The sequence below is a fragment of the Malus sylvestris genome, chromosome 10, assembly GCF_916048215.2.
Source record: "Malus sylvestris chromosome 10, drMalSylv7.2, whole genome shotgun sequence".
NCBI classification, from domain to species: Eukaryota; Viridiplantae; Streptophyta; class Magnoliopsida; order Rosales; family Rosaceae; genus Malus; species Malus sylvestris.
Window position 1 is genome coordinate 4,243,156 of NC_062269.1, and position 60,948 is coordinate 4,304,103.

Genomic DNA, 60,948 nt, shown 5'->3' on the forward strand with positions numbered 1-60,948 from the left:
CTCCCCCTCCAAGCTTTCAGACCTTTGACAAAAACTACAAAGATAGGGACCTGCAAGACGACCTTAACTGATAAGGTTTAACCTTGCCCGACCTTCTTTGCTTTGTCTTTGTTTTTTTTTCATTCTTTAAGCCTAGTAATATGTTGTATACGTCCAGTTATATGCAAGTCACTTCTAGCAAAATAATTATGAAAAGGGTTTCTCAGTATTTGAACCCGATTTGAATATATCTTCAGTATTCAAACCAGATCCAAGTCCTAAGCCCTCGGGCATGTAAATCTGATCAGTTAAAAAGTCCTTGGCTTCAAGGCATAAAAAAGAACTTTATGTGGACTTAACCCATCCACGACAGTCCTTGATAAACGAGAAGTCCGAAGTTATTTGGGGCGCAAGTAATCGACCTACCTCTTGGTTTTGTTTCTATTATATTATGATTATCATAGAACGCTTGAGTATGGAATTGATTCTGATAGGAAGCCTCAAGGCCTACACCTAAGGCCCCACAAAGGCACCTATTTGGATTCATTCCGTTCTGCGGTCTAGACCGTTCGAGTATAAGAACAAGCTCTAATGGGAAGCCTCAAGGCCTACATCTAAGGCCCCACAAAGGCACCTATTTGGGTTCGTTCTACCTCTCGGACTCGGGTAATCAGAAGTATAATAGTTAGAAGACTCCGGCAATCACGAGATCAAAATATGATGTGCTCGAGCACTGGTTTAGTTTGACAGGAAGCCTCAAGGCCTACACCTAAGGCCCCACAAAGGCACTTGTCATATCTAACACGGTTTCTCGGGTGTATACATATTGACAACTAAAACTCAACATCCATTCTACATCTGCCATACTGAAGATGGCAGTGGCACACCTGAGCATCTCAAAGTTAATCTTGATTGTGAGCCTCAAGGCCTATACCTAAGGCCCCATAAAGGCACCTTTCAAATTAACTCTGTCCTTCTCTTTCAGCCTTGCCCGACGAGCCTTGCCCGAAGAGTCTTGCCCGACAAGAGTTGCCCGATAAAGCCCAATAGGAAAGCAGAAGCCCGACAGCAGCCCTCAACCGGCGCCAACCTCCCGGGGAGATGTGTGCTCGATTGGCCAGGAAAACATCCCCGACGGAAATTCCTGCCACGAACATAGTTTTGGCACGCCCGGTGGGATCTTCGTTCTGATCAGAAGATAGATGACAAAAATGCCAGAAGATCTGCAAACCACGTTGTTTCAAATGCTGCAAAGATTGGAGAAAGCCTCCACAGGCTCTAGAAGTGATATAGACTTGGTTCCTCCCAAAGGAAAAAGATGTAGAGCCAGCTAGCCAGAAGAGATGGTACTGGCCAACCCTGCACTTCCCTTCTCAGAAGCCCCTATAAATATGATCAATATGACATGGGCGGAAAAAGGAAAGGGAAAGATTACTAGAGAAGAAGAAGAAGAAAGACTGGCCAAAAGACCTATAGAGGGGATGATTAAATCACCCGAATATCCGAAAGCGGCCATAATCAAAGGGATGGTTATGTGTAGTAAGTGCCAGTGTGAATGTGAGCTCGAGATTCCCCCGGTTGGAATCCTCATTGATCACGAACTGATCAGGAGGAAAGAAGAAGATAAAAGAAGAGAAGCCCACGAAAAGATTAAGCAGGCAACAAGGAAAGACACTTCCTGAAGCGTTTTTCAACGATTAGGAGGTGATTCCCAACCCAAGGCTTTATCAGAAGTGTTTCGAAACCATGAAGCTTCTGACGAGGCAGAAGATATCGAGGCAAAATCCGGAGGGGTACAAATCGTCCTCATAATGGCCAGATAGGGAGGAAAATCAAGAAAACTGATGGGATAACTAATCCTGTTAGAAAAGGGAATCCTGCACACCTCGGGCAAAAATGGTATGTAGTCGGAAAGGACGGACAACCCACCAAACCGATGGGAGCCTCCATGGTCAAGAGGGTTCAAAGGCAGCACAAAGCCTACATGAATTCCCTGAAGACCCCTGCCACATCCGAAGCCTCAAAAAATCAAAAGTTGGAGAAAACAACATCTAGAGGTAGTAGCCAGCTCTGTTGGCGAAGTAAGAAAGATGTGGAAAAAGGCCAACAACAAAACAGAGGGTGAGGGAGATCATGTGCCGCAGAGCTAACACCCTGGGAAGTATAGGATCTTGAGGAGAGCTCAAGAAGATCTGATTATGGTGCCAACCCCTGGGTGGAAGCCGGAGCATATTCACATGGGAACTGTGGTATCTAAAAGGAGACAACCTCCTCTGCCGTTGGTGGATCATTTTGGTGAAGTTCCACAACAAACACTGTACGCGGGCATGAATCAACTGCAAAAGGAAGGGATACCAGAACCACTACTCCCAGCCGATGCGATGGCCTGGTTAGATGAATTAATGGACCAAATTGGGAACAAGAAGGAAGATTTGCCCGAGCCTAGTGATTTTCATATTAACATGGCATATGTATTATCCGCCACGTTTGGTGCCAGACCTGATCAGCCCGCTACTATGGAGGGTGATTACTTGACAATTGAGCCAATGATGGCACACGTCAATGTGGAGGTAGTCAGAGAGGAAGACTCGGGCAAGGCTGAACCCTCAGAAGCATCCCAATGTGGCCCTCTAAGGATTTATACAGATGAGATGGTATTTAGCCGCCCGAGTATTTCGTTGGCCAACCATCTGAAGCCTATATATGTTTCAGCTCACTTGGAAGGTGTGCCCTTCAAAAGAATTCTAATTGATGGAGGAGCAGCTGTTAATGTGTTACCAGCCAAGCAGATGAGGAAAATGGGGAGAGGCGCAGAGGATCTTATTCCAACAGACCTCACGGTCTCTAGCTTCTCAGGCGCTATCACCAAGACTCATGGGATATTGCCATTAGAAGTGGATTTGGGATCCAAAAAGATAATGCTGGCATTCTTTGTGGTGGACTGCACCTCCACTTACGGGGCCTTACTCGGAATGGATCCACCAAAGTTTAGCCATACCCTCAACTCTTCATCAACAAGTAGCTGTATATCATGAGGCGGGTACAGAATGACCAGGCTTTTGAGAGATAGTAGAGGCCGAATCACGGCCGTTCCTCCCCTCAGCTAATATTGCGAAAGCAAGTTTTTACAACCCCAACGTAGGAATCTTGAAATGTTCAGGAGCTGATAAGAACGGCCGCCCTACCAAGGTGACGGCCCAAAAGCTTTTGGAACAAGGAATGCTCCTTACTAAAGCGGAGTGGGATAGACCCTGTCTCATCCCAAATCCCCTACACCATCAATGATTGAACAAAAGAAGAAAGATCAGGTCATGGCAGTCAGATCCCTGACTGTTGGTATATGGGAAGGGAAGAAGACAAGAAAGGGAGCTCTTAGATAAGGAATGGCAGGAAGAAGCTTCGACCAGCCAGCATGGAAGTGAAGAGGAATCTTGCAAAGAGGAATTGGATAGGGCCATTCAAATGGCTGAATGCATATATGATCTAGACGAGCCAGACGACTTGCCCGGGAGCCCGGAGTTGGTCGAATTTTTGTGTGCAGAACCGGATAAGCCACCACCAGAAGTCCAGGATCCTCTGGAAGTGATTGACCTAGGCACGGAGGAGGATCCAAGACCAATACAGATCAATGGTTTATTAGGGGTTGATGATCGGGCAATGATCATTTGTCTTTTGCAAGAATTCATAGATTGTTTTGCTTGGCATTATACCGAGATGCCAGGGTTAGATCCAGCCTTGGTGGAACATAGAATGCCCATCAAGGAGGGATACAAACCTGTTAAGCAAGCACCACGGAGGATGTCGAATGAGATAGAAGAAAAGGTCAAAGAAGAGATCGAAAGGCTGGTAAAAGCCGGCTTTATCAGACCGGCCAAATATGTGGAGTGGTTAGCCAACATTGTACCCGTTTTAAAAGCTGTAACAAAAGCAGTACGATGTTGTGTTGACTACAGAAATATTAATAGTGCTACGCCAAAAGATGAGTATCCCATGCCCATGGCTGATTTATCCATAGATGCAGTAGCAAAGCATAGAGTTTTATCTTTTATGGATGGAAATGCCGGGTAAAATCAGATAAAGATGGCTCCAGAGGATATTCATAAAACAGCTTTTAGGTGTCCCGATCACGTGGGGGCATATGAGTATCTGGTCATGCCATTCGGGCTCAAGAATGCTGGCACAACATATCAAAAGGCAATGAATGCCATTTTTCACGATCTAATTGGCCAAAGCATAGAAGTATATATCGATGACATCGTGGTCAAATCTAAAACAGAAGAGCAACATCTAGCAGACCTCAAGCAGGCATTGACAAGGATGAGCATCCACAAATTGAAGATGAATCCAAAGAAGTATGCATTTGGAGTGAGGGCGGGCAACTTCTTAGGATTCCTGGTGCATCAGAGAGGTGTGGAAGTGGACAAGAACAAATCTCGAGCAATAATGGAGTCACCTCCACCCGCCAATAAAGTACAACTTCAAAGGCTATTGGGCAAAATCCACTTCTTGAGGAGATTCATTGCCAATCTAGCGGGCAAGATCCAGCCGCTGACTCCTCTACTAAGATTGAAAGATAAAGAGAATTTCGAGTGGGGGCCGCCCCACCAACAGGCATTTGACAGCATCAAGGCCTACCTAACTTCGCCACCAGTGTTGGTGCCACCTCAAAGGGGAAAGCCCTTGAAGCTGTATATTTCTGCTTCAGAAAGATCAATCGGGAGTTTGCTAGCCCAAAATAATGAAGGCGGGAAGGAGCAGGCCGTATATTACCTCAGCAGAATTCTGACCGAGGTAGAGACAAGATATTCTCCAGTGGAGAGATTATGTTTGGCTCTATATTTTACTGCCAGCAAGCTAAGGCATTATATGCTACCCTGTCACGTGTATATCATCGCCAAAACATATATGATAAAGTACATGTTGTCAAAGCCTATGCTAGCAGGAAGAATTGGGAAGTGGATTCTAGCACTATCAGAATTCAGTTTTCAATATGTACCCCAAAGGGCAGTCAAAGGCCAGGCAATTGCTGACTTCCTGACCGAGCATCAAGAATCTCAAAGTGAGGTAATCAATATCCCGGGAAGTTTGGAGGTTACTAGCGTTTGGATCCCACCAAGAATTGATGTTTCGGGCAAAGAAGATTGGATCCAGCAAGAGATAAGAAGAGTAACGAGTCTCTGGATTACTCCTTGGAAGCTGTATTTCGATGGATCCCACACTCAGAAGGCTGCAGGGGCTGGGATTGTGATTATAAATCCTCAAGGGGTTTATCATTATTATTCATTTCTGCTTGATTACCAAGAAAATACTAATAATCGGGCAGAGTATGAGGCCTTGATTATTGGTTTGGAAATCCTGATGGATTTGGGGGCAGCAGAAGTAGAGATCTTTAGTGATTCAGAGTTAGTAATAAACCAGCTAAATGGTGAGTTCAAGTGCAGACATATCACTATGGCGGGGTACTACATGGCAGCAACGCAATTGTTGAGTTTCTGGGAGTTCGAGATATCAGTCAATCATATTCCTAGGGGATCTAATTTAGCGGCCAATGAGATGGCACAACTAGCCTCAGGAGTACCAATGCAGGAAAGAAAATATGGAGTAGACATCGAGATCCAAACAAGAAACCTTCATTCTATCTTAGATAGGGGATTCAGTATGGATGTGATGGTTCTAGAAACCAAGATGGAAGATTGGAGGTCACCTATCATTCATCATTTGAAAGATCCTTCTTCACCTACAAGTAAGAAGAATAGACAGCAAGCAACCAAATATGTCTTATGGGTGAAGAACCTACTAAGAAAAACCCCAGATGGATTACTTTTAAAATGCTTAGGCCAAGAGGAATCCATGAGAGTGATGGCCGAAGTACATGAGAGAATATGTGGAGCACATCAGGCAGGGACAAAGATGAGATGGTTACTTAGGAGGTACGGTTATTTCTGGCCTGACATGGAAAAAGATTGCAAGTCTTATGCCCGCGGTTGTGAAGAATGTCAAAGGCACGGACCTCTCCAGCACGTACCTTCAGTACCTTTGAATCCAGTGGTCAAACCTTGGCCATTCAGAGGATGGGCGATGGACTTCATCGGGCAAATCTATCCAGCCTCTAGTAAAGGGCATACTTTTATAATTGTGGCAACGGATTACTTCACCAAGTGGGTGGAAGCATCGGCAGTAAAATCCATAACTTCAGCCATAGTCAAGAGTTTTAGGAAACCCCACTCAAATCCTGAAGAACCCATTTCTCAGTTTCTAAAAGGAGGCGAGAACGCTCAAGGAAGATGGAAATGAAAGCCGGAGGGGATTTGATGACTTGACAGGAGAAGTCCCGAGCTAGAATTTATAGGGCCCAGAGGACAGTTCAAAGGTCGTGAGAAGAGCAAAGGTCACAGAAAGCACAAGTTCCAAAAAGTTCATATACATGCATGCGGATATTCAATCAATGATGGCGCCTGGGATTCCAGCCTTAACATTAATTGAAGGGGGCACTGTTTAGATTAAAACTTGACTTTGGGCTCAAGAAAGAAGCTGGCCCAAAATGAGGCCTGAAGGAATAGAAGATCAAGGCCCGGCCGAAATCTAGGAAAGCAGAAAAATGGACTTTTCTGACTTGATACAATTCACAAGGACCACTTGCTTGCCTACCCAAGGAACAAATGGTATAGACTGACCAGCTACACAGCCCATAAAGTACTTTATGGTGGCATTACATGTAAAATAGCTGATGAGTCATCACCCTCAAACCGCATTCGGGCAAAGCTGCTGCTACCAGAGGCCAAACTGAGCTGTCTATAAAAGGGGGAAGAGAGGCCAGAAATAAAGACACTCAATCAAACAAACAAATGCAAGCACAAACTCTGCTCAAAGCCAGATTTGCCTTCAAAACGAAGCTATAGTCAGCCCAATCCTTCATCTCATTCAGGACAAGCCTTTATCCCCCGCGGGATAACCTTTTCTTCAAACCTTTATAATAGCTCTACTACCCTGTTTAAACTTGTTGTAGTATCGATTCACTTTTTGTATCTCTCTCTACCTTCTTCTCCCCCTCCAAGCTTTCAGACCTTTGACAAAAACTACAAAGATAGGGACTTGCAAGACGACCTTAACTGATAAGGTTTAACCTTGCCCGACCTTCTTTGCTTTGTCTTTGTTTTTTTTTCATTCTTTAAGCCTAGTAATATGTTGTATACGTCCAGTTATATGCAAGTCACTTCTAGCAAAATAATTATGAAAAGGGTTTCTCAGTATTTGAACCCGATTTGAATATATCTTCAGTATTCAAACCAGATCCAAGTCCTAAGCCCTCGGGCATGTAAATCTGATCAGTTAAAAAGTCCTTGGCTTCAAGGCATAAAAAAGAACTTTATGTGGACTTAACCCATCCACGACAGTCCTTGATAAACGAGAAGTCTGAAGTTACTTGGGGCGCAAGTAATCGACCTACCTCTTGGTTTTGTTTCTATTATATTATGATTATCATAGAACGCTTGAGTATGGAATGGATTCTGATAGGAAGCCTCAAGGCCTACACCTAAGGCCCCACAAAGGCACATATTTGGATTCATTCCGTTCTGCGGTCTAGACCGTTCGAGTATAAGAACAAGCTCTAATGGGAAGCCTCAAGGCCTACACCTAAGGCCCCACAAAGGCACCTATTTGAGTTCGTTCTACCTCTCGGACTCGGGTAATCAGAAGTATAATAGTTAGAAGACTCCGGCAATCACGAGATCAAAATATGATGTGCTCGAGCACTGGTTTAGTTTGACAGGAAGCCTCAAGGCCTACACCTAAGGCCCCATAAAGGCACCTTTCAAATTAACTCTGTCCTTCTCTTTCAGCCTTGCCCGACGAGCCTTGCCCGAAGAGTCTTGCCCGACAAGACTTGCCCGACAAAGCCCAATAGGAAAGCAGAAGCCCGACAACAGCCCTCAACCGGCGCCAACCTCCCGGGGAGCTATGTGCTCGATTGGCCAGGAAAACATCCCCGACGGAAATTCCTGCCACGAACACTTTCTAAATCTAGTAAAGTAAAATTATAAACAAATTCAGACACTTATTTCAAACATTGTAATCTCGGTCGAAGAAGCTCAAGTAATCAACAATGGATGTTATTTTCTGAGAATGAGAAATATTGAAGTTCTGATCCTTCCGAACTCGGTTGATTACGAGTGAAGGGAGGAGAAAAGATTGTGCTTTAATGGCAGCAGGTTGAAGAGGTGCTTTATAAGAAGCGAAGAGGAAGATTGAAGCAAAGACGATGAAGTGAGGCGGTGGGCTTAGCAGTCCGATGCTTTACGAGGGGACTCATTAAGAAGGTCTAGTGAAGGACTTAGTTGAGGTCAGTCCTTCGCAATCCCTTTGAAGCTAATCCCAATAAATAACAAACACAGATTACACTACATTTTAATCCAGTCCAATCCAATGTAGTTTTGTGAAGCCAAACAAACACATCCTTAAATTATAATTAGACGGGTTTCATAATTTTAAATTTGATCATTCTTTTAAAATACACTACTAATGTCATATTTACGGTGAAATTTGACTATATTACAAATAAAGGAAAAGCAATTAATGCCATATTTTTGCTTCAAGTGATTATAAGTTTTCTGTGTTTTTCATTCGTATGGCAAAGTTTTGCATTGTGTATTAGCGTAAGTACCATAATGTATGTGTAGGTACGACAGTCTAGGTATAATATTTGCTTATTATGTACATTAATTTAGGTATATTACATGTTTAGTTGCAAAGCAATTAATTTAGGTGCGATAATGTAGGTACATTCATTAGTGTAGGGGCCATAATGTAGATTGTTTGTACCATACTTAGGGCCTCCATATTTAGACCTCGTACAAATACTCGTGGGACTCAAATGTAATTATGTAATAAATGAAAGGGTAAATATGTAATAAGTGAGGAGCCCCTATTCTATAAAAGGACTCCTCACTCTCCTCATTAGAGATGTCAAGATTTAGGCCATGGGAAGAGAGAAAATAGGCTAGAGAGAACACTGCCTCTAGCCTTCTTGTATATTCACCATTCAGAGTGAAACAATATCAACATCAGTGTGGACGTAGCCCAAACATTGGGGTGAACCACGATACATCTTGTGCTCTTTACTTTCTTGCAGATTCATGGTCGGATTTACGTTGTTCTAAGACCCTTTCGGTTTTGTGCATCAACATTTGGATCATTGAAACTAATTTCGGTTTTGTGAACCACGATAAATGTTTGTTATCTGCAATTTTTGGTGTATGCGATCTCAAAGTAAATACAAATATGTTTGACGGTTGGATCATTGAAACTAATTTCGTAGAATGAGTATCCCATCAAAACAATAGATTCACTAATACTAAAGAGTTTATTCATACTTTCATTAAGTATAACATAAGATTTTGTGGTATCCACTAGTGTAAATATTTTAAATTGAAGATCGAATTCATTCATTGTATTCATATAGGGTCAAGGAGTGTAGCTGTAAAAAATCATCAAAATCGAAGTTAAAATAACCGTTAAATCGTGATTTTTCGTTTATAACTGTCGAAAAGTTTTATCCTGTTACCTTATCTCTGAATGTTTGTTTTTTGCAATTTTTGGCGTATGCGATCTTGAAGTATATACAAACATGTTTGACGGTTGGATCATTGAAACTAGTTTCGTAGAATGAGCATCTCATCAAAACAATAGATTCACTAATACTTAAGAGTTTATTCATACTTTCATTAAGTATAACATAAGATTTTGTGGTGTCCACTAGTGTAAATATTTTAAATTGAAGATCGAATTCATTCATTGTATTCATATAGGGTCAAGGAGTGTAGCTGTAAAAAAAGCATCAAAATCGGAGTTAAAATAACCCTTAAATCGTGATTTTTCGTTTATAAACGTCGAAAAGTTTTGTCCTGTTACTTTATCTCTAAATGTTTGTTATCTGCAATTTTTGGTGTATGCGATCTCGAAGTATATACAAATATGTTTGACGGTTGGATCATTGAAACTAATTTCGTAGAATGAGAGTATCCCATCAAAACAATAGATTCACTAATACTAAAGAGTTTATTCATACTTTCATTAAGTATAACATAAGATTTTGTGGTATCCACTAGTGTAAATATTTTAAATTGAAGATCGAATTCTTTCATTGTATTCATATAGGGTCAAGGAGTGTAGTTGTAAAAAAATCATCAAAATCGGAGTTAAAATAACCGTTAAATCATGATTTTTCGTTTATAACCGTCGAAAAGTTTTGTCTCGTTCCTTGTTCTCTGAATGTTTGTTTTTTGTAATTTTTGGCGTATGTGATCTCGAAGTATATACAAACATGTTTGACGGTTGGATCATTGAAACTAATTTCGTAGAATGAGTATCCGATCAAAATAATAGATTCACTAATACTTAAGAGTTTATTCATACTTTCATTAAGTATAACATATGATTTTGTGGTATCCACTAGTGTAAATATTTTAAATTGAAGATTGAATTCATTCATTGTATTCATATAGGGTCAAGGAGTGTAGCTGTAAAAAATCATCAAAATCGGAGTTAAAATAACCGTTAAATCGTGATTTTTCGTTTATAATCGTCGAAAAGTTTTTTCCCGTTACTTTATCTATGAATGTTTGTTTTTTGCAATTTTTGGCTCATGCGATCTTGAAGTAAATACAAACATGTTTGACGGTTGGATTGTTGAAACTAGTTTCGTAGAATGAGTATCCCATCCCATCAAAACAATAGATTCACTAATACTTAAGAGTTTATTCATACTTCCATTAAGTATAACATAAGATTTTGTGGTATCCACTAGTGTAAATATTTTAAATTGAAGATTGAATTCATTCATTGTATTCATATAGGGTCAAGGAGTGTAACTGTAAAAAATCATCAAAATCAGAGTTAAAATAACCGTTAAATCGTGATTTTTCGTTTATAATCGTCGAAAAGTTTTTTCCCGTTACTTTATCTATGAATGTTTGTTTTTTGCAATTTTTGGCGTATGCGATCTTGAAGTATATACAAACATGTTTGACGGTTGGATTGTTGAAACTAGTTTCGTAGAATGAGTATCCCATCAAAACAATAGATTCACTAATGCTTAAGAGTTTATTCATACTTTCATTATGTATAACATAAGATTTTGTGGTATCCACTAGTGTAAATATTTTAAATTGAAGATCGAATTCATTCATTGTATTCATATAGGGTCAAGGAGTGTAGCTGTAAAAAATCATCAAAATCGGAGTTAAAATAACCGTTAAATCGTGATTTTTTGTTTATAACCGTCAAAATAATCAAAATCAGAGTTAAAATAACCGTTAAATCGTGATTTTTCGTTTTATAACCATCGAAAATTTTTGGTCGGTTACTTGATCTATGAATGTTTGTTTTTTACGATTTTTTCCTGATACGATCTTGAAGAATATACAAACAAGTTTGACGGTTAGATCGTTGAAATTAGTTTTGCATAATTCGTATCCCATCAAGTTCAATGGTGTATATATATACACATTTATATGTGTGATAAAAAGTTAATGACTTAAAAAAAATCTATTTATTTATATTGATTAAGTAGATTTAAATCTATTTATTTTGTACGTATAATTGACCGGTACATGAAGTACATCACGTGTCATTATAAAAATAGTGGGATATGTCATATGTGTGATAAAAAGTTAATAACTTAAAAATAAATAAAATTTCTCACCACTTTTATTAATTTTCTTTTTTCCCTCTCTTTTTTGTTTCCTTTTCAGCTTTTCTTATAATTTTCATTTTTCCCTCCCTTTTTTTTCTTCAAAAGGCATTAGCCTACCCATATTTCCCTCTCTTTTTTTGTTTCTTTTTCAGCTTTTCTTATAATTTTCATTTTCCCTCCCTTTTTCTTCAAAGGGTGCGGCAATAATGGAATGGAATTATGGAATCAATGGATGCATATTAATTAACAATTATTATAGTTTTTATAAAATTTAATTTAAAATTTAATATATATATATATATAATTATTATAGTTAATATTTTGACGGTATAATTATTATAGTATATATAATTATTATAATTATTATAGTTAATATATATATATATATATATTTATTATAGTTTTTAGGGTATAAAATTGTTAAATTAATATATATATATATATAATTATTATAGTATTTTTTTAGGGTTATAAAATTATAAAATTAATATTCTACTTATCGTGTTAATTTCGTGTTAATTTCGTGTCGTGTCGTGTCGGGTTATCGGGTCGTGTCAGGAATTGCCAGGCCTAACCAGCACCATACAATTTGGAGGTACCCACTTATTCCTTCTTGGAGGAGAACAAGTTACTGATTAGTTGAAAACTGTCGTTTCTGGATGAGGAGATGCAGCACCATACAAGAACAGCTTAATTTCCTAGTCTCCTTTATGACTCGGATGAGGAGATGCAGCCTCTGCCGCCTCCCGTCCAACTCGGCAAGATCACCGAAGAAGAATTAAAGCAGTAAGAAGCCTCTGCTCATGGCTATCAAGGGTGAGATCTATGACGTGTCCTAGAGTAGTGGAGTTGGTATACCAGCATACAGAAGTGGCAAGCACAGAACAAGATAAGATTCCACTTCTAAAAAAGGATGTCTGGATATGAGAAAAGCCGAGGAGGAAGTGGATTTACAGTAGAGAAGAGAATAAAATCTGAGAGATTGGGATTTGACTAAGTAGGACCTCAAGTGGTAGGGGACAAACTGTAAAGAAGAGATTAATAATTAATTGGGTGCACATGCATGACAGCAGCGCAAAGACAGAGATAGAGAGAGAGGTACGGTGGAAAGAGAAAAGGAAAAGTAGAAAAAAAAAACTCTCCAGTACGCAGTAGGCGCAGTACGCACCAACAACATGCAACTGTCAACCACTCTCACAAAGGAAATCTTGCTGTTGCCAAGTCCCAGCAGTTTTTTTTTTTTTTTTTTTTTTGAATGATGTGATTCACTTCTCTAATCTTTTGGAGACATATGTATAACCCCACCAGAGGGTAATAAAAAAAATAAAAAAATGTCGGCAAGCCCATAATAGTAGGCTGGAATGTTATGTGGAGGGCGAAGGCCCATATGCCCAAAAAAGCCAGGCCCTATGGCTTCAAACTCCAACCTTCATCCCTCCACTTAAGGTTCAACCTCTATTATCACCAACCAGGTGATCAAAAGTACGTCCAGTACTCCAAAATTATTCGGCAGCCTGCCGCTATTATCACCAACCAGGTGATCAAAAGTACGTCCATTACTCCAAAATTATTCAGCAGCCTACCGCTATTATCACCAACTAGGTTATCAAAAGTACGTCCAGTACTCCAAAATTATACATGAGCATCACTCAATCATACATAAAACATTCATGAGCATCATTCATGTCAATCATACATAAACATTCATGAGCATCACTCATGTCAACATTCATGAGCATCACTCATGTCAACATCCATGAGCATCACTCATGTCAATCAACATAAACATTCATGAGCATCACTCATGACAATCAGCTTCGAAAGCTTCATTTACAAAGCTCCGACTTCAAAAACTTCATTTACAAAAGCTCCAGCTTCAAAGCTTCACCTACAAAGCTTCACCTACAAAGCTTCAGTGCATGGTATACAAAGACCACATCTGAACAACCGCCACTTCGACCCATACATGAATTGAATTTGAAGTCTCTAGTCAACAGACTCTATTGACTGAAGACTTGGAGGACTACACTATGTACCATATATTGGGCTTCCACAACTGGGCCTCATGAAAAATACTTGGGGGACTTAGCCCATTATTTATGTACTGAGGAGCGAACCCTTATTCTATAAAAGGGACTCCCTAACTTTCATTAGAGAGCACCCATTATTCATGTATTGAGCAGCGAACACTTATTTTATAAAAGGAACTCCCTCACCTTCATTAGAGAGAAACTCTTAGCCCATCACTTATGTATTGAGGAACAATCCCTTATTCTATAAAAGGGACTCCCTCACCATCATTAGAGAGCATCGCCGCCTGCTGAGCAACCGCCTCGCCGTGAGCATCACTCCTAACCCATCACTTATGTATTGAGGAGCGAGCCCTTATTCTATAAAAGGAACTTCATCACCATCATCAGAGAGCATCGCCGCCTGCTGAGCAACCGCCTCGCCGCCTGTTGAGCAACCGCCTCGCCATGAGCATCACTCCTAACCCATCACTTATGAATTGAGGAGTGAGCACTTATTCTATAAAAGGGACTCCCTCACCATCATTAGAGAGCATCATCGCCAGTTGAGCAACTGCCTAGCCGTGAGCATCACTCCTAACCCATCACTTATGTATTGAAGAGCGAGCCCTTATTCTATAAAAGGGACTCCCTCACCTTCAACGCCACAAGCCGAGCCAACCAAGGCAACATAAGCCACAAGCCGAGCAGTCTCGCAACATGTGCTATTTCTAGTTGAGCATCATTTCACATTGAGCACCATCTCATATCGAGTATCAGTTCTAGATGACATCTAGTTACTTCAGCCCATACATGGACTGAATGTTAAGTCTCCAGCCAAAAGACTCTCTTGACTGAAGACTTGGAGGACTAATGTTTGTACCATACTTAAGGCCTCCGTATTTATACCTCATATAAATACTCGGGAGACTCAAATATAATTATGTAATAAATGAAGGGGCAAATATGTAATAAGTGAGGAGCCCTTATTCTATAAAATGACTCCTCACTCTCTTCATTAGAGAGGTCAAGATTTAGGCCATGGGAAGAAAGAAAATAGGCTAGAGAGCACACTGCCTCTAGCTTTCTTGTATATTCACCATTTAGAGTGAAACAATATCAACATTAGTGTGGACGTAGCCCAAACATTGAACATTGGGGTGAACCACGATACATCTTATGTTCTTTACTTTCTTGCAGATTCACGGTCGGATTTACGTTGTTCCAAGACCCCTCCGGTTTTGTACATCAACATAGATATATAATATTCATTAGTCTTGGGGCCGTAGTGTGGGTACATTTATTAGTCTAAGTGCCATAGTGTAGGTACATTCATTAATCTTGGTGCCATAGTGTTGGTACAATATTTGCTTATTAGGTACATTAGTTTAGGTATATTATATGTTTGAAATATAGAGCAGTTACAATAATACTTGGGTAGAATCATAAAGTATGTTTCATAGTGTAGGTATAACCATACTTGTGTAGAATTTTGATCGAAATATAATAGGTTTTTACATGGATTGACATAGTGATCCGAATAAAGAATGGTTAAGTTTGGAAGGAGTATCAAAATTAGTTTAATTGATCCTCAAATATGTTGTGGGAGCATGATTTCTATGTCCCTGGCACGTGGCAAGAAGAACTGGAATACTCGTTTCTCATGACTCTCAGACGATCAGGCTTAGCCTTAGTCTGAAGATCCAATTTAGCCTTAGGTCTGGTACCTGTATTACTTGTCTCCTAAGTGAGAAACACCTAGTTCAAGTCAACTAGGATATCTTTGGGATTAGGCAAGTAATCATAATCTTAGGAGGATTGAATATCTTATCCTAGATTCCCACCAAGATACCAGGTAGTATAATCCACTTTTTGCTGTTCGTTTAAGTTCAAGGCCAAGTTTATGTGGGTTTTTAATGAATTGAGGTATTTAAAGAGTGTTATTGTGTTCTCTTTCTTTGCTGCTTTAGAGACTTGTATGTTGTTATTTTATTCTCCCTGGTTCGGTTCTGCTACCCTGTGCGTTTTCCATGTCTTTGACCGAATCGAGGAAAGAGAATTTGCTTGGCTTATTCATTCTGTTTGTACCAAAAATATACCCATTTTTACTTATTTGGGCAATTTGGGTAAAATATGGGATTTGGAGGATTAATGAGCAAGAAGACTAATCTGGAGAGATATTTGGTGCAAGTGGGATAGGTTTTACACTATAATATTGTTTCTCCTATTTGTTTGGGTGGTGGAGGTTTGTCTAGCCTTTGTTTAATCAAGATACATGCATGTATTGCAAGTAGATGGAAAGGCATCAGCAAGCTTTCGAGCAAGAAACATGTGAAAGAAGCCAACTTGCTTCTTTTAAATGTTAGTTTATTACAAGTGGGAAAACATGTGATGAAAGCATGTGGTGGAAATGCAAGTTCCCCTTTTAATATTATTTCTCCATGCAAGTTGGCAAGTGAAATACAAGCTGCCCAAGCAATGGAATACAAATTGCCCAAGTTTCTTTCTGGCAGATGCAGTGTCCTCAGCAGGGGGTTTCCTCCAAGACCTCTATATAAAGAAGTAGATGGAGAAGGATTATGGACACTCAAAACAACCAATCAAAACTCTACTCAAATTAGCTCATCAGCTTCCTTGTAGACATTTATTTTTAGCCAAGCATCCTTTGCTTTTCTTGTTTATTAGCTCTGCTACTCACTTGTAGTATCGATCTTATTTGTGGCTTTTATGTACAACCCTCTTTCAATCATTTAATCCACAAGCAATCTGCAATATTAGTCACTTTCCTCTATCATTTATATTTCCAAGCAACATTGTCATTTACATATTGTTCTATCTCTCCATATAAGTAAAGTCCTTATTTTTAAGGCAAACAAAGAACCTTAATTTGAGTAACTCCCACTCAATGGCACAATCTCTTGATTCGAAGTCAAACTCAGGCGCAACCTCAATCATTCAAATCCCGTCTACTAGCGGCATCTAGTAGTGGCACGCCCGCACCCCACCAATCTCGTATGTGAGCAAATCCCCGGCATGCCCGCAAGGCACCATGGTGGATTTAGGGAGCGAACATATTCAATTTAAGGTTCTGTCACGGTTATTTTTTAATTTTCATTTCCAACAAATAAGTTGTTTTTGTTTTTCGTTTTCGTCTTTGTATATTTTGAGTGGCATGCAGTGGTTTACTTCTAGTGATCTTTGATTTGAGCTAAAAGGCTTTTTATTCGTGGGGTTTTGGTTTCTGGGTCGGCTTCTTTGGTGGAAAATGAACGAGCTTTTTTCTGTTCGGTGGTTTTAGAGAACTGGATTTTTGTTTTGGCTGAGTTGGTAGTCTGTGAACTCAAAATTGGAATCTTTGTTGAGATGAAATGCTGATTATTCAGTGGTGTATCTGTTCGTGCTTTTGAGAATTGGTTTATTGATTGCATCCTTTACATTTTTTCTGTGTGCATTATGCTTCGCATCAGTGTTAGGTTATAGACTCGTATGGTCCTTGTTTGATTAGATTGAAGGGCATGTTTTTACCTGTGGGCATGTTTTTGTTCGTCAAATGTGTTCTTTTCTCTTCAATCCTATGCATGTGGTCTAAAGATTGAACTTCCAAAGTATTTTTTTTGTTGGATATGGGTGGCATTGTGACTTGGTTACAGTGCAAGTTCGATTTGGGATTTGAATTTATTTACGGAATTGCGATCTTTTCTAAAATTTAAAAATGGTTAGGGCTTGGGTTTGTGCGTTTGGGTCGGCCATGCCTTTGTTTTGGGCTTTTCTGGTTGGTTGATGAGGGTGGCCCGCTTCAGTGTGCAGATGACTGATGCCCGTCAACGTTTTAGATCACGTGGTTGTGGGTAAAAGTTTGATGGCTAGTGCTGTTAATTTGGGTTTGAGAGAAGTTGGGTGGTGCATTGAGGCGCATTTTTGTTTTTCTTTTTTGTCAACATTGTGTCGTTCCTTTCAATCATATATCTCTACTTAGACCGTCAACAATTTTAAAGATGATGGAAGCTTTTCAACAAGATCACAAAGAACACACCAGAATTTGTTTATCTTTTTTATTATAGTTTTGCAGTTGTTGGACACAATTGAACATGTTCCTTATGATATCTTCCTTTTCATTTTAAATTGTATTTCCTTATGCCAATTGTGGCACTGCACAATTTACATCAGTCTTAGGTTGATTTAGTGGAATTAGAATAGTTGTTACTCAAATTTTCAGTTCGAATATTGATCACACCTATTTTGCAAAACTCATCTTAACTTACATGCATTTTGACTTATGTCTTACATATAGACATGCTTGCTTAGATTTTGGTGATGCTTTTTACACTGACTACATTCAAGATGGGAAGCTACTTAAAGATCGCCATTTGGCCAGAAATTGGTCTAATAGGCCTCAAGATACACCATCATCTGTGGAAAGCTTTACCAAAGTTCCTACTCCAGACCTCATACCATTGCGCATTACTCCGGAGATGGATTTGCAAATTCTCAATGACACTCCGGTGTATGCAGTAACCACACCATAAGAAGATCGCTCGCACAGAAGGCACTGACAGGCAGGTACTATTGGCCCACCATGCGACAATACACCATAGAGTATGCCCAGACTTGCGACAAATGTCAAAGGTACACTCCCATGAACCATTGACACGTAGAAGAACGTAGCACTTTAATTGGGGCATGAACTTTTATGCAATAGGGCATCAATCTTGCAGGACAACTATAGAAAAAATAGGGGAATAGGATTGTGGGTTATAACATTCAAACCTAGATTCTATGTAATTCGAGGGAATGATTGAAAGGGCAATCCAGAAATAATCTGAAGGGTGACTATAAGTTCCGACTTTGAGTACGATCACTTCCATCTCGAACTAGCGTACTAAGTCGAGTACGTTCTACAAAATCATGTGTTTAAGCAAGTCCGAATAAGGCATCTAGACTAGGAAATCCTCAAGAGGAATTTTATTCCAAAGAAGCTCTTATATACGGAAATGCCCTACCCAAGTCAGCTGAGTGTACTATGATAAAAAATACTCAAGTATGACGCATGGGTCTGACAAAAAAGATTCCAAAGGTGTTTTCGATCACATGGAAGCGACCAAGTCCCTAACGAACTTTCGACTAAGATTCCCTAAGGACAAACTTGCAATTTGAACTGGGAAGAAAGCCCCTTCTCGGTGCAATCTTTAAAATCCTCAAACCCGGAATGCGCAAGGTGAACAAATGAACTACACACCACTTGAAGAAAGAAAGACATCAAAGTCAATGTGCCAGAGGACATTTCGGATGAAGTTATTTCGCTTTCTCATCTTTAATCTGACCATTGCAATGTTGGAAGTACAGAGTAAAAAGTTTTTCATGGACATAAACTCGATTAAAAGTAAGGTGGTACTCCGATTACTATAGTGAAAATCTTTACAAGGTCCAAGTTTGGGAGGTAATATTTTTCGAATCAATGTTACCTAGGGGGACTTCGAGCTCTATCCCGGGTCTACAAGTTTGTTCGTGTTTTACTCTATTACTCAATTACTCTAAAGCTAGAATACTTTGGAAAGGTTTGTTAGATTAAAATATTATTCTATGATTAGGATGCAAAGGATGAAAAGCTCTAGCACTTTATTCTAACATGATCAACAACTTGAATAAAGTTACAATTCTCATAAATTCGTAAGCCTATGTTTATCACCAAACTCCCTTGAATAGTGCAAAAAAGTACAATTCTCTGGGTGAGACATGCATTTACCCCTAGCACAGAATTATTCCTAAAGATGATAAGAAGGTCGACTTGGCCAGGATCATCCACTCTGATGAGGTTCAATCTGTCGTCAGGCTGACCAAAAAGGTAGCTATTTCAAAGGAGGGCTAAGAGGGCTCCAATGAAGAAAAACCCATTAAAGAATCTCAACAGTCTCCTCTTGTTGAACCTGTATATAAAGACTGAAGAAAATGTTGCCAACAGTTATGGAGCAAAGCAAACCCATTAAAGGAGGCAAGGTTAGTTGTTGAAAGATTATGGCTATCCAAATTTTGAATTTTCTTGATAAGAGTGAATATGGATGCGACAAATTTCTTGGTTACAAATCCTAATCATGGAAGGTTTCAAGCGGAAATTGGGTTTAGAAGTTAAAGCATGAAAGAAATAAAGAGTATCTATGGCGAAGTTGAGAACTTAGGAGAAAGGGTTTGGAAAAATAGAGCCAAGGCTATTTAAAGAGGTGCTGCCAAGAAATCTCACCATCAAAATTGAAGAGTCTTGCTCAGAGATTCGTGTGTTTGAAAGCGGAATTCACTCGGTGATGCAAAGGGCCACCCATTTGCATCACTGAATGACTTTAGAATACGCATACCTCAGAAATCTAATCCTAGACTCAATAGCCTCTTTTGCGGAGCTAAAATAGGAGCAGCAATGCCACCATCATCTTGTTCCTAAATCAAATGGCGGAGATTGACCATGCTTTTTCTGGAAGATACAAAAACCTAATTCGGTAAGGAATCAACAGATTTCTTATAATCTTAGAGTCCTCACAATCTAAGGATTGGTGTGCGCTGCAAGTAACACTATTAAGAGATGCAATATCTACTTCCTAGATATCATTTGGGATTTCCTAGTTTAATAAGGATTCTACCATCCGAAAATGTCTCATACTTGACTGGTATAAATATATCATCTCTAGTAACGCAATTATCACATGCTTATTCTCTTACCTACTACTTGAGTCTTATGTTGCTTATAACTTGACATTCAGAGAGTCTTAGACCGACACAACCCCCCTCCCGGTCTTTGGCTAGCTCGCGGGTATTTGTTCTTATACAAGTTACTTAGATTTGTGCACCTCCACCTCCTACGTTGGTGCGCGAATTTAGTTCCAACAATTTTTTTCAATTAGGAGAGTATTAAAGATAAGATCTAATAATTAATCCTATCTTTACTGTCTTTGACATTTTTTATTTTTTTATTTTTTTGCGATGGGCTAGAGAGTTTGATTAGGTTGTAGCCAGATGCTCAGGTCTTCAAGAATGCTAAACTGCGTATGGATTAAATGTGAGACATGTCAATTTAATGAAGGCATTCTTGTGTTCTTTGGAAAAAAGTTTACGTGTCAGCTCCAGAATTTTGCTACATGTTTTTTACTCCCCGTATATTATGACTTATGAGATGGAGTTTAAGCTACTAATAACATGTTGTTGGCCTTGACGATCCACCGATAACGACTGCAGCAGTCAATTTGTGATTGAGGATCGAAGACGAGCAAAACCATGTTCATGAGGAAGGCACAAGCGAAAGTTGCTACTCTGAGGAGAATTCCCTTTTAGGGTTCGAAGGGAATCGAAAATTTGTTATTCATTTTACTCGGAGACTGATCAATAGTCCACATAATTATTCAAATATTCTGAATAATTATAAATGTTGTCTTCATGATAAAAATGCATCATTTTAATTTTTTTTTTTTTTTTTTTTTTTTTGTATTTAGATAACTTGCTCCAATGTCATAAGGTTTTATTCTATGTAACTAATTATTGATAATGCAAGAGTAACTCAACTCATCACACTGATAATAAGTCTTTCAACTGTCCTACGTGGGACATGTGTTCAGTCTATCAATAAATTAGGAAATTATCAAAAATGATCAATTTTCTTAATCTTATGACTGAAATAGGACAAATCAAATATGCACAAACCATGCACACCATGCACAAAATTGAAATGATGAAAATACTCACATATAAATTGTACAAACTCACAGGTGATGACGTCATTTTTTTTATTTGGAAGAGAGAGCTTTGAGCTCCGGGCTTTTGGTTTTGAGCTCAAATCTTTGAGCATATCATGTGCATGTTGTGTACAGAGCACATCCTAAAAATTCATTAAACAAAACACCAATTTTTGCAAATATTTAGTAAACACACTGAGAAGTATAGTATTTTACAAATCTATAAATATGAAATCTATAATTATGTATTATTAAACTTCCAAGTTATGGAATCTGTTGGCATCTTATGCCCAAAAGTATAAAAGCCTGGCTCTTTGCGGTGGATGTGTCTGTCAAGACTTGGAATCCAGAGATTTAATAGGTTTATTGATGCAAATAGAAAAGCTTCAGAACAATGTATATGAAAAGATTGTCCAAAATGATGGAAGAGAAGAAAGAGGTAGCGCAAGAAAGAGATATTGCTCAAGAGTCTTTACGCGCAGAGCACTATGGCGTCTCCCATGGCGGCTGTTGCTGCGTAGAGCACTATGGCGTCTCCCATGGCAGCTGTTGCTGCTGATTTGTTTGCGTTTTGGGCTGCGAATCCATGGTCGGGGTCAGAGACCATAAATACGAAAATGCAACACGAGTTTGATGAATCATGCAACGGGTACAAAAATAGCTGTGAGCCACCAACCGAAGGCAGCAGGCCACGAAAATTACTAATCAATGTGAGGGCCCTTTGCTCATGGGAACGTGAGAAAAAAGGTATAAAACGGCCATGCTAGAAATATTACTGAGCTTCTTGTCTTTGTAGGTGAACTCGAATAGATATGGACCCTTCACTCTTCCTTTTCTGACCTCAATTATATGAAATCCTGCGGACAATTGCATGCAATGGCAATGCAGCATCCTTTCGACCGTCGATTGAGACCAACAAAATGAGTGAACGGCATGATACGAAATGTGATTATACTGACCATGCATGCATGTGGTCCAAATTCCAATATCTTAGTAGAAAGAATGTTGAATTTCTAGTTTTGATTTAAAACTATTTCATTTATTAAATAATTGTAATAGTTTTAAACTCTCTCCATTCTTAAAGAAAAATAGCAAAAAATATACATACCGACCATGCGTGGCGCCCATTTTCCATGTGAAAAGTAAGCAAAATTATTTTTGCAACCTTTTACTGCAGAGGAAATGATCTAATAAGCTTTTAAGACTTGATTTGGTATATATACCTACTTTTCCCAGCTAATAAATCCAACCCCTCAAAATCAAGGAGATGGATTGTTTGCCCTCCCCATCTCATACCCTTCTCATCCCCTCATATTTTTGTGGTATCAATATAAAATGTTGACGTGGCTTAACCGTGACCACAGAAATAGTAGGGGATGGGAAGGGCAGACAATCCATCTCCCAAAATCAAACCCCTCCACCACACATAATTAGCTATATATTTATGTCTTTGCGTGTACACAGACATATCTAGCACTCTTTAAACCTATGTCTTTTAACTAAAAAAAGAAAGCAGATAAGAGAGAAAATGGGGGAATCTCCAGAACAACACCCCAAGAAAGCATTTGGATGGGCTGCCAGAGATTCATCTGGTGTTCTCTCTCCCTTCAAATTCTCCAGAAGGTTATTATCTCCATTTTATCATCTACATTCTCCATTAATTGGTGTTTCATTTATCATTTTTCTTTCATCCATCCATCTACAATTTACATGCTTTAGTTCCTAGGAAATACAACGAAAATACAAGAAAAAAATGTATTTAACAATTTTTACTAACCAAACATTAAGGTTGCGGTGCTCTACTAACCCGAGTGGCATAAGGCGTGCTCAATCAACTTCACACTGCATATGAAACAGATTGCATCACCTTTACCCACCTGATTTACATTCCATCAAAACATCAACCGCTTTAATGCCCCGTTCGGTTACAAGCCCATACTACTTGGACTTTAGCGTATTTGACAATTTGAAACATTCCAAAATTGTATGTGCTTCTAAACATGAATTAATGCACCTAAAATCTTGTACTTATGCATATTTTGAAAATTATTATACCTATTTGAAAGGCTAAAATGAAACTAAATCTTACCAAACTATATATTTTTGTAACAGAAAGTCAATTAATTAATGAATTTAAATCAATATCCATCTGAGTTAAGTTGTTCATGTCCTAGTAGAGGAGCCAACTGAATTTAACTCAAAGTACCATGATTTTGGTCGCAGGGATACAGGAAAGAACGACCTCACGTTCAAAGTATTATACTGTGGGATATGCCATACAGATCTTCACATGATTAAGAATGAATGGGGAAATTCCATCTACACTAAATTTTGTTATGAGTAATTAATGACTTTATTTAAATTTACTCTCCATTAATTAATTAGTAACATAGACATATCTAGTACCGTACAGTCGATCTATTACATTTGTCAAAAGTGAACTTAATTAATTTAATCGGGAAATGCATGCAGGCACGAGATTGTTGGTGTAGTGACTGAGATAGGCACCAAAGTAGAGAAATTCAAAGTTGGAGACCATGTCGGTCTTGGATATATGGCAGGATCTTGCCAATCTTGTGATAATTGTTCCAATGATGCTCAGAATTACTGCCCCAAAATGATAGTCACTTGTGGTGACAAGTACCATGACGGAACCCCGACATATGTGTTGACAGTAGTAACAGCTGGCAATGCCACATCAGCTTAGCTAATAGACTATTGGTGGTTATGTTGGTTAGAGGTGTTATAACTAACTGATATAGTTACTGATGTAAATCGTGCAAACTATATAAGATGATATGGCATTACTGTAATCTTTAATTCAGATCAATACAAAAGTTTCTTTCTCTAAACATTCATTCTCTCTCTAGAACTCTTCTTTCTTCTCCTTTTCTTGTTTGAGTATTCATTGCAGATCAAGATTTCTGTATACATTAACATGGTATCATCGCCGTGTACGTTCCTTCGTGGCTATCGTCTTCCGCTCATGGTGGTGTTGCCGGAGATCTTTCTTGGTGACTTCGTGTAGTTTAATCAGTGTTGTGCGTTCAGTCGGAGGCTTGGTATTTCTTGCAAGTACAGTATGTTTTCTGCACTCTATCTGTTTGTGAAAATGTCTCAAGGTTTTTTCTTCTGGGTTTGTTGATTTTTTGTGCGAAAGTAAAAAAAGGCCGATGCCATCTTTCTGCAATCTTGATTTGAGATATAAGGCCGAAGCCATTATCTCGGTGTAAACTCCATAAGGCCGATTGCCGGAGTGTAGTTCTTGTGCAATTTTGTTCTCTTTCTTCATTAAAGGCCGATTGCCGAAGAGAGGTGTATTTCTTGATATATGTGGTTCTATATCTTGTTGTTTGAAATCTTGGGTTGTATTTGTGATAATCTTTAGTGTGTGAAGATGGCTGAATCTAATGTTAGAATTGAGAATCTGTTAGGGATGTTGACAGTAAAGTTGCAAGATGATAATTTTGTGAAATGGAGTTATCAATTTTCATCTGTGTTGAGGGGTATGATTTGTTTGACTTCTTTACTGGAAAAGCACCATGTCCACCTAAGTATGTGATTGCTACAGCATCTGGGGTCACAAATGAAATTAATGCTGCTTACAAAGATTGGGTGAAAAAGGATCTAGCTTTGTTAAGTTTGCTAATTGCAACTCTTTCGGATGATGCTATGGAACATGTGATTGGGTGTAAAACATCTTATGAAGCTTGGAAATGTTTGCAAGAAAGATTTGCCTCTGTCTCAATGGTTCGTGTGAATCAACTTAAAACTGAATTGCATACTGCTCAGAAAGGTGGTGATTCGGTTGATAAATTCTTAATGAGACTAAAGAGGATAAGGGATCAATTAGTATCTGCAGGAGAAAAGGTTACTGATAATGATTTCATCATTGTTGTTCTTTCTGGTTTGCCTGCTGACTTTGAGATGATTAAGACAGTCATATTGGCAAGAGATTCTCCTATGTCTATCAAAGATTTTCGAGCACAATTGCTTGTAGCCGAAGGCAGTATTGAATCTAGAATGCATTCTTTATCTAGTTCTATGTCTGCTATGGTTGTTCAAGGTGAAGGATTACAAGGCTTTCGAGGGTATGAACATGGTGAGAGTTCCAATTCTCAGAGGTCTCAGGGTAGTTTCAGCAATGCTACATTCGGTAACAACTTTCAGAGAGGAAATGGTTTTAATGATCAGTTTGGTAGTAATTTTCAGGGATGAAATGGTTTTTCAGGAATTGGAAATGGTAATGGTGGTAGAGGTTTTCAATCTTCACATAGAGGAAATTTTAATAATAGAAAGTTTGGAGGTGGGAATCACAATTCCAGGTTTGCATCAGGGTTTCATAACAGAAATGGGAATAATGGTTACTCTGGGAATAATGGTTACTCTGGAAGTGGTAAGAGTGTTGCAGGATATGAATCTGCAAGTAATGGTTTCACCTCAACTAATTCATCTGCTGGCCATGGCAATTCTAAGTCCAATTGGAATGGGAATACCAACTCTAAGTACTCGGTATCACCTGAATGTCAGATATGTTCGAGAAGGGGACACACTGCACCAAACTGCTACTATAGAACTGAGAGTGGAGGTTCACAGCCTTCTGGTTCTGTAATATGTCAGATATGTGGCAAGGGGGGGCACATAGCTCTTGAATGCTTTCACAGGAACAACTTTGCATATCAGGGAAATCCTCCACCACCATCATCGATTGCAGCTATGACAGCTCAAGCAAATGTCACTCAAACTGAAGGATCTGGTGTTGGTTTTACTGCTGAAGAAAACTGGATATTGGATTCAGGTGCAACTCATCACATGACTGCAAATTTACATCATCTTAATCATGTTATTCCTTATACTGGTGATGGAACTATTACAATTGGGAATGGTACAGGATTGAAAGTAACACATATTGGTTCCACAAGCATTCCTCTTTCTAAACAATCTTTGATGTTAAGAAATGTGCTCTGTGTACCTAAAATCACTGTGAATTTACTTTCTGTTAAGAAGTTATGCAGAGATAATGGATGTTGGTTTATATGTGATGATGTTGTCTTCTTCATACAGGACAAGGCAACAAGGAAGATACTGTACACAGGGACAAGTGATGATGGGGAGCTGTTTTCAATTCCAGTTAATGTCTTTGCACAGTCTTTTGCTGCAAAGTTGGAGCACTGTGCTGGCTTTATTGGAAAGAAGATTCAAGTGTCGAGGTGGCATAAGCGGTTAGGACATCCGTCAGAGGAGGTGCTTGCTGTAATGCAAAAGAAGTTTAATAATAGTGTCAAAGTAGATAGTTGTGAGTCCATATGTTCTTCTTGTATGAGTGGTAAAATGAGAAGACAGTCGTTTCCAGTAAGACAAAATAATGCTACATGTTTGTTTGAGAAAGTTCACACTGATGTATGGGGGTCATCTCCAAAGGTGTCTGTACAAGGTTATAGATACTATGTGAGCTTTGTAGATGAATATTCACGATTTTTGTGGATTTTTCCAATGAATAACAAGTCTGAAGTGTTTTCCATATTTGTTAAGTTCTGTGCTTTTATACAAACTCAATTTAGTGATTCACTTAAGTGTTTACAATCTGATGGAGGGGGAGAGTATACAAGTAGAATGTTTGTTGATTTTTTGGATACAAAGGGTATAAAACACATGATTTCATGTCCTTATACCCCTCAGCAAAATGGACTTGCTGAGAGGAAACACAGACATGTGGTTGAGACTGCAGTAACACTCATGACAGAAGCAAAGTTACCAGCTCAATTTTGGTTTCATGCCTGTTCACATGCTGCATTTCTAATAAACAGAATGCCATGTAGAATATTGCATATGAAATCACCATATCAGGTGTTAATTGGACAAGAACCTGATGTTCAAACTTTGAAGATTTTTGGGTCTGCAGTGTATCCATTCATGAGGCCTTATAATGCAAATAAACTTGAACCAAGAACAACTCAATGTGTATTTCTAGGATATATGATGGGATATAAGGGAGTAGTATGTTATAACATTGGTTCAGGGAAATTAATTCTTTCTAGACATGTTGTACATGATGAAGAGATATTTCCTTATCGGAATATACAAGTGTCAAAGATATCACAGTCTAGTTCTTCATCTTTCCAGAATTCAAGGCCTATTGCGATTCAATTACCAAGGGATACGATTACTCCATCTCCAGTGCATCAAGATAGAGGATCTGCACAAGCTATAGAAGTCATTTCACATTTTCAAGGCTCAGATCCAGTAGCTTCAAGAAATTCTGATATGGTAGTGTCTCAATCTTCAGAGTCTGCAGTCAGTCCGCATTCTGATAATCCGGTTTCATCTTCTCACCATCACGTCTCAAGTCCACCAGATTCAAGGTTACCAATTTCTCAAGCAATTGTATCACATGATATTCAAGCACAGAATGGAAATGAACATTCAATGGTGACAAGGTTGAAGTCTGGTGCCATCCTAAGGAAAAATTATGCAGCCTTAACTGCAACGTTTCCAGAGTTAAACACTTTGCAGATAACAAATGATGATCCTTTTGTGGGAGGTTTCTCCTTTATTTCAGAGATTGCAGATTCATTAGAACCTACATGCTTTAGACAAGCAGCATCTATTTCACATTGGCAACATGCAATGCAAGAGGAGTATGATTCACTTCGAATTCAAGGTACTTGGAATTTAGTACCTGCACCAGATCACAGATCAATAATAGGAAGCGAATGGGTGTATAAGGTGAAAAGAAATCCTGATGGTACTGTGTCAAGGTATAAAGCAAGACTAGTTGCTCAAGGGTTTTCTCAAGAGCATGGTGTAGATTATTCAGATACTTATAGTCCAGTTGTGAGACATACAACTGTAAAACTCATTCTTGCTTTGGCTGCAATGAATAAATGGGAATTGAAACAACTTGATGTCAAGAATGCATTTCTGCATGGTGAGTTACAAGAAGAAGTTTATATGAAACAGCCACAAGGGTTTGTTGATTCAAGTCATCCCGATTATGTATGCAAACTCCTCAAGTCACTATATGGACTCAAACAAGCCCCAAGGGCTTGGAATTCAAAATTTACAAGCTACTTGGTGACAATGGGGTTTACTGCATCAGTATCTGATACCAGTTTGTTCATCAAAACTGATAACAATGATATCATCATACTATTGCTATATGTTGATGATATAATATTGACTGGATCATGTGTGACTAAAGTACAACTCGTAGTTCAAGAACTCTCCTCTGTGTTTGACTTGAAGGATTTGGGGAAGCTGACATATTTCCTTGGTTTACAGATTCAATATAAACCAAATGGAGATATTTTTGTAAATCAGTCGAAATACATAAAGGATTTACTTCATAAGGCAGGTATGGATTCTTGCAAGCCTGTTAATACACCATGTAAACCACATAATCAAATGATGATGACAGAAGAAGGGTTACTTTCAGATCCTAGTTCATACAAAAGCATTGTTGGTTCCTTGCAGTATCTTACGTTTACTAGACCGGATATTACGTTTGCTGTGAATACAGTTTGTCAACACATGCATTCACCAACTGAAGTTCATTTTGGTGCTGTAAAACGGATTCTTCGATACCTTCATGGTACGATGCAACATGGCATAGTCTATTCTTCACAATCACAGATGCATATCACGGCTTTCTCTGATTCTGATTGGGCTACGGATCTTAATACCAGAAGATCAGTAACTGGATATATTGTTTTTCTTGGAGACAATCCTATTTCGTGGCAATCAAAGAAACAAACTTCAGTATCCAGAAGTTCTACAGAAGCTGAATACAAAGCCCTTGCTCATACCGCTGCTGATCTAGCTTGGGTTAGGCACATTTTGAGGGATTTGAAGTGTGTTTTACTTCAACCACCTGTTATTAATTGTGATAACATGTCAGCTATTGCATTAAGTTTGAATCCAGTGTTTCACTCCAGAATCAAACACTTGGATACCGATTATCATTTTGTAAGGGAGAGGGTACAAAAAGGCGATCTTGCCGTGGCCTATGTTCCTACTGATGAGCAAACTGTCGATGTTCTAACAAAGGGTCTTCACAGTCCTGCATTTATCAGACATTGCTACAATCTGAAGCTTGGCACCCCAAGCTTAGATTGAGGGGGGATGTTGACAGTAGTAACAGCTGGCAATGCCACATCAGCTTAGCTAATAGACTATTGGTGGTTATGTTGGTTAGAGGTGTTATAACTAACTGATATAGTTACTGATGTAAATCGTGCAAACTATATAAGATGATATGGCATTACTGTAATCTTTAATTCAGATCAATACAAAAGTTTCTTTCTCTAAACATTCATTCTCTCTCTAGAACTCTTCTTTCTTCTCCTTTTCTTGTTTGAGTATTCATTGCAGATCAGGATTTCTGTATACATTAACAATATGGAGGTTACTCTGACATCATGGTGGCCAAGCATTTCGTAGTCCGTATTCCAGACAACCTACCTCTTGATGGTGCTGCTCCTCTCCTATGTGCTGGGGTTACAACTTACAGCCCCTTGAGGTATTTCGGACTTGATAAACCCGGTATGCATGTGGGTGTGGTTGGTGTAGGTGGTATCGGTCACGTTGCCGTGAAGTTTGCAAAGGCTATGGGGGTTAAGGTCACAGTGATCAATACCTCCCCGACTAAGAAAGATGATGCTATTGAAAACCTTGGTGCAGATTCCTTTTTGGTCAGCCGCGAGGAAGGCCAAATGCAGGTGATTATTTGAAAAATAAGGTTTATTAAGTTTACATCTTAATCGTACTTGTGAGCACTGTGACATACAGATGTGTTTATTTTGATTGTGTAGGGTGCCATGGGCACAATGGATGGCATCCTTGACACTGTTTCTGCAGTCCACCCTCTTTTGCCTTTGGTTGGATTATTGAAGTCTCATGGAAAGCTTGTTTTGCTTGGAGCACCAGATAAGCCTCTTCAGCTACCAGTTTTTCCTTTGCTGATGGGTAAGCAGATGAATTCACTAACTTGTAACCTTAATTGGGTTTAGATAAAAGAAGTTAAGATTGTTTAAAACTAAATGTCTTGTCTAACTAAGTGCGTGTGGAGAAAGTGGGTGTGTTGAAGTAAGTTCCCTTTACATTTAATCAGCTGTACATTTGCATCAATGGAATATTAGTATTAACATTTTTTTTTTGTACTTTTAGGGAGAAAGATGATAGCTGGTAGTGTTGAGTAAACCAAAGTCTGTCATCAGTCCCTTGATTTAAGGAGTCCATTTCCTTGATTACTATACAGTCATCTCAGATTGCTTTTCATCTACTTATGAGTCTAACTCACGTAATAGCTTGTATAGGCCTTAATTTCAGGATCTTGATTGATCCATGTATTTGTATAAGTCTCTCTTTGTACCAATTACTTTCAACTTGATTAATGAAAACAAGTTACATAGTAGTGTCGTTGGAGGAATGAAGGAGACCCAAAGATGATTGATTTTGCAACTAAGCACAATATAACAGCAAACGTCGAAGTTATACCAGTTGATTATGCAAACACCGCTATGGAGGGTCTTATCAAAGCTAACGTTAGGTGCAAGTTTTGTCATTGACATCGGGAACACATTGCACGTCTAGGTGTAAGTTTTGCATCCGAATTTGTTCAACCACTCGAAAAATCTATAAGATTAGAAACTGATCAATCATTTCGCACAATTTTTATTGTCTACTATATCTAGATTTTATGAAAATTGTGCCTTACGATCAGCAAGTTGAATAGAATTTTACGCGGTAATTTTCATTGTATTACTTCTTTAAAATATATACATATACAATCCTTATTCCATAAGGAAACAAATAATTAAGGACAAAAACAATATCCTACCTAAGAAAGGACTCCTAGTATTTACATTATTTACATTCCTTTTTTTCCCTAACATTGACTCATGTTTTACACTCCTCCTCAAGTTGGTGCATAGATTTCACACATGCCCAAATTGACAAGTGAGTCATCAAACTTTCGACTACACACTGCATGAGTGAGAATATCTGCAAGTTGCTCCTCCGAATTCACAAAAGGTATTGACACAATCTTCTTCTCAAGCTTCTCTTTAATAAAATATCGATCAACCTCCACATGTTTTGTCCTATCATGCTGCACCGGATTATCAGCTATATCTCTCACTGACTTATTATCACAATATAGTCTCATGGTCTCCTTTGGTTTGAACTCAAGACCCCAAAGACGTTTTCGAAGCCAAAGAATTTCACAAATGTCGTGGGCCATGCCTCTATACTCGGCCTCAACTGAGGATCTCGATACCACCTTATGTTGCTTACTTCGCCATGTAACCAAATTTCCTCCTAGAAAAATAAAATACCCAAAAGTAGATCATCTATCACTTACATTTCTTGCCCAATCAACATATGTGAACCCCTTAACCCTCAAATGTCCGTGCTTCCCATATAGAACTCATTTTCCTGGCGCAGACTTCAAATATGCTAGGATACGCATAACAGCAGCCATACGATCTACACTCGATGAATGCATAAACTGACTCACTACACTCACAGCATAGGCGATATCCGGACGTGTGTGAGCCAAATAAATTAGTCTTCCTACAAGTCTCTGATATCTCCCTTTATCAACTGATTTCTTATTCGAATCCAAACATAGATGATGTTTTCAACAATATGAGTGTCTACCAACTTACACCCCAACATACCAATTTCTTTTAACAAATCCAGAACATACTTACGTTGGGACAAAAAGATACCTTTCGGAGAGCTAGCAACTTCAACCCTAAGAAAAAACTTCAAATCTCCTAGGTTCTTTATTTCAAACTCGGCTGCAAGATTACCCTGTAACTTTGAAATCTCATCGAAATCATCTCCAGTGATAATCATGTCATCTACATAGATGATTAAGGCTGTCACTTTTCCCTGTCTTCGTTTAACAAACAATGTGCGATCAGAATGACTCTGATGATACCCAATCTTTTTCATAACTTGAGTAAACCTATCGAACCATGCACAAGGCGATTGCTTAAGTCCACATAGAGACTTACGCAACCGACATACTATGATATTTCTACCAGCACTATACCCAGGAGGAAAATTCATATATACTTCTTCCTCCAAGTTCCCATGAAGAAAAACATTTTTCACATCAAACTGTTTTAATGGCCAGTCCATATTTGCAGCTAAAGAAATCATAACATGTACCGTATTCATCTTGGCAATCGAAGAGAAAGTTTCCTGGTAATCTACACCATATGTTTGGGTGTATCCTTTAGCTACCAACCTTGCTTTGTACCTGTCTATTGATTCATCGACTTTGTATTTGATCGTAAACACTCATCGGCATCCAACTATTTTTTTTCCTTTTGGTAAAGGCATGACCTCACAGGTATTATTCTTCTGTAACGCCAACATTTCCTCATCCATTGTTTTTGCCCACTTTGGATCCTTTAGAGCTTCCTCCACACGGGTTGGTACTTGAACATACTTCATATTGTCCACCAAAGTTCAGCGCTCTGGTGCAAGACCATTGCATAAGACATAATTGGTTATTGGATACTTCACTTTCCCTTCCGGAGAGAACCTGTTAGGTGGCACACCTCGATTTTGTCTCGATTGCAACTTATATGTACTTACATCATTACATGCATTAGTTACATAATCATCCACAATACTAACCTCAGGCATATCCAGAGAATACGTATTGGGCTGCACTGTGGAGCTAGAGAGAGGGGGGCACATCAGCAGATTCAGCAAGTGGCTGCAATGGCTGCTTTGATGATACTTCGACAGGTGTAGGCTCCTGAGCCCTATTATGCACAATAGAAACCAACTGAGCCACCTCATAAGGCTCGGTAGAAACTTTCTGAATAGCATCTCCTGCTTCGGCAGAAGCTACCTATAATTCTACATCCTTTTCGGCACTTACTTCTCCACTGGCAGGTGCGGTCTCTGCAATAATGTCTCCCCCTAGGTCCAACCATTCCAGATCACCACTAGAGCTCTGCTTTTGGTGATCTAAAGATGAAGATACCGGAGCATAAAAATACTCTGATTCAGAAAAGGTTACATCCATGGTAACATACATATGCCGAGTTTCAGGGTGATAACATTTATATCCTTTTTGGTGAGATGAGAAACCTACAAATACACATCGTAGGGCACACAAATCCACCTTAGTGCGATGAATTTTCTGAATATGCACATAAGCCACACACCCAAATACCCGAGGAGTGAGAGTATTAGTAGACACTACTTGAGCATGTTAAGTGAAGACTTGGAGAAGTGTTTCAAAATTCAACAACCCAAGATGGCATACAATTAATCACATAGATTGCATAAGTGACAACTTCAGGCCAAAACACCTTAGGAACAGATGCTCCAAGAAGTAGAGCATGTGCCGTTTCTAAGATATGGCAATTTTTCCTCTCTGCAACCCCATTTTGCTGCAAGGTATGAGGACAGGTCGTTTCATGGAGAATGCCTCGATCATGAAGAAACTCCGACAACTCAAAATTAATATACTCACCCCCCATTATCGGAACGTAGAACTTTAATCACAAATGAGTATTGTGTCTGAATCATCCGAGAAAAAAGATCTAAATACCATACCAACATCACTTTTATTTTTCAACACATATAGCCAAGTCATACGAGTGCAATCATCAACAAACGTAACAAACCACTTAATCCCAGAAGAAGTAATAACGGGAGAATGCCCCTAAACATCAGAGTGCACAAGTTCAAACGGTAAAGCTCTTTTATTCATACTAGGAGGAAACGAAGCACAATGGCTTTTAGCAAGAATACATACTTCACAATGTAAGTTTGATTCATTTATTTCACTAAATAGACTAGGTAACAAATGCCGTAAATACCCAAAAGATGCATGCCCTAACCGACGATGCAATAACCACACTTCTTGTAAATTACTAGAACGAGACGCTCGAATTGCATTAGGTCTGCCAGGAACGACGTCATCCACATAGTACAACCCCTCTCTCTTAGTGCCACACCCAATTATCTCCTTGGTCTAAATATCCTGAAGTAGACAAAAGGACAGATACATTAGAACAACCAATTGTTTAGTAATCTGTGGTATGGATAATAAATGATGGGATAAAGAAGGAACAAGTAAGCAACAATGTAAAGGGAAAGATGTGGTGAGATGCACGGTGCCCGCGCCACACACAGGTGCCAGGGTACCATTGGCAGTTGCTATGTTTTTCTTGTGAGATGTAGTCATGTATTGAAACATATTTTTATCATAGGTCATATGATCTGTTACACTAGAGTCCAGAATCCACCTGTATGTTGCTTAGTTTCATATGCTAAAAGACCACGCCCCATAATACCTGTGTTGGAATACTAGTCACCCTGAGTGCGAGTCAACAAAGTTTGACTAAAATCACTAGAGCTAGGCTCGGCCTCCTGGGCTGTTAGTGTGGCCGCTGAAGGGGGGCACGACCTCCACCAGATCCTACTGCTCCACGTTCATTGGCACGCAATTTTTTCTTAAATTCTGGGAACCAATCAGGCACCCCATGCTTGGCGAAACGTGTATCTTCAGTATGACGGGTTTGACCACATAAAGTACACTTCAAATCATCTTTATTTTCTCGGGTAAATGGACGAGAATTGAAAGATTGATTAGAAGAATTGTTAGGACGAAAAGTTGCAGGTGGCCGAGAGATTATGGCCATGGATGGCAGCCCCCCTTAGTTGTTACTCTCACCCATCATAGTGGTATGTCGTTGTGCTTCACGCCTAACAACAGAAAACACCTCCTCAACAGATGGTAAGGGTTAAGTACGTAGAATATCACTACGTACTTTATCAAAGATGGCATCCAAAACCGCCAAAAAAGCATACGCACGATTATTTTGAATTTCTTCTCGAATTGTCTTGAGATCGATATCACATTCCATTTTGATTGGTCTTCATTGATCTAGCTCCTGCCAAATGGACTTGAGGTCAGCGTAATACACACCAACCAGTCGGCCCTCTTGACGAAGCCTGAACGACTTAACCTTCAATTCATAAATTTGAGAAATATCTGAACCATCATAATATGTTTGAGCCACCTCTTCCCAAACTTCTTTAGCAGTACACAGGTGAATAAAAAAATCTCATGATAGCAGGTTCCATGGAATTGATCAACCACCCTTTTACTATTGTATTCCCTGTCTCCCACATCTCATACTCAGCACTATCCTCAGCAGATTCTTTGGTACTCCTTGTCACAAAGCCCTTTCTACCACGTCCAGCAATGTGCATCTCCAATACCTTGGACCAAATAGAATAATTTGATCCATTCAACTTCATGGTGTTCAGTACGACAGACGCATTGTTCTGAATAACAACGGGACTCAGTACCGGATTGTTGGTTGGTGTGCAGGAACCACCTTCCAACTTCAAGGTTGAGTCATCCCTTATATTTTCCATCTCAACCTACAGTGAAGAAGGGGAAAAACACAGCATGCACAGTTATGCAATAAAGACTCACGGCAGCATCAAAATACTGCGCTGCAATCAAGAACCACAAGGCAGCAGCAAGACAGCGTGCTGAAATCACAGGGTACATGGCCTGACCAATTTCTACAACAAACAACGCAAGAACCAGTCAACCGAAAGAAGCAGCGGAATATACAGTTTTCTAGGGTTACGACATCCTTGTTCTGATGCCCAATAGAATTTTACGGGGTAATTCTCATGGTATTACTTTTTTGAAATATATACACATACAATCCGTATTCCATAAGGAAAATAATAAAGGACATAAACAATATCCTACCTAATAAAGGACTCCTAGTATTTACAATATTTGCATTCCTTTTTTTCCCCTAACATTGACTCACGTTTTACAGGTTGTAATACGCTTAATTTTGAGTAAATAAAATTGATATAATTAAGGGTGCTTTTATTGACGTCGAGCAATTAATAATAATCGGGTTAATACAAATAACATGTTTTACAGGTTCCAAATCCAAATCCAAGATCGAAGAGAGATTTGATGTGTCATACAAAGTTAAATTTCTCAAAACTAATGAATGGGATGAGAAGATCATACATGTGACGCGAGATCAGTCCTATCTAAGTCCTCAACCCATTGCATGTGGTCTAATATTTTAATGAATAAAGTGTTGAATGTGTATTCGGTTCAAAACTCTCCATCTTCTATGTTATTGTAATAGTTTTGACACTTTCTCATCCCGTTAATAATGATAAATAAAAAAATAAAAAAAGGGGTTGTTCAACCCGGTTGCACTGCATTTGCAATCACGTGAAAAGGGATATGGTAGTCCATACCATATCATTATGGTGGATATTATAGATATATAAGTATATGTTATATTACATGAAATTAATCTGAAATTATTTTTGTAATTATTGCATGATTATATCAATGTAATTTAAACTTTCTGTATTGATGTGAGTAAAATATTACAATATACGTAGAGTGATATAAATCCTTATTTAGGTAGAAATTTGAAACTAATTACAATTAAAAAATTATATTTTTATTGTGACGACCCATCTCTAATTTCTTATGTAATTTCTCCCCGAATATGTAAATTACCTTTTATGCCCTTGTTGGCAAGTGACGTGGATGTATTTATTCGCTCTTAAATTATTATTCTCGCTATCGTAATTAATTTGTACTTGTTGTTACGAGCGTACGTTAATTTTATCAGTGTTAAAAACACTATTTTGGATAGATTTCTGATTTGCTTTTACTATGGGAAATCTGTAAAAGCCTATCATTTTACTTCTTTAAAACCCAGATTCGTGCCTTACACCTTGTCACCAATCAACTTTATCCCACACATCTCTCACCCAATCAGCTTTCCTCCCTCTCTCTCTACCAATCGGAAAAGTCACTCTTTTTCTCCCCCTTCTCTCTCTTCCTCACCAAGCTGTCTTCTCTCTACAAGAACAAGGACCCTTACCAATCTTCACAGATTGACCTTGAAAATACCACCATCGTGATCCTCTCGACCTCACGATCACAACCATGCCAACCGTTTTTCAATTTGATAAGTTTTTTGACCCATTGACTCGGAAGCTCCGACTCGGTGGTTTTTGTGTCAACGTGATTGCGGTCGAGTTACCAAGTTTTGAAGGTCGTGGAAGCATCCACGCAACTCCCTAAACTGACATAATGTTCCGTTAGTTAAAGTTAACGGAATATTCCTGACGGACATCAGGCTTCTGGCCGCGCATGGTGGCGCGTCTGGCCGTGCCTTAGCAAACATGTGAGGGCACGTTCGATGTCCAAAAATATTTCTGAAAATTTGTGTAGGTCCATGGCGTCGAGTAGATTATTTTCGTATATTTAAACCCTAGGTTTGAACAAACTATGGGGGTTTTATTTAAGTTTCTGTATATGTGTTATTAACCTAATTTATTTAGTAATTCCACATATAGGGGAGACTTACCCCAAGGACATACGTGGGCACGCAAGGTTAGGAGGTTACAATCCTACGACTTACCAGTGAGTAGGCATTTTGTTTTCGTACATTTACATATATACACTATAGTTTCCATAATCATTTTAAATGAATTATGCATGTTATGCCATGATACTTATATTTTTACAAATGATTTACTAAAGTAGAAATTTAATTATCATCCTGGCATACTTATATGCATTTTACCTGCATATTATTGTGATATATGTATTGAAATGCTAAGGTGATCATGAGACGCGCAGGTAAGTTCAGGTAAGGCTGTGTGATTGATTGACTAATTGAGACTTATTGGCATGCATATCTATAGTCTGCTCATCATTGCTACACCCCAAGTGAGTGCTCAACCCAAGGCCAGGCTAGCTTTCACGTGTATGTTCACCCCCCAGCACCGCACTCTCACTTTGGATTCAAGTAGGTGTTAGCTTGTTGTACATACCACAATAGGTGGTTCCGGCTAGATGGTGATTGCGCTTAGTGCAAGCTTCACGTGATCGTAACATTAGAGCGTTATTATTACACCTAGCTTGTTGTACAGACTGCATTAGGCAGTTTTGACTCGATGTGTTAGCATAGACGGATGAGCGATTGGTGCAATCGTACAGGTCATATTAGGTAACTCCGACTGACATGTTAGTATAGATTACAACACATTATCATATCTATATTGTTGTTGAGAATATCTGTTGTGGCATACTTCTAGAATTTCATTTGGCATGCATTTGATTTTCATACTTTTACGTAGTATGATTTTCTAGAAACTATGCTTGTTTTACAGCGAGGGGTTAGTATGATTGAAAAGTAAATGGATTTTATAAACCTTTATTTTTGTGCTCATTCACCCTTCTGTTTTTCGCCCCTTCAGGTCATAATTAGCTGATTTATCTATGTGGCGTACGAGGAATAGCTGGTGATTTTGACATATCCTCATCTTAACGTAGGAACTTATCTCTAGTTGTGTAATGAGTACTTCTCTCGTTCGACTTCTTTATCTATGCTCTGAATATTTGTAGTTATGGGTTGTAACCATTACTGCGCACTCACTGAATTAGTTTAATTAAGTTCTAATTTCGGTTTTAATTTATTCACAATTTCCTTGTATCACGTGCACTTACGGTTACGTCACCTTCACATGATGGCCAGCACACCTTGATTCTGGTCGAGGTGTGTCATTTATGATACATGTAATAACTACGGAGAAAGTTCTGCATTAATTTCATATAATGTAACAGTATGCCTTGGTAGTATCCACCAATGACTGCTCACTATGATTACCTTATTGCACTTGCACCAGAGAAATTTAAACTTGTTTAATAGATTTTGGCCCTTAAAATATAATGTTGTATGAGAAATGCTAAGGAGACTATCTCAAAATTAGGGATGGCAACGGTTCGTTTTGGGGACGAAAATTAACCATATCCATAACTGCCAATTAACCATCGGGTATTATATATAACCATACTCACCGGTGACGGATTCTCCATCAGTTAACAGTTATACCTATCTTTGTCAATTCAAAAAATATATTCGTTCAATTGACGCTTGATAATTTAGTAAATATTAATTTCATCATTAAATATTTGACGTATAAAATAATTTAATGAATGGATCTTGTGGAGCATAAAAATTAAGGCTAAACTTTGATAATGTGGGCTGATCTTTGATATCTCCCATAAGTATTATTGGTCTGGATTCTCATAGATTTTGATTCATATCAAAACTTTCTAAATTGTCCACAAAATGCAACTCACACAATGCAACTTTTTTATTCTTAGGGTAATAGATTTAGTGAATAATATATATATATATATATATATATCTATAACACAATTATATTATATATAATTCGGTTCGGATTCAAGGACGGATACGGATTGGGGATCTCTATAACCATATCCAAAATCATAACCGAATATGATTCACAGTTTTTCCTCATATCCAAAATATACCTGAATTTTCATACCCAATACCAATCCATTCGGACGCTTATCCATAGTTATCGGGTTTAACAGTTAGAATTGTCATCCCTACTCAAAATTAGGACTCTTCATAAACTCTTTGTCAAATTATGTTTTCGGCATAATATTTTATAATGTTAGCACGTAAATTAATCCATAAAGAGTCTCACTTTAAAAGAATGTCTATATACACTAGGACTAATGTCCATATACACTAGGACGTGCACAGTGATGTGACTCATTATATGATTAGACAATTTTACACTGTAATAATTTTAATCACAATGATAAATTAAATTTTAACTTGAATTAAAATATAAATTTGATTGATAACACATCATTGTTAAAAAAACTTAGGATTTTGATTCATCCCAATTTTTTAACTCAAAAATAATTTTTGGATCTTAAGTCAATATTCTTGTTTAGTAAGACTATTTTAAAAAGTGAAATCAAAACCAACTTAAAAAATTAACTTATTTTTTAAAAACACAAAAGTCAGTTTTAAACTAATCTCCCTCCTCGTCTATTTCTATCTAATCTCTTCCTATTTTTAACTCGTCCCTCTCGCGTCCTATCTCTTCTTATTTTTCTCTCTCCCTCTTCTCTTCTTTTTTGTCCTCTTTGTTCCGATCCTTTCCTAGGCTCTCCTCTCTAGTTCTATATGTTCTGAATTTTCTCCCTCCTCACTCTTTTCTGATCCTTTCCTCAGGCCTCAGCTTTCTCTCTCATATCTCTCTGTTCTCTTCTCTCTCCCTTTCTTTCGGTCCTTTCTCTCCGTCTCTTATTTCTTTAGTTGTTAAGATTTTTTTTGAACAAATGATAAAATCTACACCAAAAGAGTAGGAAAGTTAGCTAAGATTTAAATAATTTTAAATTTCATACAAAACAAGTTTTTGGGTCTTATAAGAAACTGTTCTTAAAGAAGTTGGTTTAGAAAATATTTTTAAAAATGAAAAGAAAATACTAGTGGGATGCCAAACGGCTCTTAAATATCTGTCATATAATATAGTATGGAATAAGATATATATATATATATAAGAAATGACTACTTTATTATATTTTTTATATTACATTTGTATTGTCTCATGAATAAAGATAGAATTCACATGTGCTTGTAGTTCTGATCCTATCAAAAATATGATAAATGTACTCTATATATAATTAAGTCTATATATAATTAAAGACGTACGTTATTCACGTTTCATACAGAAATAATACAGTGTTTTAGATAGGCCTTGGATAAAATCTTATTAAAATTTTCAAATCCGTCAAAAGAAAAAAAAAAGTGTGCATACTAAAGTCAATATTCAATTCTATTCTCTTTCTAAGATATGAAAATATTCGAAATCAAAATCTACTAAATTACATGGATGCCCTTTGCAGCGGAAAGAAGAGGAGGATAAAAAACTGAAACTCTAGGCCTCGTTTGGTACGTCGTATATAGCATCGGATAGGATTATTAATACGGAGTCGGGTGTTTGGCGCGCTCTCGTATTAAATTGGACCAGACTAATTTAATCCGATGCTCTTATTTTTTACGGTGTATGCCCTCTTAATAAACCCGTCCAAAAGGAGTGTATAATTTAGTCGGGTCCTTTCTCTCTCGCGCGAACTGGGCTTTCTCTCTCGCTTCCATCGCCGTCTCATTCTCTCGCCGACTACATTCTCCCCGTCTCCTTTGGCTGGCTATGTTCTTGCCGTCTCCCCTGGCCAGCTTTGTTCTCCCGGTCTCCTCTCATTGGCTCCGTCCTCCTCAGCCGACGCTGATCTCCCCAACTCTGTTCTCCCCGTTGCCATTTTTTTTGTTTAATTCAGACGCCCACAGAGAGACCAATCGCACCACCACCTCACAAATTCAGAAAGATTTCATTTGGGTTTTAGAACCTTGTATGGAATCGATGACAGGATTCGAAAATTCGGAAAGATTTCATCTGGGTTTTACGATTTTGCATGTTTCCCCTTTTTTTGTTTTCTGATTGTGATTTAATTTCCTTAGTTTCGGGGTATTTTTTGGATTAGTTTCAGATGTACAGAGGGGGAAGATCTGCTTGACGATGCATTTCAATGCCTCTTTAGGCCAACAATTGTAAGGAGATAGAGACTGAGGCTGTTAGGGGACAGTGCGGCGGAGAGATCTGGGGAAGACTGAAGAGTAATAATACTTTGAATTCTTCTTATTCGGTATAGTACCAAACGCAGTATAAATAATACGGTCGTTAGTCCGATACTACACCAAACGCCCGACTAATTTAGTCAGTACTATCCGGTGGCTATTTATCCTATCCGACTGAAATAGTCAGTACAGTCCGAGCTGCCAAACGAGGTTCTAGTCTCTAGCGAAAGAGAAGTCCTCATTTGGCGAGCTATTTTCCATAACTGGGCCCCGCAGGCACCACATTTCCTCGTTGTTCCGTGCGTAATAACTCGTACGTGCATAAATCAAAAGTCTGTGACTTCGTTTTCTTTGACATTCACTCCTTTGACCCAGTAAACAAGAAGAACGGAACCAACACACAAAGAAAAAGATAAAAACAAACAAAAGCATTCACCGTCTACGCGTATTCAGAATTTAGAATCTGGTCAATCCGAGTTGGGTATTAATTCCGGCTCAGAATCTGTAGCAAGATTCAGTCAATATTACAGACCCGAAAAACCCTTTGTATTTTGGTACTCTGCTTTTGCTTTTGCCACAGAAACGAAGAGAAAAGTCAGTTTTTGGACTTTTTTTCTAAAAAAATATTATTTTCTCTGATCCCACAATCCCACCCTCATATATAATAGGCTTAAAAGGATTCTGGGTTTTGTTCTTTTATTGATTTGATTCCCCTCTTTTGGGCCAAGGGGGACTCTGTTCATTATTTCAAGTATTTTATGTATTTACGTTTTGACTTTTTAGTGATTGTTTACACATTGATATAAAAAGGATCTGCAGTTTGGCATATCAAATTAACCTGCATCTTTCTTGAACTCTTCTTCCTTAGGTGACTTCTTCTGTTTCTCAATCTCTTAATGCTTTTTTGTTTATCTTTCATTTGGGTTCTGTATATTTCATATGTTTTTTGTTCTTTTAATCATTTTGGGTTGTGTTATCTTCCAAGTGCTGAAGTTAATAGGGCATTTCAGTTAGATATTACTATCAAAGATTTGAGCTTTTTTTCTCCTTGAATTTTACTGTTCGTTTCATGTGGGTATGTTTCTTTGTTTCTTGCTGAGCAGTTTTTTAATTCCATCAGCTGTGATGACTAATCTTCTGAAATCGTCGAGATCTCGATATGATTAGATTATAGCAATTAAGCTGTTGTTTGAACCCAATTAAGCACCTTGATTAGATTTCAGGAACAATATAGGATCAGGGTGCCAGAATTCGATAAGATAGAAGCTAATGGAACACTTTGATATGCAGGTGAACCTCTGTTTGAATTGATAATTGATAAAAAAATGGCCATCAAGACACTCGGTCTAGTTAAAGGTTGTCTTCCAGAGGAATTAAAGAAGGTACTTTTATCTGTAGCTTCTGAATGGGGGGATGTAGTGGATGATTTGAATGCCTTGCAGGTCACCCCATTGAAAGGGGCAATGACTAATGAGGTCTATCAAATAAGTTGGCCTACGAGGAACAATGGTGACCTTTTCCGGAAAGTTCTGGTTCGGGTTTACGGTGAGGGAGTTGAAGTGTTTTTTAATCGGGAGAATGAAATTCAGACGTTCGAGTGCATGTCCAAGCACGGCCAGGGGCCGCGTCTTCTTGGGCGATTTGCAGAGGGAAGGGTTGAGGAGTTCATTCATGCTAGAGTATGTTTGCTATGTTTACCATTTCATATTATCTTCTCTCTTTTTTTAAGTACGAGTTACTTTAACCAAGTCTTTAACTAATGATGTCTTTGGAATACTTTCACTAAATCCTCTATAATTGTCACTACTTTTCCTTAGTTTAACGGTTCAAAGTTAGTGGCATGATGACTTTATATTGTGGTTGTAAACAATAAAAAGAAGAATAAGGTCCAATCTGCACTTTAGGACTGAATTGACTAGTGCAAAGAGCATACAGGGTCTGGCCGTATGTCACTGTAATCTTGATCAATCTTTTAAAGCGGTCCTTTAGCTTACTTTAGCTTTTTGTGTATGATAAGGGTATCTGATGTCTTATATTGTTGTGAAAGGAAGAAGCCGTTAATCACTTCATGTCATTTTCGATTAGTCAGTTTTTGATAAGATTGTGATACGACTGGAAAAGCCTAAACTCGTTACACCAGAAATCATAGACTATTGAAACCCTGACACGTAGGCATAAGTTTTGAGTGTTATATTTACCGAACTATTTGGATAAAATTGAACAGCCTATTTGCAGAATCTTATAGTTAAGTGAAAAAAAAATTAAAAGAACATGAGAGGCAATCAATCTTTAGGATCAAGATAGGTGATAAAGATGTAATAGATTTTCTCCGGTTCTACCTTGCAATTACCGATTGTTTCAGCTGGACAACTTATGTATCATCTAATTTAAATTGGACTTAAATGATCTAACATCAAAAAGGACGGACTGATTTGCTTCGGGATTGGATCCTCTATCATACCAAAATTGTACAAAGGCATGTTTGAGGTTCAGTGTAATCTCTTCATATAACCTGTTGCAGAAGATTTTTTATCATATCCATAAGCTATTGTGTTTTTCAATTCTCAGACGCTATCAGCTGCTGACCTCCGTGATCCCGAAATATCTGCTATTATAGCAGCTAAGCTGAGAGAGTTCCACAATTTGGATATGACTGGTCCGAGAAATGTAGTCCTTTGGGATAGAATGAGGTAATTTTATATTTTGAAAAGCTAAAGCTTCCCTTTTGAGTATTCGTGAATTTTTATGCAGTTTACGTATTTTCCCCAGGAACTGGCTCAATGAGGCAAAAAACTTGTGTTCGATCAAAGACATACAGGAATTCGGCTCCGATACTTTGGAAGAGGAAATTAGTATGTTAGAGAAAGAACTGTCACAGGACTATCAAGAAATTGGGTTCTGTCACAATGACCTGCAGTACGGTAACATAATGATGGATGAAGAGACCAGATTAATCACTTTAATTGTGAGTTCTTTACTTGGTTTCAACGAAACCGTTTCATTGTCATTAACTGTCTCGCTGGTTTTAAAAATATTGCACTTTCTTTACTACTTTTCTTTCCTTCCACGCGATTCCACTTGTGACCTAGGATTGTTACTGAAGTCGAACACTTCAGTTTCTACAACCTGAATTTAATCGTTTTGACATGGACAGTAGATTAGTTTTTCTTACTAACTTAACGGTGTCAACTTCTTGAGTAGTAGAAAACATTTTCTTAGTTAATGGTGTCAACTTGTTGAGTAGTAGAAAACATAGTCCGAGTCTATTTTAACAATAAATCCATCATTTTTCGATTTGAATCATGTTGTCGATGTAATCAAGAAAATGCGTTCTTACTAGCTTTAGCCTGTTTGAGGAATCAGGGGTACATGGATTTGGGATGCTAACTAAGTAAATGACAGAGAGTTCTAAGTAGTAGTTATTCTGAATGTAACTCATGAAGCAATCTCTGAGAATAAACTTTCTTGGCATTCCTTGCTTGCATGTAAAACTTAATGCGAATTGTCTAGCATCACATTCATAATATATTCACCGAGCATGATCAAGTTATCAGTAGTTGGATTCCCTGTTATGTTCTTGCTAAAAAATGTATGTAAAGCAATGTTATAAACCTGTGTTGCGATGATATATTATGATTAATGATATGATTTTGTTATGTTTCCAGGATTATGAATATGCCAGTTACAATCCTGTCGCTTATGACCTTGCAAATCATTTCTGTGAAATGGTAGCAAACTACCACTCTGAGACACCTCACGTTTTGGACTACAGGAATTATCCAGGTAACTGTTAATCTGTTTGTGATTTGTCCTTCATTGCATTTTCTCCTGCTTTAACCTTGAGAATTCAATCAAGTTGAAAACATGGAAATAATCATTTGGTATTTTTAATTCATTAAAAATTAAATATTTTGGTTTTCCCGACTCTGTTGAATCAGGTCTGGAGGAGCGCCAGAGATTTGTCCGTGCATATCTGAGCTCTGCAGGTTAGCATATTCATTTTCTGATCCCTCTGTTGATTTTGTGATATGCATGTATCTGGGTAAACGGATATTGGTTGTTCCTACATTTAACTGTTTAAACGAACAATGCTCGTTGGTTGTCAAGGTTTGTGTAAGGAAGATTTCTGCAAGATCTGTGCATGGTCATTAGTTTGTGTGCATGTTAGTGCTCAGATTATTCATGTTTGACGTTTAGCATTATTGACCGAAAAATAATTGAGCAAAGTTTGCTCATGTTTAATTTGAAAGCGTTGGTGATTCTCAACACACTTCGTCTCCAATATTCCTTACAGGTTGCGAACCCAGTGATGCTGAGGTGGAGCAGCTAGTTGAAATAACAGAGAAGTACACTTTGGCCAACCATCTCTTTTGGGGCTTATGGGGAATAATTTCGGTAAATCATTTCTACTTTTCCTTACACTGTTATTCGCAATAGCTTGCGCATGTTTGTGTGAGTTGACTGCCTCTTTGTGTTTATAACATATTTACATTTTCTGCTGGTTTCCAGGGTCATGTGAACAAAATTGATTTTGACTACGCGGAGTATGCGAGGCAGAGGTTTCAGCAGTACTGGTTGAGAAAGCCGGCATTGTTGGGTTCTTCAGGTGACTCCCTGTAATTACACAACCAACAAGGATTTTATAGTATGCTGAAGACCATCTCCTTTGTGCTTGTGATGTTACTTCATAAATATTGTCGTAAATGTGAAATAGTTATACAAATAAAGACGTGTGAGAGTTTTGTACCAAAAACAGAAAAGAAAAAGTGTTTGAGAAATAAATATGAAATGTAGTTGTAAATGGCATTGACGACTGACAGTTTCTTCTTCGTTTGTTAAGTTCTTGTACAAGTACTTGTTGACTAAGAGTTGTTTGAGTGCCCTTATGAGCTGTATTGTGTATGGTAACGGGGTGTTCTATGCCAACTCATTCTGTCGTCGATTCTCAACCCTTTTCGAACTGAGTGGAAACTAACTAAACATATGTTCTTATGAAGATGGCATTCACTAAAACTTAGCCATCTTCGGAAAGTTTGAGTGGTTTCGTACTTGCTTGTTTTTCTGCAGTGTTGTTGTCATGCACTGTTCAGTCTGATTGTTTTCCTTTCTTTGATGTACGTGTTAATAATTGAAACATTGCAAAACGTCGGGTTCGAAATTTGGTGCGTGGCTACACTACTCCGGCCCTCAAAGCTCAACATAATACGCTACGAGTTCAAATTCTCTCTTTTTAGTGTAGTTTAAAGTAGAACTAGTCTTTCATAGTCGGCCAAAAAAAGAAAGAATGTGATACTAATATATTGAACTCATATAGGAATCACTCATGAGCTATAAATTTGACTGTGATACTAATATATAGAACTCATATGTACTCATGAACGTGGTATCAACATATTAAACTCACATTAGTGTAGCAGTAGTGTTATACATATTAAACTCAAGCTACCGATTCTTATATACAGTTATTATGCTCACTCAAACTACTCTGAAAGGCCTTTTAGATCTAATCTATTATTGCTTTGAAGATTACATAATTACATTTGGTTGCTTTAACTTTTTTGGATGTCTTTTCAAGCGTTGATACTTATTACTTGTCGCCTTTTGATGGGAACTCAACTCAGGGTGGGGAAGGTTCGGTGTGATAGCACTAAAAAGTCTTTATTAGCATGGGGTGACTAATGCTCTGTACAATTATTGAGATACAAAACCCCACAAGAAATTAAACAAATTACGTATCCATAATTAAAATAAGAAAAATTTAATTCAGGAGAAGTTGAAATAAGGAGTCAGAATCATATTCTTATTAAAATTGTTTACTTAAGAATAAAATTGAGTCCATATAAGTTGTTTAATAATTCACCTGAATCAGGATAGAAATAAATATGATTACTAAAATACTCTTATTCTAAATAACATATTTATATGCCAAATAATTGGATAACTTCAAATTAATGTCGTTAGTAATATTATTTGGAACATAATAAAACCTTAATAGTAATTACCCTATAAGCATTAATTATTTGTTGTTTTCTTAATCCCTATGATTATTATTATTATTTTTTTTTTTTTTGAAGCAAAGTTACGATATTCATTAAACAACTTAGAGTACGTACAAACTAAGAATAGTGTGCATAATGAGCCTCAATAAAAATCTTGCCGGGAATTTCAGCACGATTGAAGGAAAAAAACATCCCGCACATCAATAGACCTATCCTCAAATGAACAATAGAAATGGAAATTACAATCCCTCCCCAATGGGAATATCTTGGATCAAATCCGGAAGCTCCTCGAATCAGAATACTTCATGAGCACTACTAATCCCTATACGAGCAAGTCGATGCGCTGCCAAGTTACCTTCCCGCTGGATATATGACTGATCGACAAAGTCGCCCAACCCACAAGGAAACACCTCAAATAATTTATTATGGGACCAAAAGCTAAGCAGTCATCCCCTTGCCCCTTCATGGCGGCCAACACAAAACTAGCATCTCCTTCAAAGTTAACCTTCACCTCCGCCGGACATTGACTCTTAGCCAACAACAGCGGTAATAAACTCCCCCAAGTGGTTACGAATCACAACCCCAAAACCTCCCCGGAGCCCGCTTTGACTCCAGGCCCCGTCAAAGTTACACTTGATCCAACCCTCCTCAGGTTTCCGCCACTTCTGAACCTCCCGAATAGACCGCTTTGCTGCTGGCTTGTGCCATTTGTGATATTCCTGCATCCAACCCTCGGTTCTAAGCACAATCTCGTGCGGTGGTAACAAAGAGCCGTTCCATAGTACATCATTTCTATGCTTCCGTAGAGCCCAGATCAACATCAAACAAAGTTCAAACCCCGGAGTAGGAACCTGTAGATTTATATTGGCTAACCCTATGATTATTAAAGAAACATGAAATTCAAGAAACACAACACAGGTCCTTTTGCTAGCAGTGGATGGTGGTGGCCGGCAAAAGTGAAATTATAGTAAATATCTAAGGGCATAACGGATAAGAACAATTAATTCTGATTCTTCTATATCTTGGAAATTGAATTACCACCTCCAATTAAGGAGTCAAATTCATTCAAAATGAAAATTTGAAATCCATATTTTGTGTGGGTCCCACCTTTCTTTTTATTCACTCAAGTTTAGTAAACGAAGGTCAGAATCTAATTCCGTATTTTAATTCCGATTACAGGTTCATAAACACGCCACCAATATATTTAGTCAGAAAAAAAAATTATGTTGAATTTTATTGAGAGAAAATTGAATTTCAAGGACTACAATCATATATTCAGTATATTTAATCAGAATTCAGAAAATAAATTCTGCAGTTCTACATAAACAAAAATCAGAAATATACATAAATACAACCTTTTACAAATCTTCAATAAAAATACAGTTTTTCACTAAACAAACAATAACGGGGCACTAAAGGGACACTAAAACGTGTTTTATTGCCTGTATAAAGCCCCATATGAAAGGCAAAGTCTGATCCTTTCCATCCCCTGGTTAATAAATTTACCCAATGAAAGTTTGCAGCAAGACTTCACAGTATGTGTTTTTCGAATTAACGTTATGCGGAGGTCCTAGATAAGCTACTTAGAGTGTCATAAATGGAGTCGATTTCAGTATGAGACCGGCTTGTTGCTGCAAACAAAAGGTGTTTAGGTGCTTCTGCTCTATCGAAATAAAATGCTCCCGATACAAGTTTTTCTTTAGGCTGTAAAGCCAACCAAATTACGGTGTCTGCACCTTGCTCGTTCGTTCTAAGCTTTCCCGATAGCCTAAAACAAATTTAGAAGAAAAATGGAAGATTAGATATAAAGCAGAAGAAAATAGATCGCAGATACAAATAAGAGATGGAAAATGTTAAAGATTTCGTACGCTTTAGAGAAACTTGGCAAACTCTTGGCAACCCCCGGTGTCTCAGCCCAACCTGGGTGCATTGAGTAGAATCCAATCCCCTTGTTTTTGTTTATATCAGCCCATTTCTCTGTTAACGCCACCTGAATAAGAACAATGTTAGCTCCAGAAATAGCTGAAAAAGTTCTTACTCGAACTGACCAACAGCTCACATCCACACATATAAACTTCTGTTAATTAAGCACTTATACTTATCTGGGAACCTAGTAGTGTACCCCTAAGCCCAAATATCATATCCCGGGGATAAAAAAAAGAAAGGCAGTTGTTTCCTTTCCCTTACTTTTATCATTTGCTGAGTAAAAGTACTTCGTAATTGTAGATTATATACAAACATAATCAATACTATCATCTGGTATTTCTTAGTGTTAACAACATTCCATGATAGTGTCAACTGTGAATCTACCAAATTACTAGCACTGAAACTTCTTAGGAGAAACCAGAAGGAATGTCGGTAAATTTCCTCAATTTAAGACGTAACTACCAAATTCAAACGAAATCATTGCTACCAAAACCAAGAACTACCATTTGTTATAATAACTCCGTCTAATATGTTGGAAGAGAACTCAAGGCTAAGGTTCAGAGTACACTGCATTCTGATTCATGTTATGTGGCATATGTATCAGAAATTTTTGTGCAAATAGAAGTTTTAAGAACTTGCTCAGTTGAATGCATTAGTTTTCCTCCGCTTAAATTCAGTAGAAATAATCGAATCACAGTATTCAGATCATCCTTTTTGGCATCTTCTGAAACATATCATAAAGAGGATAAAAAATCACTAAAATAATGCAAATATATTATCTCTTAAAGGGATCAAACCTGAACTCTCTTGTTTCGACCATATTGTTCCACGCCATTAAAGTTCCCATCACCAAACTGCATTAGACATATATTTTGGAACTTGATGAGCATTGGACAAATCGAGTGTAACGTTACGAACAGAATTTCATAGAAGCAATTACCTGTAAATCCTTGGTCAATGGTGTAGTGTACATTCCACCAGAGGAAACAGTAATAACCCGGGCATCAGGTGTAGCTTTCTCCAGCAATGGCAACATCAATTCCGTCATGGCATAGGTGCCTAATACATTCACAGCAAAGTTCAACTCAAACCTGGCATTTGAAAGAAAAAGACTTAAAATTTTATATAGAGAAAAAGGATAGAATATCTAAACAAAACTGTGTATAGAGGTAATCGAGAACACACCCCTCTGATGTGGTAACTCTATTATGCTCAAGCAAACCAGCATTGTTCACCTAAAGGCAGCAGGAGATTTCTCAAAATCAAACAGACAGCGACATGACAAGAAAGCCACCAAATTGCATACAAATTTGATTAGTTTTAAATTAATTCACAATGCCAGAAATCAGACAAGAACTTCAACAGAGGATAACAAAATAATATATATATATATATATATATATATATATGTTGATGCACAAAACCGGAGAGTCTTGGAACAACGTAAATCCGACTGTGAATCTGCAAGAAAGTAAGGAACACAAGATGAATCGTGGTTCACCCCAATGTTTGGGCTACGTCCACACTGATGTTGATTGTATTTCTCTGTAACTGTATGTATGGATTACAAGTGTGAGGGGGAGTCCCCCAGAGAAAGAGAGAGTTTGAGAGACCTTTGCTCTCAATGTGAGAGCCTCTGTTTGGGGATGTGAAGCCCCCGGATTGTGAGGGTGAGGAGTCCCTTTTATAGACTAAGGGCTCTTCCCCTTTTACATAGATCATGGGCTCAATGTCTGGAAGCCCAAGTAACGAGGCCCAATATAATATGGTACTAACAATAGTCCCCCAAGTCTTCAGTCAAGAGAGTCTTTTGGCTGGAGACTTGAAATTCAGTCCATGTGTGGGCCGAAGTAACTAGATGTCGTCTAGAACTGATACTCGATATGAGGCGGTGTTCACTGTGAAATGATGCTCAACTAGAAGTAGCATATGTTGCGAGGCTGCTCGGTTTGTGGCTTATGTTGCCTTGGTTGGCTCGGCTTGTGGCGTTGAAGGTGAGGGAGTCCCTTTTATAGAATAAGGGCTCGCTCCTCAATACATAAACGATGGGCTAGAGTTGATGCTCGTAGCGAGACGGTTGCTCAGCAGGCGGCGATGCTCTCTAATGATGGTGAGGGAGCCCCTTTTATAGAATAAGGGTTCGCTCCTCAATACATAAGTGATGGGTTAGGAGTGATGCTCGCGGCGAAGCGGTTGCTCAGCAGGCGGCGATGCTCTCTAATGATGGTGAGGGAGTCCCTTTTATAGAATAAGGGCTCGCTCCTCAATACATAAGTGATGGGCTAAGAGTGATGCTCGCAGCGAGGCGGTTGCTCAGTTGACGACGATGCTCTCTAATGATGGTGAGGGAGTCCCTTTTATAGAATAAGGGCTCGCTCCTCAATACATAAGTGATGGGCTAAGAGTGATGCTCGTGGCAAGGCGGTTGCTTAGCAGGCGGCGATGCTCTCTAATGATGGTGAAGGAGTCCCTTTTATAAAATAAGGGCTCGTTCTTCAATGCATAAGTGATGGGTGCTCTCTAATGAAAGTGAGGGAGTCCCTTTTATAGAATAAGGGCTCGCTCCTCAATACATAAGTGATGAGCTAAGAGTGATGTTCGTGGCGAGACGGTTGCTCAGCAGGTGACGATGCTCTCTAATGATGGTGAGGGAGTCCCTTTTATAAAATAAGGGCTCGCTCTTCAATACATAAGTGATGGATGCTCTCTAATGAAAGTGAGGAGCCCTTTTTATAGAATAAGGGTTCGCTCCTCAATACATAAATAATGGGCTAAGTCCCCCAAATATTTTTCATGAGGCCCAGTTGCGGAAGCCCTAATATATGGTACATAATGTAGTCCCCCAAGTCTTCAGTCAATAGAGGCTGTTGGCTGGAGACTTCAAATTCAATCCATGTATGGGCCGAAGTGACCGTTGTTCGGAGGCGGTCTTTGTATACCATGCACTGAAGCTTTGTAGGTGAAGCTTTGAAAGTGAAGTTTTGAAGCTGGAGCTTTTGTAAATGAAGCTTTGAAGCTGGAGCTCTGTTAATGAAGCTTTCGAAGCTGATTGACATGAGTGATGCTCATGAATGTTTATGTTGATTGACATGAGTGATGCTCATGAATGTTGACATGAGTGATGTTCATGAATGTTTATACATGATTGACATCAGTGATGCTCATGTATAATTTTGGAGTACTGAACGTACTTTTGATCACCTGATTGATGATAATAGTGGCAGGCTGCCGAATAATTTGGAGTACTGGACGTACTTTTGATCACCTGATTGATGATAATAGCGGCAGGCTGCCGAATAATTTTTGAGTACTGGACGTACTTTTGATCACCTGGTTGGTGATAATAGAGGGTGAACTTTAAGTGGAGGGATGGAGGTTAGAGTTTGAATTGCTTTCGGTGCACCTGGCACCATCATTACTTCCTCTGTTCTTTTTTATTCCACTCTTCCTCTTTTCCTTTTCTTTTTTTTTTATTTATTTATTTTCTTTCTTGCTCTTTTTTTTTTTTTTTTGTAATTGCTTTCGTCGCACCTGGCACCATCATTACTTCCTCTTTTCTTTTTGATTCCACTCTATTTCCTGCAACTTTCAAAGCGTCAAGGTTGGCAGAGCCCATCTACACAATTGAAGGGAATTTGAGCTTTTGTTTTTGCTTTTACTTTCTCTTTTCCACCGCACCTCTCTCTGTCTCTCCACCTCCAGACATATCACCTGCAGACTTGCTTTTGCTTTTTCTTTTTTCTTAACGGCGACAACTTAGTGAGAATATCTCTTTCAACTTTCATGTAATCAACACCGAAGCAAGAGGCGGAGAGGCGAAAGGTTAATGCAAGGAAGCAATAGAGAAGACAGTCGCGATGATAGTTCGGAGGAGAGTGTGAACGACAAAGATGAGGACAAAGACGAAGATGGAGGTGGAAGTGGAGTCGGCGGCAGTGGGTCCTCGATTCGGATGCTTCCGCCGAACCACCAGTCGTCAACGGCATCTCTGTCATCTTCTATGATAAATCACCGGAAGAGTTTCTCGCCGATTCATAATCTTAATAGCAACAAGCATTTCAGACCGCTCACGGCGTTGAAGGTCACCGACGAGATGATTGGTGTTTCGGTGCCTCGAAAAGCACGGTCAGGTAGAGCAGAAATGAAGTGATTTAAGGCAGAAAAAACTGCCATACGTTTGATTTTAATGGATTCCGGGATACTGATGTTCTTCCTGTCGTTTTTCAACGTCGACGAAGAGGTCTGACGAATGGCCTTCTAGTTGCGGTGTTGTCGGAGACCAAATTCACCGCCAGGCTTCAACGTCCCTTGTTCGGCCGAGAAAATGGAGCGTTTTCTTCTGAGATGACGTCACCATCGTTCTTCAACGAGCTCTCTCTCTGTTTTTCTCTGCTCACCAAAACCGTTGGATCTTCTGTTGATGTAAACTCCCTGCGTTGTTGTCGTGATCGATAGAGAGAGCTCGATCAAAAGTGAAACCCAAAGAACTAATGAGGGCCTTGTTGCAAATGACAATGGAAACCGACGAGACCACAGAGAGGGTCAACGCTCCCACTGTCCCTAGCTGAAACCTCGCTCCTTCCCTCATCTTTTTTGCCTCCGACCCAACTATAAGTTATCCAGTGTCCATAAACAACCCAAAAATGAGAGTAACAGAAACCGATAAATGGGCAATCTGGAGAACTAGATGTTGAGTTGTTTGGAAGGGATCAGAGTCTCAGATCTGATGGATGGCTGAGATCAGTTGGAGGTCAATGCCTAATTGGTTGTGTTGTCTCTCTGTGATTTGCTTGTGGAATTGGAGACTATTGGTCAGCTAATTCAACAGAGATGCACCTGAGTTTCTCTTTCTCTCTGTAGATTGAATGGGTGTCTCTGTGTGTGGGTGTTGGGTTTCTGCAGATTCACGGTGGAGGTATGAAAAATTGAGAGAGAACCAACATAGCTTTTCGTGTCGATTCACAGACAGCGCCAAATGTTGATACACAAAACCGAAGGGTCTTGGAACAACGTAAATCCGATCGTGAATCTGCAAGAAAGTAAAGAACACAAGATGTATCGTGGTCCACGGTGGAGGTATGAAAAATTGAGAGAGAACCGACATAGCTTTTCGTGTCGATTCTCACAGACAGTGCCAAATGTTGACATGAGTGATGCTTATACATGTTCAGAAAAAAGAAAAAGCAAAAGCAAGTCTGCAGGTGATATGTCTGGAGGTGGAGAGACAGAGAGAGGTGCGGTGGAAAAGAGAAAGTAAAAGCAAAAGCAAAAGCTCAAATTCCCTTCAATTGTGCAGATGGGCTCTGCCAACCTTGACGCTCTGAAAGTTGCAGGAAATATAGTGGAATAAAAAAGAAAAGAGGAAGTAATGATGGTGCCAGGTGCACCGAAAGCAATTACAAAAAATAAAAAAAAAGCAAGAAAGAAAATAAATAAATAAATAAAAAAGGAAAAGAGGAAGAGTGGAATAAAAAAGAAAAGAGGAAGTAATAATGGTGCTAGGTGCACCGAAAGCAATTCAAACTCCAACCTCTATCCCTCCACTTAAAGTTCACCCTCTATTATCACCAACCAGGTGATCAAAAGTACGTCCAGTACTCAAAAATTATTCGGCAGCCTGCCGCTATTATCACCAACTAGGTGATCAAAAGTACGTCCAGTACTCCAAAACTATTCGGCAATCTGCCGCTATTATGACCAACCAGGTGATCAAAAGTACGTTCAGTACTCCAAAATTATATATGAGCATCACTCATGTCAATCATGCATAAACATTCATGAGCATCACTCATGCCAATCATACATAAACATTCATGAACATCACTCATGTCAACATTCATAAGCATCACTCATGTCAACATTCATGAGCATCACTCATGTCAACATCCATGAGCATCACTCATGTCAATCAACATAAACATTCATGAGCATAACTCATGTCAATCAGCTTCGAAAGCTTCATTTACAAAGCTCCAGCTTCAAAGCTTCATTTATAAAAGCTCCAGCTTCAAAGCTTCATTTACAAAAGCTCCAGCTTCAAAACTTCACCTACAAAGCTTCAGTGCATGGTATACAAAGACTGCCTCCGAACAACCGCCACTTCGGCCCATACATGGATTGAATTTGAAGTCTCCAGCCAACAACCTCTATTGACTGAAGACTTGGGGGACTACACTATGTACCATATATTTGGCTTCCGCAACTGGGCCTCATGAAAAATACTTGGGGGACTTGGCCCATTATTTATGTATTGAGGAGCGAGCCCTTATTCTATAAAAGGGATTCCCTCACTTTCATTAGAGAGCACCCATCACTTAGGTATTGAGGAGCGAGCCCTTATTCTATAAAAGGGACCCCCTCACCATCATTAGAGAGCATCGCCGCCTACTGAGCAACCGACTCGCCGCGAGCATCACTCTTAACCCATCATTCATGTATTGAGGAGCGAGCCCTTATTCTATAAAAGGGACTCCCTCACCTTCATTAGAAAGCTTGAGGAGCGAGCCCTTATTCTATAAAATGGACTCCCTCACCTTCATTAGGGAGCATCGCCGCCAGCTGAGCAACCGCCTCGCCGCGAGCATCACTCCTAACCCATCACTTATGTATTGAGGAGTGAGTTCTTATTCTATAAAAGGGACTCCCTCACCATCATTAGAGAGCATCGCCGCCTGCTGAGCAACCGCCTCGCCGCGAGCATCAACTCTAGCCCATCATTTATGTATTGAGAAGCGAGCCCTTATTCTATAAAAGGGACTCCCTCACCTTCAACACCACAAGCCGAGCCAACCAAGGCAACATAAGCCACAAGCCGAGCAGCCTCGCAACATGTGCTAGTTCTAGTTGAGCATCATTTCACATTGAGCACCGCCTCATATCGAGTATTCAGTTCTAGACGACATCTAGTTACTTCGGTCCACACATGGACTGAATTTCAAATCTCCAGCCAAAAGACTTTCTTAACTGAAGACTTGGGGAACTACTGTTTATACCATACTTAGGGCCTCCGTATTTAGATCTCGTATAAATACTCGGAGGACTCAAATGTAATTATGTAATAAATGAAGGGGCAAATATGTAATAAGTGAGGAGCCCTTATTCTATAAAAGGACTCCTCACTCTCCTCATTAGAGAGGTCAAGGTTTAGGCTATGGGAAGAGAGAAAACATCTCAGAAGGCAAACACAGAAAATAGGTTAGAGAGCACACTGCCTCTAGCCTTCTTGTATATTCACCATTCAGAGTGAAACAATATCAACATCTGTGGACGTAGCCCAAACCTTGGGATGAACCACGATACATCTTGTGTTCTTTACTTTCTTGCAGATTCACGGTCGGATTTACGTTGTTCCAAGACCACTCCAGTTTTGTGCATCAACAATATATATTATATATACTATATATACTGGTTTAAAATTAACAAGATCCCAGCACATTTAACTGCAATATTAGGTTCCTAGAATTTCAGAATGGATATTTACCAATACGTGAACTGGCACGTTCTTTGTGGTAAACTTGGACGCAAATGACTTGATATCACTAACAGATGATAGATCACAGACCTGCAAATTAAAACCATATTAAAACATTTACAATCAAAACAAGACATTCATAAAGATCACAAAGATCATTACTTAGTGAACTAGTATATAATTTGATAACGTATAACAATAACCGCCTGGGATATAACATTGGGTCATTGACCACTAAAATACGTGAAAAGAACCCATGTAAATAAGTAAAACAATAAAATTAAATTAAAAAAAGGATGCCATATACCTCCAAATGAACATTTTGGTTTCCTGTGTCAGTTTGGATTTTAGACTGTGCAGTTTCACCCCTCTCCTTATTCCGACAAACCATATAGACAGTTGCGCCCCTGGAAAATCATAAGACAATAAACAAAAATACATTAAAAAAATAAATAAACAATAGCAACTATGTTTCTAGCAACCGAAGTTAAGTCTCAAATAACAACTAGCCCACAAATAAAGCAAGAAAAGCACCGTGATGCAAGTCCCTCGGCAGTTGCATAACCAATGCCTGAATTAGCTCCTGTTACAATGCAATTTTTCCCTTCTATCCGAGCTTGCGTATCCTCGGACTTGAATGTCTTTGAATGTTCTCTGCAATGATTTTACATCAATTAAAACAAGTAAAAAAGCGCAACAAGACTTCTTCCATAAACTTTATTCTTGTGAACTCAACGGCAACATTTTGGAAGGAAGAATAAGACAGATAACGGATTTAACAAACGCATCGTTCTAGCATACAGATACACAGAGTATTTGAACCTCACATTGTCGATCCGGTTCCTTAAGATTTCTAGAAAATAAAAGAAATACAAATTTATGGACTTCAAAAAGCCATTGTTGGGATGATTGAGTTCATCAACAAATTTCCAAAACCCCAATTTATATCATGAAAAGAAGAGATGAAAGAAATTAAGCATCCACCATGGGAAAAGTCATATGCTTTGCTTCCTATCAGTTCAAGAGTATATCTTTCTGAATACATAAACACAGCATTTACTTGCAACATTATGATTTATGATCCCAGTTGAAAATTACAGGGATTGGAAGATTACATGAAACCAGACTTGGTGAAATTCAGGTACCCATAAACTCCAAAAGCTGTTTGTCTCCATGCCTGTAAAATTCAGATAAATACAATTATAGGCTTATGAAGTCCAGAGAAAGAACAAGAGATCAAGGGAGGGACGGAGGGACGGAGGGACGGAGGGAGTACCTTGAGAAGAAACATTGCAAGAGCTCCAATGGATAACTGAAGTTCAAGTCTAACACTTACAGTCGTTGGAGTCTCCCTCTCCAACCCATCCATGCCTTTTTATCCTTTTTTTTGTTTCATTCGGTCAAGCGATGCTGCCAATGCGGGTATAGCCGTCTACTAATTAAAGTCACAGTTACTGGTTTGTCCTTATGCCACGTAGCGGCAAAAAAGATTATCATTTAATTGACGAACACGGTTTCAATAAGACATTCATTTGCAGTGAAGAAAATTAATAAACACGTTCCACAATGGAACACTAAAATGACTTTCACTTAATTCAACCGTCATATGATTTCGAATTTAGGTGTTGTTTGGTAGATATGATATTTGAGCGAATACTTAAAAGATAAATGAAATACATTACAAAGTAGACTTAACAAAATGTGAATTAGTAATAACATGTGTCAATGCGACGATGTACTAGAAAAACTAATTAGGTGGTGTTAAGGTATCAAACGGGTCAATTTTGAAGGAAGTTAAAGTTTAACCCCAAAGCTACAATGAGTGAATGACCTAACATAAAAGTCCTTGCAAGGGTTTCTTAACACTTGGAGGTGAAATGATTTTTCACATCCTTACATGCTCCGTCATGTATGATAAATTTTTTTATGGACAATCTAATTGAATCTCATGGAGTACGTATAATAATCATACAGTTGGGTTTCATATGTAAGTCAACCGGCGAATATGAAAGTTGAGGTTCTTGCCCAAAATCAATTCACAATGAGAGGAGTGGCTCACACATCCCACTGTGTCACACATGCATATAATATCCACACACCCAATATAAATTCAGCCAACACATTCAATTGAATAAGGGAGGCAGATTGTCTGCCCTCTTGGTTGGGTGTCTTTCACATCTCCTCCTATTTGTACAGTCATGGTTAAGTCACGTCAACATTTTATATTCTTATTGTTTTTTGTCTTATCATCTCTATAAAAAAAAAAATATATATATATATATATATAATATTGACGTGGCTTAACCGTGACCGTACAAAATAGAAGAGGATGAGAAGGGCACCCAAACAAGAGGGTAGACAATCTGCCTCCCTGAATAAGTGCTCTTTGTTGCTCAAGTGACCCTTTAGATCAGTCAGTAGTACCATTAAACGTTTAATCCGAATACGAATCGGTTATTAAATTAGTAAGGAATTTCAAATTTGAATACAAACTCATATATTAAACGAATAATAACTCAACACATTTAACACGTCTAGAAATGAAATAGGATGAATTTTTATTTAGTGTAAACTATTAACCCACTTAACCCATTTAAGATTTATTTTTGTTTTGTTCATCCACTAACTAAGAAATGCATGATCACTCATTTTTGAACTAAATATCATTAGTGGAAAATAAATACATGCGCCTTTAAATATTTTAATCTCAACACTTGTTATTAAACCCAGAAAAGCGAAAACCATGAATTCTTTGTCACCGAGTGACAAAGCCCTAAATTATAGTCCCTACATAATTGTTAGTTTAGTTCATATCTTGAATATATTTTGAGGATTTCTATATTTCCATGAGTGGTATGAGTTAGGCCTGGCAATTCCTGACACGACCCGATAACCCGACACGACACGACACGAAATTAACAGGTGTTCGGGTCGACACGATAACGAAACGGGTCGTTATCGGGTAACCGATAAGCACCTGTTAAGATAACGGGTTTGTTCGGGTATACACGTGGGTAACACGATACACGATAAGCAGAATATTAATTTAATAATTTATAACCCTAAAAAAATACTATAATAATTATATATATATATATATATATATTAATTTAACAATTTTATACCCCTAAAAACTATAATAATTATATATATATATATATATGTATATATATTAAATTAACTATAATAATTATAATAATTATATATACTATAATAATTATACCCAAAATATTAACTATAATAATTATATATATATATATTAAATTTTATACCCCTAAAAACTATAATAATTATACATACAAAATAAATAGATTTAAATCTACTTAATAAATAAATATATATATACACACACACACACCATTGAACTTCATGGGATACGAATTATACGAAACTAATTTCAACGATCCAACCGTCAAACATGTTTGTATATACTTCCAGATCGCATACGCCAAAAATTGCAAAAAAACAAACATTCAGAGAGCAAGTAACGGGACAAAACTTTTTGACGGTTATAAACGAAAAATCACGATTTAACGGTCATTTTAACTCCGATTTTGATGATTTTTTACAATCACACTCCTTGACCTTATATGAATACAATGATTGAATTCGATCTTCAATTTAAAATATTTACACTAGTGGATACC

At 38.4% G+C, this 60,948-nt stretch overlaps 5 protein-coding genes and 1 long non-coding RNA gene across 8 annotated transcripts; 3 read left to right on the forward strand and 3 right to left on the reverse strand.

Moving 5' to 3' along the window:
* Positions 1 to 22,886: 22,886 nt before the first annotated feature.
* On the forward strand, positions 22,887 to 24,244 carry LOC126585033 (probable mannitol dehydrogenase). Its single transcript, XM_050249430.1, has 3 exons — positions 22,887 to 23,015; positions 23,616 to 23,732; positions 23,865 to 24,244. Exons 1-3 carry the CDS (start codon positions 22,921 to 22,923, stop codon positions 24,097 to 24,099), a joined length of 447 nt encoding a protein of 148 aa, XP_050105387.1. The 5' UTR covers positions 22,887 to 22,920; the 3' UTR covers positions 24,100 to 24,244.
* A 5,581-nt stretch (positions 24,245 to 29,825) lies between these two features.
* Positions 29,826 to 30,589, forward strand: LOC126587378 (probable mannitol dehydrogenase). Its single transcript, XM_050252417.1, has 3 exons — positions 29,826 to 30,109; positions 30,203 to 30,356; positions 30,558 to 30,589. The coding sequence occupies exons 1-3, from the start codon at positions 29,936 to 29,938 to the stop codon at positions 30,587 to 30,589; spliced, it is 360 nt and encodes a 119-aa protein (XP_050108374.1). The 5' UTR covers positions 29,826 to 29,935.
* Positions 30,590 to 42,375: 11,786 nt separating this feature from the next.
* On the forward strand, positions 42,376 to 46,706 carry LOC126585023 (probable choline kinase 1). Of its 3 annotated transcripts, none has more exons than XM_050249418.1 (9): positions 42,376 to 42,773; positions 43,196 to 43,287; positions 43,348 to 43,584; positions 44,474 to 44,595; positions 44,675 to 44,870; positions 45,571 to 45,688; positions 45,844 to 45,891; positions 46,200 to 46,300; positions 46,415 to 46,706. In XM_050249418.1, the coding sequence occupies exons 2-9, from the start codon at positions 43,231 to 43,233 to the stop codon at positions 46,523 to 46,525; spliced, it is 990 nt and encodes a 329-aa protein (XP_050105375.1). In that variant the 5' UTR covers positions 42,376 to 42,773; positions 43,196 to 43,230; the 3' UTR covers positions 46,526 to 46,706. The 3 variants fall into 3 exon arrangements, with proteins under 3 accessions (XP_050105375.1, XP_050105374.1, XP_050105376.1); XM_050249419.1 differs by having other exon boundaries at positions 42,380 to 42,773; positions 43,196 to 43,261; XM_050249417.1 differs by having other exon boundaries at positions 42,377 to 42,773; positions 43,196 to 43,584.
* A 1,728-nt stretch (positions 46,707 to 48,434) lies between these two features.
* On the reverse strand, positions 48,435 to 49,362 carry LOC126587381 (uncharacterized). The gene is made up of 2 exons (XM_050252425.1): positions 49,347 to 49,362; positions 48,435 to 48,778 (listed from the first exon to the last, which is right to left on the reverse strand). The coding sequence occupies exons 1-2, from the start codon at positions 49,360 to 49,362 to the stop codon at positions 48,435 to 48,437; spliced, it is 360 nt and encodes a 119-aa protein (XP_050108382.1).
* On the reverse strand, positions 49,152 to 58,717 carry LOC126585024 (uncharacterized). The gene is made up of 10 exons (XM_050249420.1): positions 58,578 to 58,717; positions 58,417 to 58,478; positions 57,836 to 57,955; positions 57,609 to 57,708; positions 57,311 to 57,391; positions 51,016 to 51,065; positions 50,771 to 50,921; positions 50,628 to 50,684; positions 49,773 to 49,894; positions 49,152 to 49,672 (listed from the first exon to the last, which is right to left on the reverse strand). Exons 1-10 carry the CDS (start codon positions 58,668 to 58,670, stop codon positions 49,462 to 49,464), a joined length of 1,047 nt encoding a protein of 348 aa, XP_050105377.1. The 5' UTR covers positions 58,671 to 58,717; the 3' UTR covers positions 49,152 to 49,461.
* LOC126585040 (uncharacterized) lies at positions 52,284 to 55,019 on the reverse strand. The gene is made up of 2 exons (XR_007610272.1): positions 53,362 to 55,019; positions 52,284 to 53,233 (listed from the first exon to the last, which is right to left on the reverse strand). It is a non-coding gene; the product is annotated as an uncharacterized LOC126585040 (long non-coding RNA).
* Positions 58,718 to 60,948: the final 2,231 nt, after the last annotated feature.

Bases quoted from the DNA above. Each gene is read 5' to 3' on its own strand.
- LOC126585033 (XM_050249430.1), top strand. From the start codon at position 22,921: ATGGGGGAATCTCCAGAACAACACCCCAAGAAAGCATTTGGATGGGCT. The intron at 23,016-23,615 runs GTTATTATCTCC...TTTTGGTCGCAG, and splicing joins CCCTTCAAATTCTCCAGAAG to GGATACAGGAAAGAACGACC. The intron at 23,733-23,864 runs GTAATTAATGAC...AAATGCATGCAG, and splicing joins TACACTAAATTTTGTTATGA to GCACGAGATTGTTGGTGTAG.
- LOC126587378 (XM_050252417.1), top strand. From the start codon at position 29,936: ATGCATGTGGGTGTGGTTGGTGTAGGTGGTATCGGTCACGTTGCCGTG. The intron at 30,110-30,202 runs GTGATTATTTGA...TTGATTGTGTAG, and splicing joins GCGAGGAAGGCCAAATGCAG to GGTGCCATGGGCACAATGGA. The intron at 30,357-30,557 runs GTAAGCAGATGA...TTGTACTTTTAG, and splicing joins AGTTTTTCCTTTGCTGATGG to GGAGAAAGATGATAGCTGGT.
- LOC126585023 (XM_050249417.1), top strand. From the start codon at position 43,231: ATGGCCATCAAGACACTCGGTCTAGTTAAAGGTTGTCTTCCAGAGGAA. The intron at 44,596-44,674 runs GTAATTTTATAT...TATTTTCCCCAG, and splicing joins GTCCTTTGGGATAGAATGAG to GAACTGGCTCAATGAGGCAA. The intron at 45,892-46,199 runs GTTAGCATATTC...TATTCCTTACAG, and splicing joins TGCATATCTGAGCTCTGCAG to GTTGCGAACCCAGTGATGCT.
- LOC126585024 (XM_050249420.1), bottom strand. From the start codon at position 58,670: ATGGATGGGTTGGAGAGGGAGACTCCAACGACTGTAAGTGTTAGACTT. The intron at 50,685-50,770 runs GTAATTGCTTCT...TGTCTAATGCAG, and splicing joins CATTGACCAAGGATTTACAG to TTTGGTGATGGGAACTTTAA. The intron at 49,673-49,772 runs GTACGAAATCTT...AATTTGTTTTAG, and splicing joins TTGCCAAGTTTCTCTAAAGC to GCTATCGGGAAAGCTTAGAA.